The sequence below is a fragment of the Pinus tabuliformis genome, chromosome 7 (assembly GCF_031772625.1).
Source record: "Pinus tabuliformis cultivar Carrire ecotype Pingquan chromosome 7, CPIR1, whole genome shotgun sequence".
In the NCBI taxonomy this organism is placed as follows: Eukaryota; Viridiplantae; Streptophyta; class Pinopsida; order Pinales; family Pinaceae; genus Pinus; species Pinus tabuliformis.
In genome coordinates this window covers 1,316,091,930-1,316,164,018 of record NC_142293.1, presented here as the reverse complement: position 1 = coordinate 1,316,164,018, position 72,089 = coordinate 1,316,091,930, and the positions used below count along the sequence as shown (strand labels likewise).

At 38.2% G+C, this 72,089-nt stretch overlaps 1 protein-coding gene across 1 annotated transcript; it reads right to left on the bottom strand.

Annotated features, from left to right (window-relative positions):
* Positions 1 to 40,117: 40,117 nt before the first annotated feature.
* Positions 40,118 to 41,453, bottom strand: LOC149252396 (polyamine oxidase 1-like). The gene is made up of 5 exons (XM_089454138.1): positions 41,209 to 41,453; positions 40,965 to 41,105; positions 40,814 to 40,875; positions 40,562 to 40,713; positions 40,118 to 40,450 (listed from the first exon to the last, which is right to left on the bottom strand). Exons 1-5 carry the CDS (start codon positions 41,451 to 41,453, stop codon positions 40,118 to 40,120), a joined length of 933 nt encoding a protein of 310 aa, XP_089310264.1.
* Between the last annotated feature and the right edge of the window lie 30,636 nt (positions 41,454 to 72,089).

Genomic DNA, 72,089 nt, shown 5'->3' with positions numbered 1-72,089 from the left:
AACACATGGATGTGAAGACAACATTTCTTCATGGGGATCTGGAAGAGGAGATCTACATGAAGCAACCTGAAGGCTTTGTGGTGAAGGGTAAGAAAGAAATGGTATGCAAGTTAAAGAAGTCTCTGTATGGGTTAAAACAATCACCAAGGATGTGGTATCAGAAATTTCATACATTTATACGGGGACTTGGCTTCACCAGAAGCAAAGCAGATCATTGTGTGTATTTTAAATTAATTGGTGACCATGTTATTTATCTGGTCTTGTATGTGGATGATATGTTGCTGGTTGGAAATGACAAAGAAATTATCCAAGATTTGAAGACCCAATTGTCCTCCAAATTCGACATGAAAGATATTGGTGCTGCAAACTATATTTTGGGTATGGAAATTAAAAGAGACTAGGAAAAGAGGAAGCTCTGGTTAAACCAGAGGAAGTATGTCGAGACAATACTGTAGAGGTTTAATATGCAGGATAGTAAACCGGTGAAGGTTCCTATTCCTGTAGGTGTAAAGTTATCTGCTGAACAATGTCCCAAGACACAAGAAGAGGAAGAGGACATGTCCCGTGTTCCATATGCAAGTGCAGTCGGTAGCCTGATGTATGCAATGGTCTGTACTAGACCAGAAATTGCACATGAAATGGGAGTATTGAGCAGGTTTTTGCCAAACCCAGGAAAGGAGCATTGGACAACAGTGAAGTGGGTTTTCAGGTATTTGCGTGGCACTAGTGGTTATGGTTTGTGCTACCAAGGAAGACAAGGATTGGACAGAGTGTTGGATATTCGTGGCTTTGTTGATGTAGACTGGGCTAGAGATCTGGATCAGAGAAGATCTACAAGTGGGTATGTGTTTAACCTATTTGGAGGTGCAGTCGGTTGGATGAGTAAGAAACAATATTTAGTGGCACTAACAACTATAGAGGCAGAATACATGATAGCCACTCATGCAAGCAAGGAAGCAGTTTGGTTGTAGAGATTGTGTTCAAGTATGGGGTTAGTACAGGGAGCTATAAGGATAGACTGTGACAGCCAAAGTCCAATTTTCTTGGCAAAAAACCCTACATATCATTCAAAGACAAAGCACATTGATGTTCAGTATCACTTTGTGAGGGATATGATAGAAGACAATAAGGTGTTGCTAGTAAAGGTGGACACTTAAAAGAATACTGCAGATGCATTGACAAAATTTGTGAGCTCTGAGAAGTTCTCTTGGTGTAGAGAAACAATGGGCATTACAGGGCTGGATAAATGACTAATCTCTCTTGTGGTCCCCTATGGAAAGAAAACAACAAGTGGGAGAATGTTGGGTTGTGTTATATTCTTTCCATTACTAGCACACCTATTTAACCGGGGGGTTAGAAGGGGGCGGAGCTCCCCCTTCGTTGCATTGCTTGCGTAGCGGGGGAGGGGGGGGTCACAGGGGGTTTGAGGGGTGTAGGTAACCCCACTCTATGGGGTCTAGGGTAGCGCCTTGGAAGATTTTGGTTTTTGACCCTATGTTAGGTTGGGCAGACCTACCTATGGTTTTGTGCATGTTTTTCGCACATGGTTTTGGACGTGATGGTTTTCGGTTCATGGTTTTGGCGATGGTTTTCGATCCATGGTATTGCATGCTTCGGCATGTATAAATATGTATTGTAACATTGAAGGGAATATAATGAAAGATCAATCTGGTAGTCCCGGTTTTGGGATCCAAGGGAAATCTTTGTGTATATGTGTTTTATGTGTTATGCTCTCGCATTGTTTATTTTCTGTGTTCTAGAATTCATATGCAGGTAATTTCTGTACGGGGCTAAAACCTACAACACTGCCTGCCAAAATTGTGAAATGCAAGTCTAGAGGCTAGTGTTGGTTCAGATTTGTGGAATTTATGGAGGGAAGGCAGAGCCTTCACTTCCATAAATGTGTATTTGCTATCCGGGCAAGGCAGGGTCTGGGCCAAGGCAGCCCAGACCCGCCGATGGGTGACTGGAAACATGAGAAGTCTAAATGCATGGCGAAAATGATTGCGAACAAGAGTGAATGATCATGGATGCAAACAATGAGTGCAGAATTCAAAAAATGGGAAAGCAAGCATGCGTGAAGCGAGTTGCCGCAACGGTGATCATTAGTGCATAAACAGTGTCATGCATGCGACAATAGTGAGATGCAAAGGAAAATAGAAACAATGCTTCTACAAGCTAACATGCATCAAAACGACAACAAGCGTTCATTGAAATCAAGCAGACGACACTTACACAAAGCAAAATACAAAAAGCGACAGACATGTAGCATAAGACATGAGAAGCAAACTTACCTTGAAAAAGTTGAGCTGAATGTGTCGAAGACACCTAGATGCGACGTGGGATGTCAGAGCTGCAAGATCGATATGACGAATGAGCTCTGTAGCGTCCGGGAAATTATTTTTGATAAGATCGAGGTTATGACACGCATGCCGCAAATCTATGAAAAAGCAACACTTGGCGGGAGCTTTCTAAAATGATATTTTCATGTAACCTACAGCTACTAAAAATAGATCCCTAAAATCTAGGGATGCTTTTATTTTTTCATTTTCATGAAAAGTAGGCCATTCATCCAAATCATCCTTGCTCAGTCTTGGTCCAGTCAATCTGACAACACCTGCAACAACCTGCAAGCCTGGGGATGAAATTTGTGTAGTTTTTGGGTTGAGCAAGGTTGGTTGTCCCTCAGGAATTGCATAATTTCTGGGACCAATAGATCACTGCCTCCTAGAATTGCGAAATTTTTGAGCTGAAGCCCAGTGTTGGTTTGGATTGCGCAATTTCTGGAGGGAAGATTGCCAGGCTAGATTGCACAATTCTGGATCCCAAGAGATAGCCCAGCAAGATTGCAAAATTACTAGAGGGAAGGCTAGTTCCCCTCCTATTGATGGCGCTAGACCCGCCAACATGTCAAGGAATCTCCCCGGTAAGAATTCTCATTTAGACCTCAGACCGTTTGGTGTAGGAGTCCCAGTAGTGGGTCGTATAGTAATGCCTTGACCGCGATTTCGTACAGAAGCAAGTAAGATAACTCTGTTGGTAGCAAGGGTGTGAGAGTTGCAATGACTCAAGGAAGGTGCATGAGAAGTTCTAACACATGGAGGTTGATATGAGTGCGCCCCTTGGAAACCTGTGATATCACGCAGTTAAGAAGGGAACACACGAGCAAAGATGCATCACAACATGGAAGGCAAGTTAGCGAGCAATCCAACGTGATGGTTAAACCAACGGTACATTTCAGAAATATTCATACATACTTATATAGAATAGTCTATACATGCATGCCTAAGTAAACAAATACATATATCATTTAGAGTAAACCAAATAGCATAGAATACAATACAACATATGCATGAAACATGATGGCTCTTGTTATATTAAGAAGTGTAAGTTTCAGTCATACAATACATCCATGTCCAACCACTAGTTTCGATAGCAGAATGTTACAGCCACAACCGCCTGCTCCTCCAAATAGATGTACTAGCTCTCCGTAGTGGAGAAGCCAAGGCTTGTTACAATACATTCCAAGCTCTCTCCAAGATGGTCTTATCAGAAGCTTGGCTGACCAAAATCATATACAATGAGTTATGAGGGACTATTTATAGCAAAGGATGGGGTGGCCCTTGAAATTCCTCTTTGTGACAGTTCAACTACCCTCATGACTCTTCATCTACTCTATAACTATTCCATCCAACTATCGACACTTGACTTACACTTGACATGACGTTACATTACAATGCACATGTACCCATGTGAGACAAAATGGCTTGAGCATGCCATGCTAGACATCACTCTGACTTAGACAACCATGGTAGTCCAATTACTCAACATCCTCGCGATGATCAACAATAACATATTGTTGCCAAGATCGGTAGTCCTTGATGGTGTCCGTGTGCTCCAAGGTGACATCTTTCTGGAACCTGACTCTTGCCTCCATAGCATCCGGGTACATTGCTCGAGCTCCTCTGTCCAACTCATCTGTAAGCATGTGCATCATTGTCTTTAATTCAATTAGACCAGCAACATATTTGTGCATGATGTTTGCACTGATGGGCAAGTCTAGGCTAGTGGCAATGCTCATCAACTCATCGAAGTACGAGTCAAGCTCTAGTCAGACCTATGCCTTTGTCTTCACCTAGGTGAGAGTTCCAATAGATGGGATTGCATGTGCATGCACCACAACATCCATGCTCTTCAATGCACGTGCATGAGAAGCTTGTATACTAGTAATGAGCTACAAAAGCTCTTCATAGTTCCGGATCTGACTCCGGATACATGCCTTCAGCTCAATCACACTGGCCTTTATCATCTTGGCCAAGTGAAGTAGGGCTCCCTTGTATCTCATCATCCATGCTTGCATGTAATCAACAACAGCACGCAAGTTCGTCAAGATACGTGCTCTTCTAGCACATCGTTGCTGCCATCCATTGAGATGGAAGACTACCTTATGCACAGTGCCAAACATGGAGTAGAACGCTCGCATAACTGTATAAAGGGAAAATAATTCATCTAGTATTGCCTTCTTTAGTTCAACTCAGGCGAATGTTGTCACCAACTCTCCTCCTTGCTTGGCCATCTGAAGTTCCTTAGTCAACCCAACTGCTCATGCATGAGGCTGCTCAACTACTGGAAGGAAATGCACATTTTTGGCTAGGAGTTGGGCTGGTTGCCTAGGAGATTTGCACAATTTCTGGGAAGAGCAGCTAACTGCTTCCTAGGATTACGCAATTCCTGGGCTGAGTAGGCCTGTTGGGGAAAATTGCATAATTTTCGCTGTGAGGGTTGACTGGCAGAATTGCGTAATTCAGGAGCCTAGCAGGCTGCCAAACAGGATTGCGCAATTTCTGAAGGGAAGGCTAGTTTCCCTCCAGAATTGCACAATTTCTTGGGGGATTTTCTCAACCTGTATTTGGACCAAGTCCATATGAACAACCTGTGAGGGGAATGCATCATGCTTTGATCAACAGGATGTCTTTATGCAAGAAAAACACTGAAGCTTGTGTACTTGACGAAGCAAGACAAGGTGTTATGAAAGGTTGGTAGGGAGGCTCCAAAACGAAGCTAAGGAAAAATTTTGGAGGGTGGTTGTAGCCGCTACAACACTTGGCAACACACTGGTAGAACTCCAGCTCTCTGAATGGACCTTGTTCGTGAAAAGAAAGTCTAACACCTTTGGAAGTATTGTTCAATTCTTAGCTCGTCTTGGTTTCATACTAGCTTGATTGTAAGATGTAGCATCTGCCAAGCTCTTGGTCGATTGACACACATTCCAAGCCAAGGCAACAAAGTTTTTTCGATTGGGATTGAGGGGTATATAGGTTCACAAGCAATATAGTCATCAGAGTCTTAGTTTCATCTCTGGTGTTGCTACACTACCAGTAGGCATGGACAGTACCCTGACAGAGTCACATAGGAACACAAGAATGGCTCCGCTACTAGCCATCCTGGTCAGTACCCCGGTGGAGTTACTTGCATCACCTCTCTGCATAGGAAACCTTTCTCTTCTTTCGCCTTATTCATTTTTCATTTTTGAAATGTTTGACTTTTCATTTTTTTCATTTTTCATTTTTTTCAACTGTGCATAACACTTATTCATTTCAGAGGCAGAATAGGGATCCTCACTCTTTGAGAGCAGAAGAAGTTGTTCCAGCAGAGAAGTAGTTTATTATACCTTTGACGTGCATGTTAAGGTTTTCCCCCTAACCTTACTCTACTTGACTGAGCTGACAAGGGTTAACCCAAAAACAACTAACTAGAGTAGGTGACACTAGTTAGCGCGCAAGCGTTGTGTTTTCACCAAGGTTCACCTCGAACAGTACGTATTTTCCTTCAACATATCATGGACTAAAAGTAACAAGTTCTTCATACAGAGGTAAGATGATAGATAACCAAGTAGTGATAGTTGTACAAGGCCTCTTGTAATTTACCCAGCTTGTTTCAAGAGTCATACATGGTTTCATGCGAAACTAACCTACGAACAAAACAAGAAAACTAATAAACAAACAAAGAAAAGAAAGAGTAGAAGAAAACACGAAAGAAAAGTGGTTAAGCGAAAAAGCAAGCAGACAAACAAACAAACAAAGCAAGTAAGCAAACAAGCATGCAAGCAAACTGACTGAAAGCAAACACTAATCCTACTCCTAAACTAATGGTGCATGGGCCTGATCACGTGAAGTGATATTTCCAATGCAGCGACCGACGCATTAGTTGACCCATGTTGGTGAAGGCTTGGTCTGCGAGCAACCCAGTTATGTGACATATGAAGCAAGAAAGATATAACAATGAATACAACCACACTTCGTGTTTCAAAGTCCCCACAAGACATAAGTGAATGTGCCAAGTGTATGATGAGAAATCTGCGGATTTAACATGGTGTTGTGTGACACTGCGTGCAACTTTGAAGCATAGGCACACTCTTGACTGTGACACACAAGCAAATGAAATAAACAAAGATAACTTGCATCGTGCATGAATGCTTGTAATGTAAGACTCCTCCAATGCATGAGAGATAGGATTGTGTAATTCGAGTGGAGGAAGCATGATCTGTGTGTGAGATTGATCTTCAATGCAGACAAATGAGTGATGAGGATCCTTGGGTGATTGAATAGTTTCTTGATTGGAAGTGAGACTAAACCCAAGAGAGAAAGGGCCTAACATAACCATCAGCTTGGGCTAAATTTCCTCGACAGTCTTGGGCGTTTCAACTTCATCATCAGATATATCATCATAAACTGGTGGCTTCAAAAGATCAATTGCGATAGGATCATGATCGTGATTGAATATAGAAGTAAATGGATGACGACAGCCACAATCAAAAAAATCAATTATTTCATCAACATCCTCATGATCTGATGAATCAAATAGAGGGGTAGATGAAAAGAGGACAAATTCATCCTCTATATTTCCGGAAAAGTCAGATGAAAGATCAAGTGGATTTTCAATGAATAACTTATCCTATTTGTTATTTAATAATGGAACAACATCCGATGTGTCCTGTGAGTGATCAACAATGGGTGCATCTGTGGATGGAGATACAGATGTGAAATCATAGATGGTAGGTTCACCAAAGATGTCAAGAAAGAATAGAGGAGGCTCGGATGGAAGGGAGTCATCCTTCGCCGAGTGTTGATAGTCAAGCTCCCACCCATCCTATTCATGAATGACAGTGCATGTTGGTTGTGCAACACCAAATCTAGCAATGGCTTGTTCCTCATTCACAACAAGTGTAGAGTCTGGAATGGAAGAACACAAGATAGTATCATCCGAAGGAACAACTGAGTGTGAAGATAGAGGTTGTGGAACAAAATGCATATGACAACTCGATGGACACACAACCAAATCTGTACGAAAATTAAGAGAAGTGATGTTGGGAGGACGTGATAGCTAAACCGTTGTGTGAGAATGATCCTCAACATCACTCTGCAGTGGTGGAGTTGTTTGATGAGGGGATGGCAGACAGTCACTTGTGACAATGACCGCATCCATATGAGATTGCACAGCTCCATCACTGAAGAATGTTGAGCGAGGCTTGATTTCAAACTTCTTCTTGGGATGAGAATATTTCTTAACACAATACTCGAATCGGTCCCAAAGATAGAAAAATTTCATCTGGCTCCTCGGAGATTGAAACTGCAAGTCACAAAAGCGCTGCCAAAAATCCATAATCGATTCATGCAGAGCCTTCCATTGATGTAACAATTTTTGGTCAATATGATCTGGATCAAAATGATAGAAAGTGTCTTCAATGAGATCATGGAAGTGCTCAAGTGAGTGCATGCTATCAGCTGGTAGGCTACATAACCATCGAAGTGGAGATTCACAAAGTGTGTATGCAAGCAACAAGCTGGCCTGCTCGTCAAAACACTCATCTTCCTCATGAAGCATGGAAAGAAAGTCATGTAAAAACTCAGGCCAGGCCACTTCACCTTCACCATCATACATGTAAGTGGACAAGCGATCGAAAAACTCCCTCGTGATGGAGACATCTTCATGATTCGAAAAACAATGTCGAGGGAGAAGAGTGCAAGAATCAATGATAGATATGAAAAGGTTCAAAATAGGATGAGAGGACACAACTTGTCATCTGACCCTCCTTCTAGCACCATAAATGTTGTAGTGTTGGATCCGCCAACATGTCAGGGGATCTCCCTAGTAAGAAGTCCCAATTAGACCTTAGACTATTTGGTGTAGGAGTATTAGCAGTGGGTCGCATGGTAATGCCTTGACCATGATTTCACACAGAGGCAAATAAGATAACTCTATTGGTAGCAAGGGTGTGACAACTGCAGTGAGTCAAGGAAGGTGCATGAGAGGTTCTAACACACGGAGGTTGAGACGAGGGCACCCCTTGGAAAACTGTGACAGCACGCAATTATGAAGGGAACACACGAGCAAAGATCCATCACAACATGGAAGGCAAGTTAGCAAACAATCCAATGTGATGGTTAAACTAGCAACACATTTAAGAAAGATTCATACATACTTATACAGAATAGTCTATACATGCATGCATAAGTAAGAAAATACATATATCATTTAGAGTAAACCAAGTAACATAGAATACAATAAAACATATGCATGAAACGTGGTGGCTCTTGTTATATTAATAAGTGTAAATTCTGGTCATACAATACATCCATGTCCAACCACTAGTTCTGATAGCGGAACGTTATAGCCACAACTGTCTGCTCCTCCAAAGAGATGTATCTGTGTAGTGGAGAAGCCAAGGCTCATTACAATACTATCCAAGATCTCTCCAAGATGGTCTTATCGGAAGCTTGGCTGACCAAAAGCCTATACAATAAGTTATGAGGGACTATTTATAGCAAAGGGTGGGGTGGCACTTAACATTCCCCTTTGTGAGAGTTCAACTACCCTCATGACTCTTCATCTACTCTATGACTATTACATCCAACTATCAACACTTGACTTACACTTGACATGACGTTACATTATAATGCACATGTACCCATGTGAGACAAAATGGCTTGAGCATGCCATGCTAGACATCACTCTGAATTAGACAACCATGGAAGTCCAACTCCTCAACATCCTCGTGATGATCAACAGTAACATACTGATGCCAAGATCGGTAGTCCTTGATGGTGTTTGTGTGCTCCAAGGTGACATCCTTCTAGAACTTGATTCTTGACTCCATAGCATCTGGGCACACTACTCGGGCTCCTCTATCCAACTCTTTTGTAAGCATGTGCATCATTGTCTTCAATGCATCCATAACAACAACATACTTGTGCATGATGTCTACACTAATGGGAAAGTCTGGGCTAGTTGCAATGTGCATCAACTCATCGAAGTATGAGTTAAGATCTAGTCGGACTTATGCCTTTGTCTTCACCTAGGTGAGAGTCCCAATAGATGGGATCGCATGTGCGCGCACCACAACATCCATGCTCTTGAACACACATGTATGGGAAACCTGTATACTAGTGATGAGCTGCAAGAGCTCTTCATAGTTTTGGATCTGACTCTAGATATGTGCCTTCAGCTCGAACGCACTGGCCTTCATCATCTTGGGCAAGTGAAGAGGAGCTCCCTTGTATCTCATCATCCATTCTTGCATGTAATCAACAACAGCATGCAAGTTTGTCAAGATACATGCTCTTCTAACACATCGTTGTTGTCATTCGTTGAGATGGACAACTACTTTATGCACGGTGCCAAACTTGGAGTACAATGCTCACATAACTGTGTCAAGGGACAATACTTCATCTAGTATTGCCTTATTTAGTTCAGTTTTGGTGGACACTGTCACCAACTCTCCTCCTTTCTCGGCCGTCTGAAGTTCCTTAGCCATTCGCTCATTTCAGCTATCAGAAAGCAAACACTTGAGCTAGTGACTTCGGCATACACTCTAGTAGCATCGGCCAAGGCTGCTAGATGTTTGTGCATGTCAGACATTATCACTCGTTCCTCAACCTAAGTAGGATATGTATGATCATCTGAAGTCAACACTCTATGAGACTACACAACTCTACGTCGAGACTCGTCGAATAAGATGTTGTGCATCTCTTCTTCTGCCTGATCTTTGAGGATCTGAGTGCCTCCTCAGCCACTTGATACTTGCTCGAAATCTGGATGCGGTGAAGCAGATAATTTGACCTCTTGGTGATGGGGCATAAGATCGATGTCCTGTTCTGATTCCTGTTGCTCCATATCTGTATCCAATTGTTTGAAGCAATTGCTCAATATCATGGGCGAAGTCTTGCTCCTGCGATGGTTCACCTTGTCTGCCTAATGCCAGCTATTCAAATGAATCTACTAACTGTATGGGTGTTGTTTGATCTGTTTGCACATGTTGCACCCCCTACTATACATGTTGTTGGTGTGCTTCCCTCTCCTATTTGCGCAACTCTTGTTCCTTCCAGAGTTGCTCCTTCAACTCATGCAATTCCTTCTCTCCTTCTTCCATTCTTCTCTTATCCCTCTGCCTTTACGCGATTTGCTTGTCGCAATGTTGCCTCTTCACCTCTATAGCCATAGCTGCTTTATCCACATGTGGATCTTCTCAGAACTTGCATCTTTTCTCCTCCTCCATGTGATCAACAATCTTCCTCTTGCCCTTGTCACGCACTGGTATGCATGTCTCTACTACTACTGCTAGTGTTGGTGCTGGTGTTCTCCGGGATGCTACTTCATGTTGCTTCACTAACCACTCCACAGCAAAGCCGACCTATTCATTGGGTCTGGAGAAACCATAGCAATATCTCCATGGGTCCTCCTCAACCCAATAAAATGCCTCGTGGATCCAGTTGAACTGTACTCTCGTGCAGTGATCTTTCACAATACAATGTGGGTCATACAGATTGTAGCTTCGGAAGTCAAATGGATACTTCTTCATCAGTTCTGCTTTGACATCCACCTACTTGCTACTCCAGATCTCATATAACCCAATCCGCAATGGGAGAGTGGGGCAAGGTGCCTTCTTCTTTCGGTGCAGTCTAGCTGTCAATCTTACTGAGATGTGATATGCTACTTCCTGCATGATGAGTATGTCCAAAGAAAACTTTGGTAGAACATGCAGAGGCTTCTCTGCATTGAACATTCATATGTAAGTGCCAAATGATGAGGCATACCAATCAGAAATGTCTATCAGTGCCTCCATTTATTCCTTCATCATGCAGAGTGGATCCTATTCAAATATCATCTTGTAGACTCAGGTAAAAAAATTATCGGAAAACCATGTGATTACTCCTCTAAAGCTGCATTCGGACAACGACTTACAATACGTGTTCACAGCAGTCTCCACCAGTGAGCATGCCCACTCCAAGCCTGGGAACTCCTGTCAGGCACAGATTGCATCTAAGATGTAGTTGAACATGTATATCTCTTCTTGCATACCTTCGAGTGACTGTCAAGCCTTCAATACCTATTCCCTCAGCTGATGATCCAACATGTCGAACCAGTTACATGGTTTACCCTCTTTGGCCAGTTGGTCCAACACGATCACCCAACTCTATGGGAAGGTTTTCATGCTTTCTTAGCCACATAGTCGACATGCAAATATGACCAAGTATTGATATGCCTTCCGCTGTATCTTTGTCTTATAGATCTGGTTGGTATCATCCTAAATCTGGCCGACTCTTTTACCTAATTCTTCAGAATGTCTCTGGAGTTGGAACTACTACTAGGTAAGCTGAAAGGAGTCTCCATGATAGTCACGAGCTTCGACATCTGATACATCTCATCATAATCCTATGTCCAGAAGGTGGCAAGCTTCATCCTATTGACACTGCTCAGAGTCATCGTCCCGGGATCAGTGTGCGAGACGATCCAGTGTATCATGTCCACACATGGGAAGACAGGGTATCTGCATGCAATCCAGTATAAGCTGGACTTTTGAATGTTCACATACACCTGATGGTCTTTGAGGTATTTTGTAAAAGTGCCTGCAAATGCTTCATTGACCTCTTGCCATTTCAGCTTGATGTCCTTCTCTAGAAACAGCTTGGTATCTTCATATATCGGTAGACATGCGAACACCCATTCAATTGCTGCTCCAGTTGCACTTCCATCAGTGTCCTTTGATCCTGCTCTTTTAGAGGCCATTGATCTTGTACTGCTAAGACGCAAATGAACACCTGAATGATCTGGATACAAAGCAACATGCATGGCAAGAAATCTGTCAGCGAAAACCAAAGCAAGTTCAGGGAATAACATAACACATACCTGGTAGTTAATAGGTAGAGATTGCGCAATTTCTTCTCGAAGGCTGGGTGGCTGGTTGCCAGAACTACGCAAAAGGCAGTCTGGGTTATTTTTGGAGGAAAGAATTATTGTTGGATTTGCGAAATGTGCAATCCAGACTAACTACTGACTGTTGGGATTGCACAATGTGAAATTCCTGCTGGCAATGACTGCAGGCTCAGGGACTGCATTGGACAATTTTCTAGGCCAGAAGTCACTGTCCCTCATAAATGTGTAAAACAGTCTTGGAGGATAGTACCTGGGCAGAAATTCTCATTTCTGGAGAGGAAGACAGAACCTTCCTTCCCCAGATTGCGCAATTTTTTCTAGGTGAGGTAGATTCTGGGCCAAGGCTAGCCAAACTCGCCGAAGAGAAACTAAAAGCAAACTTGAAAGTGAATGCATGGCGACACTAAGTGAAATAAGAAGTGATTGATCATGCATGTAAACATTGAATGAAAGATTCAGTGAACAGATCAACATGCATGTGGGTGAAGCGAGTCACTGAATCGGCGAATGTTCGTGCAAAACAGTTTCATGCTTGCGACAACAGTGAGATAGCAGCAAAAACTAAAACGGTGCTAGTAAAATCTAGTATGCATGTAAACAAGAGAAAGCGTTGAAATAAATCAAGCAAACAACACTCACACAAGAGAAAACACAAAAAGCGACAGAAATGCTGAAAAAGTTAAGTTGAGACCACTTACCCATGAATAGTTGAGCTGAATGCATCGAAGAGTCCTGGATGTGCTGTGGGATGTTAGAGCTCTAAGATCGATGTGAAATAATGATCTCTAATGTGTCGAATAAATAATTTTGGGCTCATGACACACATGCCACAAATTTTAGGAAAAAGCAACACTTAGAGGAAAGTTTCTAAATGAACTTTGCATGTAACCTCCAACTGGTAAAAATAGCTCCCTGAATCATGGGATGCTTTTTCCATGTTGCCTTTTGCTATTTTGGGAAAAAGCAAGCCATGCATGCAAGTCAAGTTTCCTTAGTCCCGTGTGGAACCGGTCAACCCAACTGCTCATGCATGAGGTTGCTCAACTGCTGGAAGTGAATGTGAATTTTTGGCTAGGAGTTAGGCTAGTTGCCCAGGAGATTTGCGCAATTTCTGGGCAGAGCAGGTGACTGATGCCCAGGATTGCGCAATTCCTGGGCTGAGCAGGCCTACAAGGGAAACTTGCACAATTTTCACTGTGAGGGTTGACTGGCAGAATTGCGCAATTCTGGAGCCCAACAGGATGCCAGATAGGATTGCACAATTTCTGGAGGGAAGGTTGGTTGCCTTTCAAAATTGTGCAATTTCTTGGGGGAGATGCTCAACTTGCAGCTGGACCAAGTCTGGATGAACAACATGTGATGGGAATGCATCAAGATTTGATCAATAGGTTGTCTTTGTGCAAGAAAAACACTGAAGCTTATGTACTTGACGAAGCAAGACAAGGTGTTGTGAAAGGTTGGTAGGGGGGCTCCAAAACAAAGCTAAGGAAAAATTTTGGAGGGTGGTTGTAGCCACTACAACACCTCCAGAATTGTGCAATTTTCAGGGAGAGCATCTCAGCCAGAAAATTTTCTAAGTCCGAAATGACATCCTATGGGTGGGAGACAAACAAGTTGACATGCACAGGTTTGAAAGCCACTGAAACTCAGTTGAATCCTATGTACTTGAGAGTGCAAGACATGCTGCCAAGGATGGTTGGTAGGGAGGCTCCAAAACAAAGCTAAGGTAAAATTTTGGAGGGAGGTTGTAGCCGCTACAACACTTGGTGACACACTAGTAGAACTTCAACTCTCTAAATGGACCTTGCTTCATGAAAAGAAAGTCTAACTCCTCTGGAAGTATAGTTCGATTCTCAAATCATCTTGATTCCCACACTAGCTTGATTGAAAGATGTAGCACCTGCCATGCTCTTGGTTAGTCAGTACACATTCCAAGCCAAGTCAACACAGTTGTTTCAATTGGGGATGATCGGTATATTGGTACACAAGCAATATGACAGTCAAATTTTAAGTTTTATCTCCGGTGTTGCTCCTTTGCCAGCAAGCCTGGACAGTACCTAGACGGAGCCATGCAGGAACAGAAGCATTTCTCCGCTGCCAGTGAGCCTAGTCAGTACCCCGATAGAGTTACTTACATCACCTCTCTATGCAGGAAGCATTTCTCTTCTTTCGCCTTATTCACTCTTCATTCTTTTCATTTTTTTCTTTTCTTCCTTTTTTCATTTTTTCAAAAACTATGAATAGCACTTATTCATTTTAGAGGCGGAAGAGGGATCCCAACTTATTGAGAGAAAAAGAGGTTTTTCCTTCAGAGAATTATTTTGCATATGCCTCTGACATACTTTTTAAGGTTTCCCCCTCACCTTACTCTACTTCACTGAACTGACAAGGGTTATAACAAAAGCGTTGTGTTTTCATCAAGCTTCACTTCGAACAAAACGTATTTTCCATTGGTTTATCATGGAATGAACTCAACAAGTTCTTCATACAGAGACATGATGATAGATAACCAAGTATTGATAACTGCACAAGTCCTCTTGTACTTTACCCAGCTTGTTTCAAGAGTTGCACATGGTTCATGCGAAACTAACCTACGAATGTAAACAAGAAATAAACAAAAAAAGAGTGAAGAGCAAAAGAAAATGTGAAAGCAAAGGGAGTAAGTTAACAAGCAAGTGAGCACACAAACAAACAAGAAAACAAACATGGATGCAAGCAAACTAAGAAGAAGAAAACACTACTCCTAGTCCTAATCTAATAGTGCATGGGTCTGCTCATGTGAAGTGATACTTCCAATGTAGCCATCGGCACATTGGTCGACCCATGTTGGTGAAGACATGGTTCGTGAATAGAAAAGTCACGCAAACCAGCAAACATGAAAGATATAACGATGAAGACAAGCATACTCCGGGCTTAAGTGTGTCCATAGAAAAGAAATGAGTGAAAGTGCATGACATGCATAGACTTTCCATGGTGATGTGCTACACTACATGCATATGTTAAGCATACTCATTCTCTTGACTGTGACATGCAAGAAAACGTGAGAAAGGTAGACCACTTATGTCACGTAAGTGCGCTTGCTGTGTAAGATTCCTCCAATGCAAGAGTGATGGGATCATGTGATTCGAGTGGAGGAAGTGAAATCTGGGTGTTTGGTTGATCTTTAATGCGAAGTAGAGAGTAATGAGGAGCCTTGTGTGTTTCAAAAATTTCCTGATCGAGAGTGAGACAAACCTCAGGACAGCGAGGGACTGACATAACCATCAGCTTGGGCTGAAGTGCCTCGACAGCCTACAGGGTTTTGACTTTGTTGACAGGTAGATCATCGGAGACCAGTGGCCTAGACATATTAACAATGAATGAATCAACACCATGATCGAATGAAGATGTACAAAGATCACGATAGCCACGATCAGAAAATTTGGGATGTTCGTCGGCATCCTCAATCGTGCAGAGGGGTAGATGAGAAGCAAGGATAGATTTTCAAAGGAAGATGTTTCCTCTCTGCAATGTAATGACAGACTAACATCCGATGTGTCCTGTGAATGATCAGAAGTAGAAACATCTGGAAATGAGTTTTCATAGGGAAAATCAACAATGGCAGAATCGCAGGGGATGTTAGGGTAAAGTGGATGAGGTGCGGGTGGAAGGGAGTCATCCTTCACTTCTAGTTCTTCTTTATATTCCTACACACACTCATCATGAATGATAACACAGGTTGGTTGCACAACACCAAATCTATCAACAACTTGATCCTCGTTCACAACAAGTGTGGAGTCTAGAATGGAAGAACTCAAGAAAGTACAATACATAGGATCAATGGAATGCGTGGATGGATGTTGAGGGAACGAATCCACGTGAAAACCAGCAGGCTTGCAAGCCAAATCTGTGCAGATATCAAGAGAAGGTGGGGTGGGAGGATGTGACAGTTCAATAGATGTGTGTGCATGTTCTCCCACATCACCCTATGATGGTGGAGTTGTTCGATGAGTTGAAGGCGGACAGTCACTTGTGACAGTCACTGTGCATGCCTATGATTGTACAATTTCATCACCGAAGTGTGATGAGCGGGGTTCAAATGATTTCAAGAATTACAGATTTTTGGATATGTAAAGAAGATACTCAAATATTCCATCGATAAATTCCCAATTAATTTCATCTTCAGGAAATCGATATGAAAGATTATGAAATCGCATGTAAAATTGTTCACCAAATTCATCAAGTGCTTTCCGTAATTTCAAAATTTCTTTGTTGAGTGCTTTACAGCCAAAATGGTTGAAAGCATGGTCCATCTCTGCGAGAAAATGAGAAAGAGAATGAATAGGTTTTTCGGGTAGCATGGCACACTAATGCATTGGGTGCCCTCGAAGCGTGTAGGCAAACAACACGCAGGTCATGTAATATTCAAAGATTTCATGTCTTTCACAGGAGCCTACAATGCTGACCGCGTGTCTGACCAAGGCTACTTGGCCTCCACCATCGTATGTTTTATGTGAAAAGTTATTCCAGAGCTATTCCGAGATTTCAAAATCGTTTCCATAAGACATACACTCTGGAAGAGAAAATCTGTAGTTAGTCATGATAGGAATCCAAATATTCAAAATAGATTGTGAGGACTCAGCTTGTCATCTGACCCTCCTTTTAGCGCTAAAATGTTGATGGTGCTGGACCCACCAACATGTCAGGGGATCTCCCCAATAATAAGTCCCAACTAGACCTTAGACTGTTTGGTGTAGGAGTCCCAACAGTGGGTCGTACGGTATCACCTTGACCGCGGTTGCACGCAGAGGCAAGCAGGATTTCCTTGTTGGTAGCAAGGGTGTGACTAGTAGAGCAAGGCAAGGAAGGTGCATGAAGCATTTTAACACATGGAAATGGGAATGAGTGTGCCCCTTAGAAACCTGTCGAAACACACAACTTGAAAGGGAACACATAAGCAAAGATACATCATAAGCTAGAAGGCAGGGAAACCAAAGATCTAACGTGATGGTTAAACTAATAGCACATCTCAGTAAGATTCATACATACATATATAGAAAGAGTCCATACATACACGCGTAAGAAAACAACTACATATATTATTAAAGTAACCAAGATAGCTGAAATATAATAACAACATATGCATAAAACATGCTGGCTCTATTATATTAAGAGTGAAAGATCCAATAATATAATGTAACCATGTCCAACTACTAGTCCTAACAACAGAACGTTACAGTCATTGTCGCCTGCTCCTCCAAAGAGATATACTAGCTCTGCATTGTGGAGAAGCCAAGGCTCATTACAATACACTCCAATCTTTCTCTAAGATACACCTATAGGAATCTCGGCTCCCAAAAGCCTGTACAATGAGTTATGAGGTTCTATAAATAGAAAAGGGTGGGACACTTCAACTACTACATGATTGTTACATTCTATTATGGACACTTGTTCTTTCACTTTTACAAGATGTTACATTACAATCTGCACATGTACCCATGTGAGACAAAATAGGCTTGAGTAAGCCATGCAAGACATCACTAAGACTCAAAAAGCTATGGGAAGACCAACTCTTCGACATCCTCATGATGATCGATGGTGGTGAACCAATGCCAAGCTTGGTAGTTCGTGATGGTGTCTGTGTACTCTGTGGTGACATCCTTTTGGAAGCGAACTCTTGCCTCCGTTGCATCCAGGTACTTTGATTTGGCTCCTCTGTCTAACTCATCTGATAACATGTGCATCATAGTCTTGAGTGTAGTTGGACCAGTAACATACTGATGCATAGTTTCTGCGCTGATCTCCAAGTTTGTGCTGGTGGCTATGCACATCAACTCTTCTAAGTACATGTCTAGCTCTAGTTGGACTTGGTTATTTGTCTTCGCCTTGGTGAGTGTGTCAATGGATGGGATCACATGCGTGTGCACAATGACATTCATGCTCCTGAACACCATGCATGTGATCAAAAACACTGCTCACCATGTATGCTTTGTGCCAGTTGCTGGGATGGGTCTATAAATTGTATGGGCGCAGTTTCATCAATCTATGCATGTTGCACCTCTTGTTGTACATGTTCCTATTGCACTTCCTCCTCTCCTCTGTGCAACTCATGTTCTTCCCTGAGTTGTCACTTCAACTCCTGCAACTCCTCTATTTGCTCCATCCTCTATTTCTCTCTTTGCCTTTGCGCAATCCTCCTGTCATGTTGTCACCTCTTAGCCTCAATCTGCAAAGCTAATTTCATCACAAGTGGATTTTCTTTGAACTTGTAGCTTTGCTTTGCCTCTATGTTGTCCACAACCTTCCTCCTACATTGGTCATGCGCAGACCTGCTACCCTCTGTTGTTGCTGATGGTGTTTCTCTCTATGATGGCATTTCCATTTCATCTTGATACCCTTGTCTATGAACAACTTGGTGTCTTCATAGATAGGCAAGCTCATAGACACTCACTCAATTTCATCTCCAGTTGCACTCTCAACGATGTCGTTTGACCCTGCTCTCTTGGAGGCCAAACTACTTGTACTGCTGAGAGGTAGAAGCAAACCTGTGATACCTGGAGACATAGATATACTCATGGAAAGAAATATGTCAGTTGAAAACCAAAAAAAAATGGGGAATTGACATGCAACATACCTGTGTGATTGTTTGTGAAGGTTACGTAATTTTCACCAAGAGGCTAGGACACTAACTGCCAAAACTGTGCAAGGCACAGTTCGGGCTGTCAGGAGGTTGAGTGACTGCTAGAACTATCCAATGCATAGTCCAGCCTGGCCTGCTAAGGACTGAAACTGTGCAATGCGAAATTTTAGTCAGTAGTGACATGCAAACCAGCAAACTGCATTGCGTAGTTTCTGGGGCCAGCAAGGCACTGCCTCCCAGAATTGCGCAATGCAAGCCTGGAGGCCAGTGCTGGGCCAGATTTGCACAATTTCTAGAGGGAATGTAGAGCCTTCACTTCCATAAATGCACATTTTATATCTAGGCAAGGCAGGGTCTGGGTCAAGGCAACCCAGACCCACCGACGGGCGACTGGAAACATGAGAGGTCTAAATGCATGGTGAAGCTTAGTCCATATTAGAGTGAATGATTATGCCTACAAACTGTGAGTGCAGGATTCAGAAAATGGGAAAGCAATCATGTGTGTGAAGCGAGTCATCGCGGCAGCGACCATTAGTGCAGAAATAGTGTCATGCATGCAACAACAATGAGATGTAAAGAAAAACTGAAACAATGCTTCTGCAAGCTAACATGCATCAAAACGATAGCAAGTGTTCATTGAAATCAAGAAGACAACACTTACACAAAGTGAAATACAAAAAGCGAGAGAAACGCAACACAAGACATGAGAAGCATACTTACCCTAAAAGAGTTGAGGTGAATGTGCTGAAGACTCCTAGATGCAATGTGGGATGTTAGAGCTGCAAGATCGATATGAGGAATGAGCTCTATAGCGTCCGACAAATGAGTTTTGATCTTTGCATGTAACCTCCAACTACTAAAAATAGATCCCTAAAATCTAGGTATGATTTTCTTTATGCTTTTTTGGGAAAATCAAGCCATGCATGCAAATCAGCCTTGCTCAGTCCTGGAGGGAACCGGTCAACCTGACAGCACCTACAACAACATGCAAGCTTGAGGATGAAAGTTGCACAGTTTATGGGCTAAGCAAGGTTAGTTGTCCCTTAGACATTGTGCAATTATTGGGGTCGGCAGGTCACTGCCTCCCATAATTGCACAATTTCTAAGTTGAAGCCCAATGTTGGGCTAGATTGCGCAATTTCTGGAGGGAAGGTTGCCTGGTTGGATTGCGCAATTCTGGAGCCAAACAAGATTGCATAATTTTTGGAGGGAAGGTTGGTTCCCCTCCAAAATTTCACAATTTTTAGGGGGAGCATCTCAGCCATAAAATTGTCTAAGTCCAGATTGACATCTTGAGGGTGGGAGACAAACAAATTGACATGCACAAGCTGGATGTCCATTGAAACTCAGCTGAAGCCTATGTACTTGATAGTGCAAGACGTGCATAGGCTTTCTGGCCACTGAAACTTAGCTAAAGCCTATGTACTTGATAGTGCAAGACGTGATGCCAAGGATGGTTGGTAGGGATGCTCCAAAACGAAGCTAAGGTAAAATTTTGGAGGGTGGTTGTAGTCGTTACAACAGAAACCAAACCTTATCTCCCACCTTAAAACTATGTGGCACCGATTGTTAATCATGGTATTGCCTATACTTGGTATTAGATTTATGTAAAATATCACAGACCTATTGATGGATGTGTTGAAACTGTTAAAATAATTTGGTGGCTTTGTCAGCCTCATATTGAGCATGGAAATTTTTTTCCTGTGTATATGAAAGGGGTAGTGCTACATCAATTAGATGTAATGGTTGAATTCCTAAACCTACCTAAAGAGATTTGTGGCAAGTTAAGCTATAGAGGGATCTATTACAGTTGTGATGAACTTATGGGAGGATTTCATCATGTGTGTGTGGATGTTTGGAGTTGTACATGTGCAAAATATGCATGATCGTCCTAATGAAAACCTCAGTATGGCCATTAGTTTGGTAGTGGAAGGTTGTGAATTTGGTGACCTTGGTGTTCAACAGTGACTAGAGTCTTGACCAAAATGTGTTTAGGAAACTATTGCCTTGATATTATATGATGGTATGTGGTATCCAAAAATATACCCACATCTAGTCAAATAATAGTTTGGAATTGGTCTCTGCTATGATATTCCTTTTGTAGATTGTCAGAATGGCCATTTTAGAAAATTGATCACCAACCATGAAAGCGTAGTTGTTTCCCTACTTGGTTGAAGAAAGACCAGAGATGTAGTCCATTAACATAGATTCCTAGGATATATTGGGAGTAGGAAAAGGGGTGTACTATCCTTTCTTGTTAATGGTTGGCTCAACAATAGTGTAGGTAATGTACGACCTGATATACTTGTCAAAAGATTTTCAAATTTTGTCCAATAGAATTAATTTTGTAGCATGGCCACTTTGTTTTCCATGCCAAAGTGGCCTACCATCTAACTATGAGATTCTGATTCAAATTTGCATGCTCGCTTGAAGGAACACAAAGATGACCCAAATGGTATAATATTTTATCCTAAAGACAAAATTCAGTGATGTTTTTTCTTATACTTAACATCTAGTAAGTGGTAGCAAAGTTAGGATTTGTCTCATAGAGGTTGACCCTCCCAGATTCATCATGTCTGCAGGAGCAGAGCACCATGGTTAGTGTTGCAGTAGAGGTTGACTAAGGAATTTAGAAACATGATTGGTACTTCATGTTTAATATTTGATGTTGATATGAAACTACTGTAACTATGTGGATGTATTTTAGTCTTCCACAACCTTGCCCACTTTTTTTTTCTACATTGAGAGGACTTTTGTGGAGGTCATGGATGTAGCCACAACCTTCTACTCACTTTGATATCGAATGAAGAAGAAGAAAATGTTAGTCTGGGAGATAACCTTCCCACATTTCTTAGCAAATATAAAAGAAATGACATTAGGAGGAGCCACCTCTGGTATCTTGTATAGTTGTTTCTCCAAAGCAATAATGACATTGTGAGGTCTAGAATCATATACATCATGACACTTCCATAAGTATGGTTGGCATAAACAAACATCACAAACTTCAAGGGGAACAATATCACACCATTCCTCATCCTTAAAAGGCTTGACAATATAGTGCAGGTGACATTATTGGCTAATATGAAGAGATCCCCTTGGTGAAGCCACCTACTAGTGTATGGTTGAAGGTGTCTTGTTGTTGGTAGGTCCAACCACTTGAGGATATATAATGAAATCAATTTATTTTTACTTTTGTTTCCCTCAATGAAGTGCAACAAAGCACCTGTCACGCGGAATGAGTCATTCTTGCGGACAAGATCGACCTCCCTAGTATCTAATGATATCTAGTGACAAGCAAGCCAATCAAAAACTATCTTTCTCTAAATATGCAATTTATAAACAAAGGAAAACAAGTGTTTTAGGCCTACCTTGGGTCCAATGCAAGTTTGTGGAGGCCTCGCTCCTTTGATCCAAATGAGATCCCTTGTAGCAAATCTGCAAACACAAACAAGCACATAAATTAAATAGCACCTAAAAAGCCAATGTAATAGAGCATACTTATCATGATGATCAAGGAATTCATGAAACAAATGACATAAGACAATTTGTTGAGAAAAATGAATCTGATTGTATTAATTCAAATCAAAGAAGAACTTTACAACCTATGTCTTGATGCTATACAAGCTCCTCCCAGGGTCCAACAAGAAGTCTCCTCTACTTTGACAAGTTTCACTCTCTTCCCAATGAAGCCAAAAGGTATGTGATCTCTCCTCTCAAGCTCAACTAGGAAGTCTCAATTCCACCAGTATTTACCCTAAAAAATGTTCAGCTTCTAACCTCCCTAGCAACTAGCCCAATGCCTTAATTTATAGTGCAATGGAGGGAAGTTACTAGGTCCACCTTCAAAGGGATAAAGCCCTCCTTCAAAGGGATAGCTCCTCTCATCAAGGGATTAGCTCCTTCTCTTTTGGGATGCATGAACCACCTAAGAGCGAACCATCCACGTCAAAATTCCTTCTAGAATAATCTAGAATTAACCCAAAGTGAGTTTTTAGAATAAACTTGCGCCTTTTTGACTTTCACAGGGGTCCGCACCCACTCCTTTAGAGACAAAGTAGGCAGGTCTGCAGGTATTGTGAACAGGGGGTGCGAGACCGCAGGTAACAGTGAGAGAAAGCGCGGAACCAGAACTTTAATGATTTTTAAAGTATTTCTCTCATTTTCAAAGCTTGACATGAAGAGCTGAGGTCTGAGACTTGCTTAGGAGGACAATATGAATGATGATAGACCCTTACTGACTGCAAATAGTCATGGTGACAATGTTTTGTGTAACAGATTGCCCCCTAAAGTGCGAAGTCTGTAGTAGATGAGGATTTCATTTATCATCTAGGAAGAGTGAAGTACTTTATCATTTCGAAGATCATCTTGTGGAGAGCCCGGTTGGAACCTGTAAAAACACTCAATGCAAAATGTATATATGGGATCATATCATCGTTGAGGTAGGCATTCCCATACTCAGATCAAAACTGACTAGAAAACTAACTACTGCTCTGATATAGGAATTACCTTGTAATACATCACAAGTATAGACACATGTAGACACAGTATGGACGCAACCATTTGTTTATGAATAGTCCACAGTATAATGAATACAAAATTCCTCGCAGCCTGGATGGTGGAAACTAGATCCAGGGTCTTCATTTCTACTTCCCGAAACAGTACGATTCTATCCATGTGAATGAATGTGTTGAAGTCGAACATGGTAGAAACCACTTGATTACCAGTCAATGATGTAAACTGTTAACAAGTGTGAGAGAAACCACCAGTAATGTCAATGGCTCTCAAAGTACTCAGTACAATCCATGAGATGTGAATAGATGTGTTGATGTCAAAAATGTCATGGAATCCTTTGATCGAAGCTCAATGATGCAACCTATCGTCGAAGGCGAGAAACCTGCCATTGAGGCATGCAGATCCCAAGGTACTGATGATTTCTAGGTCATCTTTCTAGATAATGAGCTGAAGGCAATAGAAAGCGATCCGTCGTAGGCAAGCCAACAACACGAAATCATAGATCAAGTTTGAAGAATTTAGTTGCAAGGACTGACTCAGGGATGGTGAAGATGGATGACAGATATTTTGCAGATGAATGGCTTATTTTCACTGACCTCTTGAACACATAACGACACAGCATATGGTTTGGTGACAATTGACCCAAAGTTAATACCCAAAAACCGGCTGAAGACTTTCAATATGGTTTGATCAACTGTTAGGCAAAGGATTTCCCAACCCAGGTGAATAAAAGTGTCGTGTTCAAGAGTGGTTACAAAGTATGACAAACAGGCTCATTTTTCTCCCTTTTCCCCCACCATTTCTGGCAAGTAACTCTTTATTTTTGACAAGCTTGAGGAGGATAACATTTGCTTGATTATAAGCTCATCCTTCGGATGAGTCCAACTTATTTTAAATTCGAACCCTAAGAAGGAGTGGTCCGTTCTTGTTTGTAATTGAACAGGTCCTTTACTGTTAAATTTTAACGAGTCTAGTGTAGGAGAAACTCGGCGTTTTTCAATTTTAGAGAGTATGAAAAAACTTAAGAAGACTCCACAGTTGTCCTTTTTCGTAAATTTGTGTCTCTCAAGCCCGAAAAAGTATAAAATAATACTTGAGAGAACCGCTTGATCATTACGACCAAGGAGTATTTTCGTAATTAGTGTCTCGATCTGAAAAAGTAAAAAAGCAATAAATGACACGTCGTTTTATAACCAATATCGAATTTGAAACGACAAAAATCTGGCAATCTTTTCATGTTTTTACGGTTAGAAAAAAAGCTATAAGTGGACCGTCTTTTTAGTTCCGTTTTAATGAGTTTAAAAAGAAAAACTCGATGATCTTTTCATGTTTTAGGAGTCAGAAAAGAGCTTAAAGGTGACTCTGATGTTTTTTTGTCGAAAATAACCGATTTCGCCTGAAAAATCCGTTATCCTGAACAAAAACTCAAACATTACTCATACCTGTTTAAAATGGATAAAAATGCTGCAAAAGTTACCTTTCTAAAGTGAACCATTTATTCAAAAAACTTATAAAAAGGGCTTTCGTAAATTCATTTTTACTGTTTGAGTTTTGGGTGAGAAAATAGAGCTTTTGGTTAGAAACTTCCCGTGAAGATTGCGGAAAATCTGTCTGTTGGAATCGAGCGTCGTCTCCTCCAAGTAATCTACATCATCCTACTCTTTAATTTCATTCGTTTCAAATTGATTTTTAGGGTTTCATTTCATTTTTTAGGAGCTTTTAGGTCAAAAAACCTGCGCGCGGGGTCCGCAGGTATAACACAAGGGACCCGCGGACCCCGACTTTTTCGCACAAGGAAAAAAGGTGGGGGTCAACACCTGCCCTTAAGGCAACGTGCGGACCCACACACTGTCTCTAACAGAGAGGGTGCGTACCCCGCGCAAAGGTTTTTTAAACCTAACAAACTCAAATTTCACCCAAAAATTTCAATTTTACATATTCTAATTCGCCTTTTTTTGTTGAGTGTAGAGTATACATCATGCTTGATTGGCGAGAACGGGAGCATGAGGATGTAGATCTTACCGCGATAAATCATCAACCTTCGATTGATGCATTGAAGGCATGCGGCTTATACAAATTCTGGGCCATACCTGGCATGAGGGCCCAGGTGGACTTCTTGCAGTGGCTGGTAGACAGGTGGAGCATACAGGACCAGTGCTTCTTCATTGGTGGTCACCAGCTCGAAATGGAGCCGGCAGACATATACTTCTTGACTGGTTTGCCTAAGAGAGGTGAACACTTGACTCTATTCGGGACTAGGCCAGGTGGCCAGTCTGTCGATAGCCTCCGGCTAGAGTTTTGTAACAACCAGACTAGAGACAAAGGGATAGATATCAAAACCATATCCCTTCCTGAACTCAAGGTAATAGCGTTTACTGTTACCAGGCTCTACGGGAGCGCAGCACTACATGTAGCCACTGGATCCCAGATGCCGATGGCAGTTGACTGCTTTCGAGGCACCATCTTCAACTGGTGCGATGCTGTGTTGGCTAATATAAAAGACCAACTGACTAGAGCCAATAACGGACAACTTAAGACCTTTCGATATGGTGCTTTAGTCGTGACCTTTGGTCTGGAGAGGGTCCCAATGTTGGTCCCACAGAACCTCACTATTGGAGCTGGACTTCCTCGAGAGCCCAAACTGATGCGATGGGTTGCAGTTATGGCCCGTCATCCTGAGGAGGGGACAGAGGTCATTCGATTCACTCCTGAGTATTTCCATTGGTTGGAAAACCAGGTTTTTGCTATTCAGGACTTTCCTTACGCTGGGCTAGATTTTCGCGGTGACCCAGACATGGCTCTTCCACCAGGAGAGCAATGGGATGACTCAGGGATAATCATTTTCAACATTTTCCTAATTTAATTTTTTTGTTTTTATCTCGTCCCAAAATTGATAGTAAAAGTTTCAAATGCAGATGTGGGTCCACAGCGACCAGCCGCTCTCCAGCCCTATGAGAGGAAACAACCAGCTGCAGCGGCACAAGCCCCACAGGATGAATCAGCAGAGACCTTGGTTGAATTGGAGAGCCATCTAGAGCATTTGACAGGAGACATTCCAAAGACCGGCATTGATGACATTCCTCTTCGACTACAGCGCTATGTGATTGGGGTCCGAGGACCTTTCAGGAGGTTCCTTTGTAAGGTGACTCGTACAGTGGTTTCTTATCGAGATCATCACCAGTGATAGGATGATCGCCTATTGTAGACACATATGACATTTTTGCTTTTTGTACTATCATTTTTGCTGATCATAAGGTGTTTTTCAACCTATGATCGAGGACGATGTATATTTTGACACACTCCTATATTATACTATATCACTATTACCGGCTTATCTTGTAAAACATGTTATGGAATGTTTTTAAATTTACTTGTATGATTATTGCAAATGTCTACTTAACATTCGAGAAGCAATTGCATCTACCAATGTATTTAAATATCTTGGAATATGTTAATAATCAATATAATCAAATTCACGTTCCAAGAGACGCACTCTCAAAAATAATCTCAATAACACTGGATTTCTAATGGCATATACTCTATTAAGCTGTAATACAACGAGTTTAGAATCTAACCTCACTATCAAACTCCGAATCCCAAATGAAATAGATTCAGATAATAACTCATACACTGCACTATACTCTGCAATGTTGTTCGTTGTTTGACCGAGGCTTACCCCATGCATAGATACCAACTCGTCAGAGGGCGAATAAATAACCCAAGTTGCGGAAGAAATGTTCCGTGTATTACGACAAGCACCATCAGCAAAACCAATGTATGTTTGGAGAGGCGTCGACATCTGCAATATCAAGAGTAAAACCAAGATAAGCAGGAATAATGACGAAAAATACTCTCTAAGCTAAGCACACTTTAAACTAAAACACACTAGCTAGAAAGAAAACTAACCTAACTAAAAATCTCCACACCCATTTTTAAGCATAATACCTCTTCAGGTAAAGACCATTTCTGGGTTTACCTAAAGAGACCCCATCAAAGTCTACTAATTCATAGGCCCATTTTTCTAGCTTTCGCTTAACAACATAGGGACCATGCCATATAGGTACAAATTTTCCAGCGCCTAATTTATCATTTGATTGATCGTATAATAAGACTAGGTCTCCTTCCGAAAAATTTCGAGGGGTAACATTTCGATCATACTGAGCTTTAATATGTTTTGCATGAGTTTCGATCGCCAATGCAGCATCACGTCGATTCTCATATAGCTGAGCCAAGTATAACAAACATTTTTCCTCTTTGGAAGTGGCTGGAAGTAACTCGATGGCCATTTTCAATGACGGGATTTCGCATTCAATGGGTAACACAGCTTCCAGACCATAAACTAGTTGGAAAGGAGTGAACCCTGTTGACGTTTTTACTGAGGTTCGATACGCCCAAAGCACTGAAAATAGCATGTTATGCCAATTTGACCTATGAATCTCAATGATTCGTCTGATCATGATGACTAGAACTTTGTTGATGGCTTCAACCAGACCATTAGCTTGTGGATAATATGGAGTTGAACTATTGTGATGCAAGCCAAGCTGGCCTGTAAGTTCAGTCATCATAATGTTTCGAAAATGACGCCCATGATCAGTGAACACCAAACCTAGCAATTATATGATTGAACACGAAAATCACAGTTGTTTTGCCGTCTGCCTCAAATGTAGGCATCGCCTTGGCCCACTTGGTAAAATAATCTACTGCAAGGATGATATACGCATGCCCCCCGGATGAGTGAGGGTTACATGTAATAAAATCGATACCCCATTTTGCAAAAAGACCGACGGAAATTATAAGGTGGAGAGGAGCAGGTGGAGCGCGCATCTTTTGATAAAAAATTTGGCAGTTGTGGCATTTTCAGACCGCGTTAATACAATCTTTAAACAAAGACGGCCAGAAGTAGCCAGCGCGCAATATATTTTGGGCTGTGGCATACCCAGACATATGACTGCCACACGCTCCAGAGTGATAGTCATTCAGAACCCTTTCAGCTTCCTCATGAGTTAAACAACGTCGAAAAACAGAGTCCACCCCACGGCGATAAAGAGTATCTCCAATAATTCTGAATTGTTGGGACTGGAATCGTATTTTTCGATGTTCTGACCTTGAAATTTCTGGCCGAAAGGATTGGGTCTGGAGATAAACGATGATATCCCCATACCATGGATCTAAAGTGCTGATTAGAAACAAGGATTCATCCGTAATGGGCTCCTCCGCCACAGTTTCCGTGTTAGCACGCAGGAAGTCACACATTAATTCCGCAAAAACTAAAGATTTCTTCGACTTATACTTTTCAAATCCTAGGTCGAACTCCTGCAGGATCACAATCCATTTGGAGTACTTGTCCCCTAGCAATTGCTTGGTTAAAATATATATCATAGGGTTGCAATCAGAAATTACTGTAGTTTTACGTAGTAAAATGTAATGACGAAAACGTTGGACAGCTTGAACAGCTGCTAATGCCAATTTCTCCACATGTGAGTATTTTAGCTCTGTTGGATTTAAAGTTTGACTAAGGTAATATATCACATGTTCAGTACCGAATTCATCTTCCTGAACTAACACCATTCCAATGGTGGAATGGGAGGTGGCGAGATACAAGAAGTAGTCCTGGTTGTAGTTGGGAGGATGCAATAACGGTGCATGGGTCAATGCGTGTTTTAGTGCATCAAAAGATTTATCAACTATCTCATCCCAAAAGAATGGAGTATTCTGTTTTAACAACCAGGTAAAACCCTTTGTGATATCAGCGTAGTTAGGAATGAATCGACATAAAAAGTTTGCTTTCCCTTGCAAACTTTGGAGTTGGAGAAGACTCAAAGGAGAAGGCAATTTGACAATAGCTTCAACCTTCGAGGGATCAACGCGAATGCCGGCTTTCAAAACAACAAACCCCAGTAACCGACCCATTTCTATAAAGAAAACACACTTGTGTGGATTCAACCTAATCCGATAATGCCAACACCTCATAATGATTTCTCGTAAATGGATGAGATGATCAGCTCGATGTAATGAATGAGCAGGTAAATCATCGAGATAGGGTTGCACAATGTGCTTGATGTCATGAAACGCGTAAGACATGGCCCTTTGAAAAGTTTCCCCGACGTTCTTGAGCCCAAAAGGTAATTTGCAATAAGAAAATGTCCCCCATGGACAAATGAAAGCCATTTTTGGTTGATCAGCAGGTAGAATATTGATTTGATTGTATCTGGAAAAACCATCCATGAAGGAAAATATTTCACTGCCGGCACAATCATCAATGATTTGATCGATATAGGGAGTTGGGTAATTGTCTTTTGGACAGGCTCGATTAATGTCCCTATAATCGATACATATTCTTATTGTCCCTTGCTTTTTGTTAACAAGAACAATATTCGATACCCAATCCGTTAACGGAATCAGATAAATGAAACCTGCTTTGAGTAATTTTTCAACTTCTGCTTTAATAGCAGCAACTTTTCGCGGGTGGATCTGACGCAAACGTTGTCGGATGGGTTTAGCATCCGGGTAAGTTTTGATTTCATGAACAACAATTGCGGGGTCAATTCCTGGCATTTCCTCATATGACCAAGCAAACACGTCGCTGAATTCTTGAAATAGGGCCTTATATATTTGCATTTCATCTTCCGTACAAGAGGCACCTATATGAATGTTTTCAACAATTCCAGGCTTAACCGAAATATCAATAGGAATTGTTCGAGAAATGTTTCCCAAATTTAACTTGAATCAGGATTTTTCATTGGATTCTGAGGTTCCTCGACATATTCAGTCGTAAAAATAGATGAAAAATCATTTTCAAAACAATCACTCTCGGGCAAAAACGAAGATCTATGATGAAGATCTTCCCATGGTAAATCATCGACACATAGGATTTCACGAATTTGCTCATCCGTGTGAACAAGTTCGGAAAACGTTGTTGAATCCGAGTTTGATGTTGAAAGTGATTCCTCATGGACCACATTCATTAAGTCAATTTTGGTTGAAGATGGGTCGGAAAACGACTGCACGGTCTGATATGCAATTTCATATGGACTCAAAGGCATAACATCACCAAATGAGTCTATCTCAGATTCGGAAGGTACGATCCAAGGATCATCATAAACAATAGTGTCTGACAAAATAATATGAATGGTTGCAGTAGAAGATGATGCGTTGATAGGAGGAAAAGGAAAATTTCCCAGTAAACCAGAATCTTTAACTAGTCCTACTCCAACATCCTTATACGGGATAGTTGTTTTGCCGACATGCTGAATACTTTCAGAAGAGGCTGGGTCAGATGAAAAGTACGTCAGCTGATCTATAGTTACGATCTTTCCATTATGAGGGAACTTTATAAGCCGACAGACCAATGAAACGACAGTTGTCATAGCGTAAGACCAACTATGACCCAAGAGAAGGTTGTAATCTAGAGGGGCATCAACCACCTCCACATCTAGATTAATATTTTTGCCTTCAACCCCTATAGGTAAATCCTCTAGAATGCCAAAAGGATGAAACCCACGGCCATCAAAGGCCTTTAGAATCGTTGGGGATTGATTTAGTGAAGGAGAACCAAGCGATCTCCAACAGTGTATCGACATAATACATGTTGAGGCTCCCTCATCAATCACAGTCCTATAACAAGGTCTGTTTTTGACGAACACTGGGATTTGGAAAGCCATTTGATGAGGTAAGCGCAGTGTACTATTTTCTAGATCGAAAATTATAAGGTTCCAGTCCTGAACGTCAACAGCTCCTATAGCCGACAATAGTAATTTACGTTGTGCTGGACATGATTGCAACACTTCCAAAGCCGACATTACTGAAGGTGAAACAGCCAAATCTTCAACAATGTTATAGTTTTGAGCCACTCTCGCATGTGGATTGAAAGCTGACTTTCGAAGTATACCCTTGGCGGGCGGTTTGATTACTAATTCTGGGTTAGGTTTCTCAATCTATAGCGGATCGGAACCGGGAGCTGAGGTTGATGGGTTCGAATGAGAAGATTCTGCTTCTTTACCATCAACATGACTTTTACTTCCATAATCATGCGATCGAGTCGCAATCCTAACATGGGACATCATCATTATGGGTTCTTCAGAGGCATTTGAGGAAGAACCTATCATCTTACTGTCTTGACTTGGAAAAGGATCTTTCAAAACAACAGGCATTTGGGAACCTTTGACAATTTTCGCAACCTCTGCACGATGAGGGCAGTCTCTTGTAAAATGCTCTTCATCACAAATGAGACAAGGATAACGAGGTTTGCATTTCACATCATTTGATTCCGATTTAATTGGTTTCTCTTTTGAATTTTTATCTGTTTTATTTTTCTTCTTCCCTTTCTTCTTACCGCCGGATTTTGATCTGGTAAGGTTATGATAGGAGAAGAATTCTTGGAAGATTTCTTCTTACTTTTGGTATTAACCGTACCAATCATACCATCAGCGGCATGAGACTCTGAAGGAGCTGCAGCAATTTGATTTTGTTTAGGAAGATCGGGGATTTTCTCGTGTAACGTACCTGACTGCGTATAAACTAAGTCAAGGTATTGAGCTTGAGCAATTACTTGCTCCTCAGTAACGACTCCGGCTTAGCTACATCCTCAGTGATCTTTGGCAATAAAGATTTTACAAACCATTCAGCTAAGATCTGATTCAGAATAAAAACCTTCACTAAACGTCGTCGACGTCTCCAATCATGAATGTGATCTGAAATGTAAGTGGACGTTGACTGCTTTAATGAAGTTAATAATTCCGTGCCATTGTCATATCTGACAGGCAACTGAAAATGAGTTAAAAATGAAGTAGCTAACTGACTAAAGTTATAAAAAGTGGCTCGCAGTAACTCAATGTACCACTTGGCCGCAAGACCAATTAGAGTGCGCTAGAAAAGCCTTAAACGGATTGAATCATCTGAAATGGAATTAGATGCACACTAGAGGTGATAAGTCATCACATGGTTCGACGGGTCCTCTCCTGATTTGCCTTCAAACTTAGGAATATCACTAGGCAACTTATTCGGCATTGGCGGCCAAAACGGAAGATAGTTAATTGGATCGTTCGTAAGGCGCGACAAGTCAGGCAAGTCCAAAGTTGCAATAAACGGTAACTGACGATTAGGGTCCCTAAAACTCTGGGTCATGAGACCAACCCCAGGAGGAGGATATCCAGGATAACTAGGAATTGGAATTGCATTTGGGATATTATATCCTCCCGGAAAACCAGGATTAACCAGACCGTACTGGGGTTGTTGAGGTTGTTGATATGTATACCCAGGGTACGGTTAATACTGATAGACTGGCTGCTGCACAACAGGACCGAATTGGTATTGTCCCTGGTACGGTTGATAATTAAATTGAGGTTGACTTGTGACAACCGTACTTGGACCAAGTTGTCCTACAAGCATTTGAACCGAAGTTTGAATTGTGGATCCAGACTGAAGTAAAGATGTCTAAGGAGTTGATACAGGAACAATAGAAACCGGAGCTATCGATACTCCAAAAGTAGGTGGGGTAGATTGAACAGATGTTGTAGCAGTTGCAGCGGCTGTTTGAGGCGGAGTACGAGGCGTACTAGGCCCAGGCTAAGAAACTACAGAAGTTTGAATAGTAGACTGGACAGGTTGCTGGGGTGAACCAGAAACCAAGGGTTGTCCAATTTGAGATGACAACTGTACATTCGGTTGCAAGACCTGTTGAGTTTGAGATGGATCCCACACTAATTTCATTCCGGGGTACGGACCCATAACAGGTTGAGAATATTGAGGACCATAACCGGGTTGAGGGTAGGGTTGATAATTCAAAGGTACATTTCCAGTTCCTTGAACATATGATTGACCGGAAGGTGGTTGGAAACCTTGGGTTGGGTACTGACCTTGAGGTTGATAACCTTGAGGCACGTACTGATACTGGGGTTGACCTTGAGGTACATATTGATACTAGGGTTGACCTTGAGGTACATATTGAGTCTGGGGTTGACCTTGAGGAACGTACTGTCCTGTAGGTATGTACTGTCCTTGAGGTTGCCCCCCAGGCGCAAATTGGGTACCTTGAGGTTGCCCCCCAGGTGATAATTGAGGACTTTGAGGCTGCCCCCCAGGCGGTAACTGGCCACCTTGAGGTTGAGGATTAGGAATAGTACCTGAAATCATGAGAATATCTTCTACACTCAACGGCTTAGTTCCATTATTTCCAGTTAATAACCCTTGTTCAATAGGTTGAGGAGATGCTCCCGAAAAAGTACCAGTAAGTGACTGATACCCAGAGGGAACAGAAAGACCGCCGTACAAAAAGGTTTTTGGAGATTGAGAAAACATGGATGACTATCTTGACATATTTAACGGAGGATAGTAACCTCTAAGTGTTGAGTGAAAAGGAATACGAGGTGGTGAAAAACTTAGTCCCGGGTTTTCCAAAAAATTGGTCAATGAAAGATACCAAGCACTGCTCCTAGGTGGACTGTAAAATATCGATTCACAATCCCTAAGTTTTATTACAGGTTGATTTTCAGGGATAGGGATACCTTCTTCTTCCGGAGTAGCAAGTTCTTCAATAGCTATAAGTCCAGAAGGAAGATTTTGGGTAATTATTCTTTCTACCCTAGGTGAACCAGGACCACTAGAAGTTGGAGAGGTAAATCCCGATGTTGGAGCAGCAACAAATTCAGTTTCAAGTTCAGATATTTCAGGTTCCTCACCTAAATCACTAGTAGATGAAAAACTACCAGTAACTTTGGAAACAGACACAGATTGTGGATTATAATCTGCTACTAGAGCTTGATCATCAGGATGTACCACTAAAGAAGATTCTCCTTCTTCAGGTGACCCAACTCTACTATCTCTAGGAGTTACAAGGGCTTGTAACCCTTCAGGCTGGCTCGGTGAAAACTCAGGAGGTTGGCCTCGAAGTCTATGGGACTTCCTCGGTAATTCAGCCACGATTAAATATTTTAACTACTTCACACGCAAACAAAGTAAAATCTCAATGAAAACCACCTAAAGCCTCTAAAGAACCAAAAAAATTTGAATCACACGCCTAAAGAATCTAGGAGATCAAACCACACACAAACAGTAACTTTCTGTACTGAAAACACTAGTTGGTGATGAAATCCAACGTCGCAGAGTTCAATACAGAAATGGCGGTTGGAACAGTTACCCCGGCAACCTGCTTAATGAATAGACTGGCACAAGTTTCTCCACTAAACCGTCTCGAGTGAAGAGAATCCCCCAGAAAATCCAAGTGAGTCTAGCCGACGTCTGCTCCAGGTACAGTGGGATCTTCCCACCACTGTCACCTTAGGAAAGAATCCTATAGAATATGGTCACTATGGTTACCAACAGAAACAAATATACCTGGGGGAACAGTCTACGATCCGATACGCACGCAAGGGCAGAGTAACAAGCTCAATCCCCTTGAAGGATCCTTGACATTATCCAAGGTTTACCAACAAGTGACCCCAAGCTCCTCGACAATGGTTAATCCGAGGTTTACCGTTTTTAATACGTGAATATCTGGCATCGTTCCCAATGAGGAAGGATTTATTCCCACACTGGTTCGGACATGATCTCATGCTTCTCCTTTAAGAGGAGCTTTCCCAGAGCATAGATGTAACAATTGGATTTTTCTCCTACCGCAAGATACAGCTACTTGTTTGTTTTACTATCTTGGAAAGTTGATTACTCCCTACTCCAAGATACTAGCCTAAGCTATGTTGGTGTAATAGAGCCCTAGAAATAAAAAGATTACTAGATAGATTTTACTTTAAGCGTTATTTTTATTGGTTTTTGTTTAAGTCAAGAGGTGTGGAGATGAAACTTATGGTGTGAAGACTCGACTCGAAATCACTAAAAAATGCACTTAAGATAATAAGCAATCTTTTCCCTTCAATGAATTTCTAGCTAGGAAAGAGTTTGAGAATGCAAATACTTGTAAACACAAATCTTTTCCTTAACAACCAAATCAAAAGAAGAGCTTTTTGTATTTTCCAATGCACTCAAAACAAGACAACTAGTTATGCTCACAAAAATTTCCATTTTCTTTCAAATAATCGAATACTACAAAAACAAAATTTTTCCAAAAGAGATTTTTTTTATTTTTATAAAACGCTCAAAACTATGGAAATAACTAATCTTGAGATCCATGAATTCTAAGAACTATTTGAAGTAAAATCTTACAAGATTTCTTTTCAAGGATGTTTTACTTAGCTATAAGCAAACTAAGGACTAATTGTCCAGAATCACAAATCAGTCAAAAAACAACCAATTTTTGTTTTCTTTTCTAAAAATGAAATCCAAACTTTTAACACAAGTCTTTTCAAAGTTTCCCAAAGAGAAACACAAGATGGATTCCTCAACAAAGGTAAATTTTACAAATGGTCAGACTCGTAAGAAGGCCAGTAAAAAACCAAGGTGATCTGAGGCTTCTATGGCTTCTAAGCTTTGAGCTACTACAAGACCAAAATGAAAATCAAGCCCGTCAACCAAAACTTCTAGGAATTTCACCTAAAACCCTAACACCAATGGAATTAACCTAAGAAAAGTTCCTGACAAGTCACATGCAGCTCTGGGCAGGGGATAACAACATCTAAACAAAAACTAAGCTGACTAAAAGAGAAAATCTCAAGTTTTCCAAAATTTTTACAGGTTCCGCAGCCCCACAGTTCACACAGGTGCGGTACCGCTCTGTGTGAAAAGAAAAAGTGTGGATAGGTCCGCATTGTGTTGCAAGGCGAGGGTGCGGTCCTCTCCCAAAGTTATGAAAAACAAAAAATAATCCAAGATCTACTAAATCTACCCAGTTCCACACACAACAAGCCAAAAACAGAAACAAAAACGCAGTTTCTCAAGTCAAAGTAAAGCAAATCAAGAAATCAAGTCCCCAATGGAGTCACCATTTTGTCACGCGGAATGAGTCGTTCTTGCAGACAAGATCGACCTCCCTAGTATCTAATGATATCTAGTGACAAGCAAGCCAATCAAAAACTATCTTTCTCTAAATATGCAATTTATAAACAAAGGCAAACAAGTGTTTTAGGCCTACCTTGGGTCCAATGCAAGTTTGTGGAAGCCTCGCTCCTTTGATCCAAATGAGCTCCCTTGTAGCGAATCTGCAAACACAAACAAGCACACAAATTAAATAGCACCTGAAAAGCCAATGTAATAAAGCATACTTATCATGATGATCAAGGAATTCATGAAACAAATGACATAAGACAATTTGTTGAGAAAAATGAATCTGATTGTATTAATTCAAATCAAAGAAGAACTTTACAACCTGTGCCTTGATGTTGTACAAGCTCCTCCCAGGGTCCAACAAGAAGTCTCCTCTACTTTGACAAGTTTCACTCTCTTCCCAATGAAGCCAAAAGGTATGTGATCTCTCCTCTCAAGCTCAACTAGGAAGTCTCAATTCCACCAACATTTACCCTCAAAAATGTTCAGCTTCTAACCTCCCTAGCAACCAGCCCAATGCCTTAATTTATAGTGCAATGGAGGGAAGTTACTAGGTCCACCTTCAAAGGGATAAAGCCCTCCTTCAAAGGGATAGCTCCTCTCATCAAGGGATTATCTCCTTCTCTTTTGGGATGCATGAACCACCTAAGAGCGAACCATCCACGTCAAAATTCCTTCTAGAATCATCTAGAATTAACCCAAAGTGATTTTTTTAGAATAAACTTGCACCTTTTTTACTTTCACAGGGGTTCGTACCCACTCCTTTAGAGACAGAGCGGGCAGGTCCGCAGGTAATGTGAACAGGGGGTGCGGGACCGTAGGTAACAGTGAGAGAAAGTGCAGAACCAGAACTTTAATGATTTTCAAAGTCTTTCTCTCATTTTCAAAGCTTGACATGAAGAGCTGAGGTCTGAGACTTGCTTAGTAGGACAGTATGAATGATGATAGACCCATACTGACTGCAAATAGTCATGGTGACAATATTTTGTGTAACAACACCCTTCACCCACATTTTCAAGTGAAAAGGGCACTCACCTTCCTCCAATTCTTCAAGCTCACTTAGTTTGACCTCGTTGGTAGAAATAGTGGCATTGGGATTTGCATGGGTGATATACTTCCCCTTGTTTAGAACTTATTTAGAGTTGGAACCTACATCTAACTTTGATAATATCATCTGAACTACTAGTGACTACTTTGAGTGATATTCATGAGTGTCATGGTAGGGGATGTTATGGAATTTTCTCCACTTTCCCGTGTATTTATTCATCTTCCCATTACCCTTCTCTGTCTACAGATTCTATGGGTTTTCCTAGTATGGTCCATCTTAGTTTAATCATTTGTCAGTTTGGGGTTCCTTTTTCCTTAATTCTGCTATCTGCAATTTGAGGATCCAAACTCTCACTTATTTTGTTTAAATTTTTTGTTGATTTTGATAGCACATTGGTATGTTGTTCCTAGTGAACAAATGTCCAGAAACTCCATTTCTTTTTAGAAGTATCTATGCAAAGCACTCTAGTATTTGAGAACCATATGTTGCTCGAAGCCTTTTATACCCAACTTGGTGTGCAAGGTATGGAAGATATTTGTGAAATTATGAATGTTTTGGCCTCTTTCCTATTGCATAGAGGTACATCCCATGTATTGGTCTTTGTATCTACAAATAGGGTAGTATTGTTCCTTCATAACATACCTGAAAGAGCCCTAAGTGATTGTGATTGCAAATAATATGGATTCCTCTATGGCCTTTTTCTCATAGTAAGTTTCTCGCTAATCCCTAACATGGGAATGGAGTTAGTGAGTGCAAAGGTAATATTTTCTTTATTTGAAAAATTATGGACTAAAAAATATCCTTCTAACATATTTAACTGTTTTTTATATAACAATTATACCTACTAGACCTTTAAATACAGGAATATAAAAAATGTCTTATACCTCAAAAGGAGATGCACCTTCAAAGTGTCTATTTGATAAAGATATGTCAGTTGTTGTCATTCATCCAAGGATCTAGGAAACATTATTCATCATCTCATCCCATTTTCATGCGAAGACTTCCTACAGAAATAATTTAATAGGATCTCCTACTTTGTCATTTTTCTTTTCTTCTTCTATTGGATGTCATTGGATTCAATGAGAATGGTCTTGCAAAGTCTCAAGTAGTTTGAGACCCAATTTCTTTTAGGCTAACCTCATTAGGGACATGCAATGAAAAACAAATAAAGAGAAAGTTGCTATGATACCACTGATCAGGAATATCTGAGAAATGAGATAAAATATTTCCAATAAAAAAACATCACAAGTGCATAAAATAATTAATTGAAGAAAATTAATATGAAAATATTTTAATTAAATGGTAAAAAAATTGTTGAGCTACATCATGAGAAAAACATTCATGCTTTTATAATAGTGGACCTATATTTATATTGTTTATAATGCCTTTTCACCTAGAGTCATGAACTTTCATCATATGTCCAATACCATGGGTAAATGACATGGGTTACAAAAAACATGGTTGAATACCATAAATCACTATGGTAAAAAATAACGAATAGTTGGATATGGTAAAAGCTAATTGTACAATTAGATTTGTCATTTTTTTTCATCTACTTATCAAATACCATGGGTGGACATCATGGTTTACCAAAACCATGAGATTAGAAACCAACAATATATATATATATATATATATATATATATATATATATATATATATATATATATATATATATATACATATACATATATATATACACCATGGTGATTTGAAAGGATAGCCAACAATTTCCACTCATATCAATGTCATCCTCTTATGATTATGATGAAATGTATACAATGTACATCCAAAATATGAAATTAATAATGGGATGCAATGTGTTACACTATTTAACACCAAGAATAGTAACCCCTACCAATCCAATAAAAACCATAAAGAAATATCATCAACAACAAAAAAGTAGCACAATACTTTTATGGCTCAAAAATTTCTCCCAAGCATACCGGGATTTCAAACCCAATCAAGTTGCACTGGCTCATGCTCTTTTCCTAGGGTGAACATAATTAAAAAAACCAAATCCCTCTTAGGAAGAGGGTTAACTCAACAAAATATCTAATACCAAAGTATAAATATATGAAATGATATAAACCATGTAGATGTTCCGAGACTCTAACTTCTATTGTAAGTTTTATAATTCAGTTTAACCCTGAGGTTTCTATTATATATTCCCTATGAAATTTTAACTTTAGGGATTTATAGAGAGAGATATTTCGAATTCTCAATAGTAAGGATCAAATGAAAGGACAAGGCCTATTTATAATCGATATATGGTATGGAATAATGCTCAAGATTAATGCTATGACAACAATTTGATGGGATTTAAAAGTTTTTTGCTTTATTTTTCCATTATTGTTTTATAAGTTTATGGTTATTTAGTATAGAAAAGAAATAATTATTTAAAGAAATTTATACTCAAGATAACTTGAGGCAACAATAAATAAAAACTATCTCAGACTTTGAAGAAATAATTCAACCAAGAATATATTACCCATTAGATAGTCTCTACGAAACTATACTTAATTAACAATATAGATAAATTTGTAACCTTTATATATCTATATATATATATACACACGCTATGACCCAACAAATGTGAAAATTAACTAACAAATAAGTATTGTTTTTTAAGTACTTCAAACAAATCATTCTAACATAAAATCTAATTTAAATATTGAAATCCTTACTAAAAGTCTGATATTAAACAAGTGCTGCATGCAGCCGGTAGTCCCTGTCGTAAGTGAATGGCCTCCCTCAAGCACAAATGAAGCCTGACACTGAAGTGGGCTCTGCTCCTACCAGCCATTTATTCCAATGCCCATGAAGCCAGCATTGCCAAAAAGCCAGTCAGTCACGGGGGTGAAGCTCTGAAGCATTTGGGCACCTGCATCTATCAGGTGGGATCCCACGGTGCGTGGCTTCCCTGGCACATCTTCTGGGGTTGAAGCTATGTAACCAGAATTGGGTAGGCGATGTGTGTTTACAGGGAGAGGAGGATTAAACTTGATGAGATCACTTTGAAGGACTCCGAGGCTAACAGACGAAATAACATATTTGGCCATGTAAATTGACCCATCTTCTGTCTTAACCATAGCACCATGGTTCGTATATTGTATTTCTGTCACCACCTGCAACATCAAAGGTACAAATCTGTCAGAATATTGCTTTGCTCGACAGTCTGTAATATGAAAATTCGATGATCTGTCTATCCTTTATGCATTAATCCACTGAGCTTGTACCTTGTTCAATTTTAGTCGGTCATCCACCACATGCCCGCTACCAGAATATTGAAGAAATTCTTCTGACAATTTACGGACGATATGTTCGTAGCCTCGATCATCAGCAACCATGAATTCCTTGTCCCCAAATTCGGTGAAAGTCGGGATGGGCTCTACTTTTGTATCAACAATAGTAATTAATAATCAGTAACCAGTCACGATTGCAATGTGTATGTAATTATACCAAAATGAAGATTATGGAAACTTGCATACCTGCCATCTCAAAATCATGCAAAATATAATCTATTGCCAATTCCAATGGCGTTGATGGAACGCTGAAGCATTTCATAAACATAAAACCGTATTAGAGGCTGCGAATTTATTAAAAAGTTATTAATAATGAAATCAAGCCCTGAATACTTACAATTCCTCGGATTTCAATTCTTCCAATGGCGAAACGGAATTAACCACTGTTGAAGCAGCTTCAATGGCCAACGCACGATTAGCAGAATCCACTGCCAAGTCATAGGAAGCTGCTGTAACAGATCCCGGGACTCGAGCACCGCTGTCATACACGAACAGCCTTAAATTAAATTAAATTAAAGGACTGCTTAACGACTAGTACATCATCAGAGTGAGCCATAGAGGAAATTAATTAGGATTAATACCAGGGATCATATATGTTGAATATGGCATTGCTATAATCAGAATAGCAGGTGCGGAGGCTGTGTTTTTTGGCAAGTTCCCATATGGGATTCATGTTATTACCCCCAACGCCTGCTACCCGCCCTGCACCACTCTCTACTGTAAGGCCAGCGAACTCATGCTTCATTAACCGCCCACCGATTCGGTCCAAGGCCTCCAAAATGAGGAAGTCTTTGGTTCCATTGTCTGCGAGAACCTTTGCAGACATGATTCCTACAACCCAAGTTACAAATGACACGGATAAGAAACTATAAATTAAGCGATGACCCAATTTCAGGCACAGACCAAGCAAGCACACTATCCTTCCCTCCAGTTCACACAATTGAGTTTGGTTACTTGAAATGCCTGCGCCGACTATTATGACACTGCAAGATGAAATCGAGGAATCCATGCTATGCGCTTAAGGAGCTGAATATTTCAATTACTGAATGATGAGAAAATTTGAAGAATGGCTTCGATGTCGATCAAAAGAACTCACCAGAGTTAGGAACGAGTACACAGAGGTGAAAGGTTCCTCGCAGGGTTTTCTACTTGTGATATAAGCTTTGACAGGGTTCCATACGTTGTGTAAGCTTGGGTGGTAAACACGGGCTCTGACAAGTGGTCAACATGCAAATATCTCTATGAACAAATGTCTAAATTAGGTGCTGGCTTGACGGGGAACAGGCCCCAGAAAGAACTTAGGATAAGATGATATTGCAAACTTTGCCTCCACAGCCTACCACAGCGTACTTTGGATAAGATAAGATTGCCTCAATATTTTTGCATCGGGCAACGTGAAGGCTGCAATAAGACCTCAATTGTTTGCTGAACCAAAAACTTTGGGTAAAATTTTGTTGAATAAAATTGGGAGCATCAAACTTAGGTTAAAATGCGAAAACACCGAAAAAAAAACCGGTCAAAGTATCAAGTAATGGTAGGTCAACGATCGATCGATCGCTATTAGTCCCAGGCAGGGACTAATAAAAAATAACAAAATAATGCAAGACAAAAAATAGTGCACATAAATTCAGCTGATCAAAACAATTTGACTCTAAAGGATTTTTCGAACTAATCTTGAAATCAATTATGTGTTACAATTATCTCAAATTGTTCAAAGATCCAAAACCCTTTCTCAAGGTTGAGTCCTCCATTTATTATCAATTTTTTAGAAAAAAAAAATAATATAAAGGAAAAACTAAAAAAAATATTCAAATCTAAGAATATTTGCATGTTGTTATAAGTTTAGTGAATTGGATGATTTAATGAATGCATGATTAGCATCATAGATGACCCATTGTTGAAATAATTCCTCACACTAGGAAGTACATTTGATTTTGATCCATAGACAAATTATTATGATATAAATTCTTGATAATGACTAAAAAGTCAATGATAATGAATTCATTTGATGGGGGAACATCTTTTTATATTGAATCCAATACACAATACAAGAAATAGTCATCCTAAGACTAGGTCCCCATGGTATATATAGGAGATAAAGGGTACAAAAACATTGAAATGGTACAATTAACGATACTTATGTACCTACTCATATAATTGTTAAACTAATAATTAATACTTATTAAGACCTTAACATATCCCCACTTTTAAAGAGTATTTTCCCTAAAAGCCTAAAATTAAAGGTTCTACTTCAAGAACTACTTAGTTTCCCTTGTAACTTCCTCCAAATGCATATTCTTCCACTTTATTAGGTATTCCATAATGGTTATATTTTGATGAGATAGATAATGCTAATATATAAACTTTTCTAATTGAATAATTAACTTCCCTTCATATAATTTTGGAAGTTTTGTTTGCAATGGCATAGTTTGTCCCAAAACCATTTTTTGGAAGATACTTTAAAAGACCTTATGAATGAGATAAAATCACAAATATAACTCATATGTTACTTGTCCAATCCTATATATAATATTATAGGGTCTCTAAAACTTTTGAGTTAATTTATTACTCTTCTTTTGCTTAAGTGTAGATTACTTATAAGGTTGTATTCATCATTTTTTCTTTCACTTCAATGTATCTACTTATTACTCCATCCTATTTTGTTTCATCTGAATGTTTTCCTTAAAAAAATTCAATGTTTTTTTATTCTTCATCCTAAGTGACTTTAATTTCCTACATTTTAGACTTATCTTGCAAAAGGTACAGGATACTTGAATTTGGATATCCATATAGGGCTTTAGATGGTGACATTTTAGTAAATATATAATAGGTAGTATTATGCCACCATTCTACTAGAGGAATCCTCTTCATCTATAGTTATTTATTATCTAAATAATAACATCGTTAGGTACGCTCTAAACATGTCTTAAGTATTATGGTTTTAACATCTATTTTTGGATGATATGTTGAACTCATAGCCAACGTTGTTTCACTCATATCTCATAATTTATTTCAAAATTTTCCTATGAATTTAGGATCTGTATCACCTACTATTAATTTAGAAAAACCATAAACTCTATGAATTTCCTTTGTGAACATTTCTTCCACTTATATTTTTGTATATGTACTTTCAAGTCTAAAAAAATGTGTATATTTTGTGAGTCTAACAATGACCTAAAAAATGACATCATTTTCTTGATATTTTGGTAACAATGTAATAAAATCCACTCATATCTATTCCCATCTTTCATTAACTATGTGTAATGGTTGATGTAATCCTAGATATTTTAGTATATCTCCTTCATTTATTTGGAAAACTTGACATTCCCTTACAATTTTTTTAATATATTTCTTCATTCCTTCCAAAATAATCTCTTTCAATAGTTTGATATATATTTTAGAAGCTAGCACATCCTATCATCATAGAATCATGGGAATCCCTTAATATTTGTTGCTTAAACTTTGATTGAGGGAATACAAATATTTATCCTTATACCAAGGTATTTTCCCTTCCATTCCCACTATTCCATAGAGTTCATCACTCCCTTTATACATTTTATTTTTTTCTTAGTACTATTGCCATTTTTCCATTCATTATGAGCTTCTTCTAGCCACAATAGCATAGAGGATGTAATATAATACAAGCTTGATGCTTCTTCTATTCAAGAAAGAGCATATGTTATTACATTTTCCTTTCTCATTTTGTAGATTATTTCAAAATAAAACCCTTGCATCTTTTCTACCCATTTTTGTTTCTCTTATAATGAAAATATTTTTTCAAAGAAGTATTTTAGCCTATCATGCTCCTTCTCAACCTTAAGGTTCCTCCTAATAAGAAACTGTTGACATTTTTTAATTTCATGTAAAATTCTTTGCATTTATTTTACATATGTATATTTCATCAAATATTATCATTTGAATTGTTTTCTTTTAAAATTTAATGGTTTGTGGGCTTCCACCATAACACTTGTCCAAGAGACTAGGGGATGTGATAGCATGCCCCTGTAGAGAATGTTTAAGGAAATAATTATCCCAAGGTCACAATAATTAATTCTCTACACAATCCACACTCCTATCTTGTTTTCCATCCAATACTCTAGATTGTTTGCTCAGAGTTCACTCATGCCAAGCATCAACCAAGTTTACCACTATTTATGGCACTCATTATGGCCCAAAATACTTATTGTTCTATCAATGTTGGCTTCCAAACCGTCTTGTTCATCATGAAAGCCTCGACTCTTATTAATTTCAATTGTGGGCTTCTATTGCCCCATCCCCTCAATAACTATCCTAGAACTAACTTGTTATCTTTTGTGTGCATCCACAAATATAGAAAGGAAAGTCTCTCCCTTTCCGACTGGAACTACAACATCAATGGAAATTACCATGTGATAGTTCAAAAGCTTAGGTTTGCATTTTTGTCACTCTCTCCTTGCATGTGTAGTGAGCATGTTGCAGCTTTTATGTTTGATTTCTTTTGTATGTAAGGTAATAATCCATTATATTGCTAGAAAATGTCTTGTTTAGATACGCACTTGAATTATTTTGGTTTTAGAGATGCCTCTTGGTGTCTCATCTCTCCTATTTAAATTTTTCCTTTTGGTTGTCCTCTACATATCATTCTAGTTTGGCTCATATGTTCCTGAATTTGGATTGTTTTAGTACCTATGAGACCTCCCTATTGTCTAACTATCTAGGTTTCTTCCCTTCCTTCGATGGTCTCCTATATTGGCCCTATGTCACCTCCCCTCTAATATCCTCGGTTGGATTTTCTCGCTCGCTCTATGTTAGTCACTTATGTATATCTCTAAATTTGGCCATCCTAGGTGATTTTTCATTATTCCTTGATTCTCTTATGTGTGACTTATTACCTAACACCATACAGTCACACCTTTTCTCTCTTGCCCCTCTATCCACTTTTCTTTCTTGGTCTCTCCTCCATGCCTCATCAGTGAGCATGCATCCTAAGAGGAGTATCCTATTACTAGGAGTGGGCCAATCAAGTAAATACATGTATACACCACCATTTGGAGGAAATTGTCACCCATTTTTGTGAGCTTACCCAAGGTCCCATCTAGTGTGAGCTCACCCATACTAAGAGAGAAGGAACCTCCCACAAGAATCAGCTCTCGGAAATGAAGGATCTTGCTTAGATGGAATATTGGGAACCAAATATCAGATATACATGTGGTTTCTTCAACTAGAACACGCACACAATGGATTTATATTGGAATATAAAATTCCTCCTTGGTAGAATCCTAATGTACAAGTTCAGGCATTGGGAGTGTCTTCTCCACTCTATGGAGGCACACTTACACCATCACAAAAAAGGACCTGAAAAAGAGGCTAGATTCTATAAAGTAGCACCTTGGAATCCCTCACCTAGTTAGAGGTACCTAAGGAAACAACAAGGATACCATTCAGGTCACAACTATGGATCTTGATCTGTCCGCTTAGTCTCCAAATATGTCGCTAATTCCCTTGTTTCTTTCTTTCTGTTTATTTTCAAGGCCAAATACCTTCACTTTTCAATCCTTATATAGTCAAATTTGGTTTTTTAAGTACCCTAATATATTATGCCTCTATAAAAGCGGTAAAATTTTGGTGATAGTCTGGTCTTCCTAGTGAAGGAACGATCTAAAAGGTTCAAAATTTTCATGTACATTGTTGTTTAGAAGGAAATACAAATTTACCCCAAAGAAAAAAGAAAAAAAAAACAATGGTATCCCTTCCTATGATAATACAACTTCAATTCCTTGACCTAATGCAACGCACTCTACACTAAATATTTCTCCAAAATCAAGTGTTCTCAGTATCCTTGTAGAATACATAACATTATTTTAGTGAAGGAGTGGCAAAGTAGCCCGATCATTCCATAGCAATGTTACCAACTTAATGAAAACTAAAACCTTAAAATGGGAACTCTAACCTAGAAAAGCCCTATTATTGTGCAAAAAGCATGAAAAGCACCCCAAAATTGAAAAGTGGTGATGTTACATTACCCTTATTTTTTGGGTTAAATTCCAATGTTTTTCATCCATGGCATTAAAAGCAAAATTCATGACCATGGAAAACCTTGCAATTCCAATAATTTTTAACCATTATATTAAAGATCAAAGAGTGTGCAAAGAGCATGACTCCAAAAAACCATAAAATTCTAACATTTTCAACCATGGAATAAAAATCAAATATCATAAGTACAAAAAACATTAAAATTTCAACATTTTTTAATCATGACGTTATAAACCAGATAACATGACTAAGAAAAACCTTAAAAATCCACACCTATAACAAAGGGTCATTCTATGTAAAGAAACTTTTTTGAAAGGCTAAAAGTATAGCTCTTTTGAAATCTTAACCTAAAACAACATGACCCATTTTCAATGGGGCACTAAAATTTCAATATTTTTTAACTATGATTTATGAAATCATCATCGGTGCACACAAAATCATGAAAAACACTCTTAATATATATATATATATATAAACTTTTTAACTGAAAAAATAAATAAATAAATAAATTAAAATATATATATATATATATATATATATATATATAATAATAATAAAATATATATATATATATCTATATATATATATATATATATATATATATATATATATATATATATATATATATATAATTAAAAAAAAAAAAAAAAAAAAAAAATTAAAAATTAAAAATTAAAAAATTAAAATTAAAAATAAAAATAAATAAATAAATAATAATAATAATAATTAAAAAAATATATATTTAGGGTGAATTCATGAAGACAGGTTACACTTTTGGGCTAAATGTGGTGATGAAATTTCAAAATTTTACTCTTTTATCAAATTGAAGCCCTCAATGATTTAGTGTCGTATAATCTATCAATTTTCCATTAAATGAAATTACTTTCCTTGCAAATTTTCGCACATCTTAATAGGTATGTGTATTTTTCCACCTAGCATAACCTATTCTAAAATGTGTGTGTGTGTGTGATCTACAAAGAGATAATTAATTTATGCATATTAAAACTTTATTTTTTATGCAAAATTATATTTTTTATTATTTTTGGAAGTTGCTGAATTAATATTTAAATTGCATTTTTCAGACACATGTGTTCACGTAGTATTTTTTTATACTATTTAAATAAATTCAAAACAAAAGTACACTTTTGAATAGGACTCATAAATGAAGATAGTGGTATTTTTTGAAAAATTTTCATTTTGTATATTTTATGTTATTGCTTTTTTATTTAGCCCCTTTGAACTATCCAGAAAAATTTCAAACATTATGTTTAAAAGAAATTAGAAGAAAATATAATATGAATTAAAAAACGTTAAACTAATATTCCATTAGATAGAGGATTCCTTCACGAATCTAACATGATCAACTTTTCCACTTGAGGATAAACTATGCTCTAATTTTGCAAGGGTACAAAATGGTTTTGCAGAAAAATCTACAGAAGGGGTGATAAAACTGTGTTTTTTAGGAGCTTAGCAGCTCGATCGAGAACTTGAGATATAATTTTAAATAGCTCGATCGAAGGTTCAATACACCCTCGATCGAGCCATTAACACGGTTAATAAGAGGCTCGATTAAGCCCCTGCAAATATAACCACCCACCAAATGAACACCAACTATATTCGATGGAATTAATGAAAAATGTTACGAACCTAGGAGCTAGATCAAGTTGTTTCTTGATTGTGCTCTTATTTCCACCCCAGAAAAAGGAAAGGAAAGCAAATTTGAATGAGCATGCATAGAAAAATAACAAAATATGGAAATTACACAACAATTCACAACAAACATGGGAAATTAGATATTTTTATCTTGAAAATGAGAGAAAATGACAAGCACAGAGGAAGTGCAAGAAAAAGCTAAAGAAGGGGTGAGAAATATACAATAGACATTGAGAGAACAACAAGATAATGCAATTCAAAAAATTCATGAAAATACAGGTAATTCAAGTTGTCTCACTTCTCATATTACCTACTCTATATTGTATGCACTAGGAAATATGATTCAAAGCATGAAAAAAATGGACAATGAAACAATAGAACTAAAATAAAATAAGCATTGAAAGTAATACCATGTAGTTAAAAATTGAGATGTAACAAAAACTAAAGAAAAATCACTTGGTGTGATTAATGGTTCATTGGAATTTTCTGAAATCACTTGAATTCATGCAAATTATGCACCACATTTGAATTGTAATGGTTTAGGATAACCCACAAAAATTAAGGATGTGATTTAATGGCAAAGAAAACTGTTACATTTACATATATTATTTACATGAATTATAATTCATGAAAATATTTACAAGAGGGATTTGAAAAAAGGGTTGACATAGGTGCTCCAAAACCTATAAACATTAGTTTGATTGAATCTTGATATTCTTGTATAGGAGTTAAAAGAGAGAAAATGTGTCAAGATCTAGAAGGAACAAGAGTATATCTCCTTCTAATGTGCATGTTTACAAGACATTCTTTGTTAAACATATAGCACAATTAAATATTCGTGACATCCATCATCCTATATAACATTTAATGGTTCCTTCAATCCTAAAAGATGATCCCTACCTTTGAAAACCTCACAATTTCCTTCTTTCAATCCTCACATGAAGGTTAAGAGAATATTTTAAAGAGAGAATGTTTCTTAAAGACATACAAAGTGTAGTGTAGATTCGTTCTTTCAAAAAAGGAGTGTATTATTGCATATCACTACAATGTTCCATGGAAGGCTCATGTAATTAACCAATATTAAATTAATATATTATAAATGCAAAAGAAACAAATTAGCATGCATGTATTGATGATATGATAAATTTTTACATTGTTAATCTTCTTATATTGTGGCAATCTAATGTCAATTTTCATCTAGTTGTTTTTAAACATGTAATTATGAAAAATATTGGAACATCTGCTTCAAAAGTAAAAAAGAGGAACCTTATAAAACTTTTTTTAAGATTTGATGAAAATAATTGAAAACATAAAATACATTGGATATCCTTCTTTGCACATGCATAAAAAGGGTTCCTTGTAGAAACATATAGTTTTTTAAATCCTCTTACCCCTTCTTTTTCCCTACTTGATTATTGTGCTAAAATTTCCATGTACATTCTTCTAAAAAACCACTCAAATCACTTATGCCCCTCTTCACCACAAATTATGACAATGTACATCCATTGTTGATAAGACCTTGAAGCATATTTCTTGTTCTCTGAAGCCACTAAAACCTCTATCACTTGATTTCTTTATGTTTTCTGATCAATAATTTCATTGGTATTCTCATACTTATCATCCCACATTTCTTCCACATTTTGTTTGGAATTGTGAAATTCTTTGTAGTTATGATAAGTTCTTCCTTTAATAAATTTCTTCGTACTATTGTTTTATGGTAAATTTAGTTACACATTTTAAAACGCTAAATGATATGGTGCTTCTAAAGAAGAAAATCTTTTCCAAAAAAATTGATCTTGTATAGTAGGCTTTCAAATATTAACATACTCAAAATCTAACTGAATAGGCTTGTTCTTGTATGGAGTATGTATTTATGTATTGTATGGCTTTTTAGTCACAAATTATCTTATATAATTAAATTTGTATAAATTTATAGATATATTTTTTTTTTCTCTCATGAAATCAACTGGGCCCTTCAATTTGGTAGTCACTAGCTTGATTTTTCAATAATCTCCCATTCTCTCAAATTCAAAATATTCTTCGTATCATTAAGTTAGTAATAATTCCCTCAATATGTATTTTGATTTCTGTTAATTTTAGGATAACAATGTGCTGTATTGTTCAACAACCCCCAAATTTTTTATAAAATTTCCTATGAAATTAATTATAAAAAAATAGGGGACCCTTTTTAAGTTTTAAAAAACACAAAAAAAAGAAAATAAAAACATTTTTGTTTTGAATAAAACAATTTTTATTTTTTCATAAAAAATAATAAAGCGTTTTTAGTTTTAAAAACCATTTGATTTTATTTCATAAAAATAAAAAATCTAAATAACCCCCGAGACCAAAACTCATCCTTAGGCTTTTAAATCCCTAAGTATTAAACATGGGTTATTTAATAAATAATAATAATAAACGGAGTTATTTGAGTTTAAATTAAAATCAAAATAATCAGAGTTTTAACCAAGCTTAGGCTTATCTAAAATCTCACTCCCCGCATTGCAACATATCATGGTTAAATTCCCCTCCGCTGGCCCATTGTGATTGCGATATTCAAGGCCAGAAGCAACAACAATATTAATGCCATTTCATAATCCATCGCGTCTTGAGGATCACAACATCCGTGGACTTAAGTCCCAGCCTTGACCTCATTGTGATTTAACAATCATCCCAGACCTGATGAGATCGTAAACTCCACTTTGTAAATCGTCGCATCCATCGCATCACATAAACTACAGGCTTGATCCCATATTCCTCTACCTTTGCAACTGTAATTTTCGATCTGGCCCGAACCCAATGGGAATATCAATGATAATACATAAAATATCGCATCCATCATCCGTGGGCTTGAGTCCAGACCCTTCGCATTTCCGATTGCGATCTGTGATAGAAGCCCCTACGATATCCTTTTCTCTGCCATGTCACCCATGACATCACCCTGCACATCACTTTCCACATCACCCTCCATGTCATCCTCCACATCGTTGTATGATGTCACCATTACGTCACTCATGACGTCACTGCTACGTCACCCTCGGGCCATCACAATCACAAATCCCATAGCCCAAGTTTCCTAGCCTTTCCCTTTTGCAATTGTGATCGATCAGACCTGACGAGGTCATTAACCTTAATTCATAAAATCCCCTCATCCGTGGTTATCACAGTTCTATTATACATTCTGTCATTCCAAAGGATCCTATTAACTACAATTGTGATATTCCCGAGTATTATGATTGCGGTCAAGACATAAATTGCAATGCGATCATTCCTATCCTTGGTGGGCCTCTCGCAATTTTTCCCCCATCCATTCCGATTGCATTTTTTCTGTCGTCCATTCCGATAGCGATACTCCTGGCTTAATTGTGATTGTGATATAGCTCAATCCCACTCCAATTGATTGCAATTATGCTAAAATTTGTCCCGATTAAAATGCGATTGCGATTTGATTTTCGTTATTGAACTGAAACGCCCCCTTTTTTCTTTTAATTATAACTCCCTGATTGTATGTGATTGTGATAAAATGAGTCTTGTTCCCAATTAATAAGCGATTGTGATTTAATTAAACAACATGTCTCTTTTCATTGGTCTTATCTTTTATGAAAACACAATCTCGTTTCACAATTTACTTCCCAACGGCTTATCCTTCCAAGTATACACAGAGCTCAAAAACGAGGAGGAGATAACTACGTAGAGGAAAAGGAAGATTCGTTCCTTAGAATCTGCAGAAAGCGAGGATATTTAGATCGAAAGTCAAGGATAATAAGCCAGAAATGGCAAACTGTTTTTATTTTTCATGATTCGAGGAACTTCATTTAATTTTTCAGTGCTATCTGCAGACCTACTATTTTTAAACAATTTATATTATTATTTAAGCAAACATAATGGATCAATTCAAGGATCTAGAATCTGAGTAAGAAAGCCTTGGGGACTTGCATTTTTGTATCTCCAAGTCTATCCTAATAGACTGGGCCAGGTCTTGAATTTTATGAAGAAATTTGAGTGGAGATTACATTTTTGTATTTTCAAAATCTTATCTTAATAAAATGATTAGATCGTGGTTCTTATTTTTTTGTTTAAAGAGGCTCCAAAGAGTTGCATTTTTGTACTTTTGGGAAGATTTGGAATAAAGGAAAAGAACCAAGCTATGTATTTTACAAAAGGAGCGTCATACATCGAGTATTTTTATCAATTTTTTAATGTTTTGTTTTGTATAATTTGCAGTCATTCCATCTTTCAATTTGTCTATTATATGTATATTATTAACACAGTTCAACATCATCTCATTTCTAAATATGCCAGTGTTGTAATTTTTTAATACATCTAACAACAAATTTCTATTTTATTTGGATGGTGATATATGCTTTAACAATTATTTTAATTAATTATTCAATTAACAAAAATTTTCATTTCTTTTATTATATGATTAATTTTTATTACCATGTACTAAAGACAACCATTTTAGATCGCATTTAAATAACAAGTAAACCCGGGAAATAAATAGTTTTTATATGCATATACCTTAGGGAATGAATATACTTCTATCAAACACTTATTGAACTATTTACTAAGTACTTGATTTTTATTATTTATATTAACAAGGAGTGAGATCTCGAGAGTTATCTCCTTGATCTAATTCCTTCATTTTTACTTCAATTCCTTAATGTTTTCTTTTAATAAATCAACTCTTGATCAGGAGAATGAATCTTCTTTCCTTCAATCAAGATAAGACATATTAATTGCATACTAGTTAAATCATACATGTGTTATCTTAGAATTCCTCTCTTTGAGGCAAAGCTTCAGATTGGTTTGGTTGTTCCACAAAAACAACTTAAGGGTCATTCTTCTTGCCTAATCAGCTAGAATAATTGATCTGATGCCCCTAGATATTAGAAATTAAAGACATATTTAAAGCTCATAGTGATTGGGAAAAGGTGATTGGACCTAATTTAACCACTCGAAGCCACTACCCCAAATGGAAAAGAAGCTGCTTTAAAGTTTGGACTGGGTGGTTTTCTACCATTTTGGTGCAACGAATTTCGAGGCATCAACATTTTGGCGCTAGAAGGAGGGCTTGAATTTGTTATTTGTTTAAACTTTTTTATATCATTTTTTAACTAATCATGGCTCTCATATGCATTCCTACACTTGGTCATGCGTTCAGTTCACCCAAGCCTACACGAGGCATGCCCAAGAAGCAGATTGAGTCCTTGTCAAAGTTAAAGTTCAACGGTGAGAGTAACATTTCTGTGTTAAATCATAGTTTTTGATTTTGTTAATATATGTAAGTCTTTTAATATAATCATTGATAATGAGATTTTCAAGCTTTTCAATCTAACATTTAGAGGACGAATCCGCAAATGGTTCTTGGTGCTTCCCACGAAGTCAATTCATTCATGGAAACATTTTTGCCAGGTATTTCTTAAAGCACATCAAAATTACAATTACAATAGTTTGTGTTTAGAATTAGATAATCTTTACATGTATGATAATGAATCTTTAGATGATTTTTATAATAGATTTTGGTCATTTTGTTATAGATTTCATTTAGATGATTTTCCTTCAACTGAAGATTTAAGTGAATATTTCACTTCTCTTGTTTCTTCCCATTCTGAAGATAATGAATCAATTAATGAAGAACAAAACACATTTAACTCATTAACTAGTATTGAATCACCAAACGACTTTACGGAACTCGAACCTAAAATTGTAATTAAATCACAACATTCTTCTTTAGAAAAATTCAATTCTCATTTTCTCATTTTTGAAACAAATATTTCCAATATAAATACATAATCTGAAAATGTAATTGAAACGATTTTTAATGATACTTGTGATCAATCAATAGTTCCAGTGAAATATAAACTACTACAAGACTTGGATAATGAACATATCAATTTATCTTCTTTCAAGGAAAAATCAGAAAATTCAGAAAGTGTTTCTCTAATTGAAAGAACTTCCTTAAACCTAAAATATAATATGGCAAGTTATATAGATGAATCATTTCAACCATCATTATATTCTAGCATGCATTATTTTATTTATCCATATGTGTTTTTAAATCAAAATATAGTCAACGATGATCACCTTAATCTTTCAAATGATAATCTTCCTAATCTTTGTTATGAAAATTCTGCATCTATTACTCATCTAGATGATAATTATTTAATTGCAAAACCCTCTTATTTTATATTTTCTGATTCTATTAGTTCATATCAGCCATTTAATTTTCATAAGAAGAAGGTAATTTATGATTATTATCATGACAATGAGGATAAAGAATCACATCATGTACAAAGTGCACCAATTTCGAAAATTTATTTATCTTGTAAAGATTCACACACTTTCATTTTGTCTCCTTTTACTGACCATAAACTTAATTTTGAGAATTTTGATGAGTTAATGTTGCAAATTTCTAATGTATTTCATTCTGATTCTATTTTAGAAACTTTCATTTATATTTTTTTCAGGGAATGTCCTTTTAGTGGCAATTCATTGACTGAAATCCAAGATGAGTTCCAGAATTGCCTTGTAAAATTATTTTGTAATTTTAGTTTTCATAACAATTTATTTGTTTTTCCATCCTTCAATTTTGTTTTATTTTCTTTTTGCAAGCATGTCCAATCTTTCCATATTGGATATCCTCAAATTTATTAAATGAAAATGATGAAATGGTTAATCAGAATCATGAACATAAAAAATCTTTTCATTTCTAATTTAATTCGATAGTCAGAAATTCATTCCAATCATTTCAGCATCGGTCTAATCTAAATTTTGAGAGTGTTCCTTCACAGCATGTATTTCCATCATCTCCTTTGGAAAGTTTTCACTCTCTAAAAATTATTCATCCATTCTTTGATGATCCCATATATATTTGTTTCAAGGATGCCTTCCAAAATACATGGTTTACTAACAAGTTAATCTTAAATAAATTTATTTAATTTTACACAAAATCTAAATAATAATTTTTTCTTCATTTTGATTGTTTTCATCATATTGTTACTAATGTTTGACTTGTATATACAGGTAGGTAAGAAAATGAGAGAATGGTTACATTGGAAGCATGACTATACCTAGTCATATTCCTTCCATTCAATTAGTAATTAGGAGTATATTAATTTAGATTAGGTTCTTTTTTGTTTTCATTGTAGATTTCAATAAGAAAGTAATGAATTAATATTTTCAACATTGATTTCTCATCTTATGATAAAGTGATTTAAAACATATCAAAGACTTTTAAATCACATGATTGTCTTTATTTTGCAAAACTCCATCATAATGACAATATCTCTTTTAGAAAACATGTGTGGAGAATTGCTATGTTTTGACAATCTTTGATTTACAAGTACTTCTGAGAAGGTTATAGTCACTACTATTGTCATCCTATGTGAATTTGAGGTGAATGTAATCCTAAAATTCATTACTTAGCATTTTAGATTTAATAAATAGTGATTTTGAGTTAGTTCCCTTGCATTGGAGAAAGTAGTATCTCTCAGGTAAGATTAAATGAACTTCTTCAATAGTAAGTCTCACATACTCACTTTCATTCATTTCTTTACCTTTTAGATTTAGTTTTGTTTTTAGTTTTTGCTGATATATAACTCCATTTTGCAGCTCTTCACAAGCATTTTTTCACCTCCACCAACTCAAACTTTGAGCTCATTTTCCTGATTTGCTTTAATTTTAAAGGAAGCAGTAATGAGTTACATCGAATCAACCAAAATAAGGGATTTATAAACCTTATATTTCTCTTTAAAGCATTAATTTGATTACAAAATGGTTAAAAGATTTTTGCAAGTTTTTCTTTTGAAAAAGAAAATCCATAGAAAACAAGAATTTCCTCATTTTAACTAAACCTTATTGTTACTAAATGCTTATAACTTTACAAGTTAAAATTTATCTAAATTTCAACATAAGAAAGAATGTTTACACAATTATCTTCTTTTTCTTTTGTTAAGAAATTTATATAAACAATCTTGTGGAGTTTTCCTTTTTAGATTTGGTTTTGGTGATTGTACCATCATACTTGTGAACAACCATATCTTGAGAAAATTATGTTATCATATCACATTTACATTTTCTTTTAGAAAATAATATTAATAACATACCTTTGGCTTTTCACAAACATCTCTTGAAACCATTTTATGATTTTTTCAATTTGAAAGTAGAAATTTTTAAGGAAATGGTTACAAAAATCGAAAAATTAGATAAAAATTATATAACTCTGTAATTTTTTCCATTAAGTTGTGAAATATTTTAAACCTCAAAAAACTTTGTTTCTCAACAATAAATAGGTATTCGAGCCTCATTGTAACACAGTTTAGAGGCATGTAGCCACCACATCTCTTCTCAGAGATAAGCTACCATCACCCTAACTACTTTATTTCCATTTCTGTTTATAACCATATTTCAATATTTTACAGTAATGAAATGAAGTATTATTTCTGCTGCATCTCCATATGTATGCTTATATCTATAATTTTTTGCGTTCCTGTTTAAATCTAGATTAGTGGTATCAGAGCGGTCTGCTCTTTATCTGTCTTTCCTTGCATGTCCCCAACGAGGTCGGGATATAAGGAGTTAGGGCTTCAACTGGTTGAACCTTTGCAAGACTAGCCTCACAAATCCCAACGGCCTCCCATGGAAGATGAAAAGAAAGAAAGGGGGTAGGAGATCCTATCAAAATCTTGCTCGAAGAGGCCCTTGGGCGACAAAGGAAGGCGATGATGGACAACTTTACCCAGATCCTTCAACGGCTACCCAGGGGCAACACATCTACTTCCAGCATCTACTCTAGAAGCGCCACACCCTTTAAGGTACAAGTTAACTTTGACATTCCCATATTTGAGGGTCAGATAGATGCAAACATCATAGATAAATCGTTAAATATGTTAGAAGTATTTTTATGTTCATAATTTTTCCAGCTGGGAAAAGATTAATTTTGCTCTTCTCAAAGCCGCCCCCATGTCAAGGGCAGGTGGGAAACCTACTGTGAGCAGAAGGATGAAAGTACGGCCTCACTATTTTCAGCTACACCCACTTGGGATTCATTCTAGACTGCCATCAAGGAGCAGTACTACCCTATCGGAAGCTATGAGGATCAATACATAAAGTGGACTACGCTGCGGCAGGGAAGGGACCAAGATGTGCAAGAGTTTCCAATATTTTCCATACCCTTCACACAAAGTTGGGTATCAAGGATTCGAAGCAGCATTTGGTACTCAAATATCATGGCTGCCTACACAAGTACATCCAGGAAGAAATAAAATTCCTGAACATCTCCTCGCTCAGCACGTCATACTGATATGCCGTCAAAATTGAGCAAAAGTTTAAACAGAAGAAGCGAGACTTTGGATTTTCGAATACGAAGCAAGGGAAAGGTACCCCCAAACCACAGAACAAAGGACAAAGCTAAGGCGGGGCAGCCCAAGACAACCTGCCAAAGCTGCAAGAAAAGAACAATGTCGTGAAGCCGAAAAAGGACACGGGAAAGTGGTGTGAGTTCCATAATAGCTCCACTCACAACACAAGTGAGTGTCGGGTCAAGTAGTCACTAGTGGCTGAGCTAAGGGTTTCAGAATCAAATGCATGTTTCGACTCTGAGTCAGAACCCGACAAGGGGAATGACAAAGGGAAGCAGATAATCGATGTGGAGCTCAATGCCACCGTTGCCACCATGAAGATCCAGAAGGAGGAACCCGAAGATCCAGAGGAGGAGGAGTGTCTCTTCCACTCCCAGATGTGGGTAAAGGCCTTCCCGCTACAGTTCATTGTCGATAGCGCGAGCCAAAAGAAACTCATTTTGGCAGAGGTTGTGAAGCGGCTGGTCTTACCAACCACAACACATCCACAACCGTACACCATTGGGTGGCTCCACCAAGGATGGGATCTTCGCGTAAGCCAACAGTGTCACTTTCCATAAACATCAAGCCCTTCATGGATGAGGTATTGTGTGACGTTGCTCCCCTTGATGTTCGTGATGTATTCTTAGGACAACCATACTTGTGGAAGAAACATGCTATGTATGAATCAAGGCCCCATGCTATTATTATTACTTTGGGAAATAATTTGTATAGGATACCGGAGGTAGCACCACCTACCACCATCTCATTGGTTACTGCAAAATAATGCAGTAAGCTCATTTCCAAAACCGAGAAATTTGTTTTCCTGATGATACACCCTCAAGGAAAGAAGAAGATGGTGGCCATGGCCTCCAGACAGGGCCCCTCGGCATGACAACTACTGATGGACAAGGTCATGGAGGAGTACGATGACATCTTCACCTCCCCCGCAGGGGTTCCTCTGCACTATCAAGTCAAGCACTCCATCGATCTGAGCCCAGGTGCGTCGCTGCCAAATGGACCAATCTATCAATGCTCTATGCTAGAGAATGATGAAATCAAGAGGCAGATTTAGGAACTGTTGCAGAAAGGTCACATCCGTCCGAGTTCATTGCCCTGTGGGAGCACGATCATGTTGGTACAAAAGAAGGATGGGACTTGGAGATTTTGTATTGACTATCGAGTGCTAACCATGGTCACTGTTCGTAATAGGTACCTGATCCCATGAATTGATGACCTCATGGACCAACTAAAGGGGGAAAAATATTTCAGCAAGATCGATTTGAAGTCAGGATATCACCAGGTACCAATCGAACCCTCCGATGTCTGAAAGACTGCAATCAAAGCCAAGAAGGGCCTTTTCGAATGGTTGGTTATGCCTTTCGAATTGACGAATGCTCCTACAACCTTCATGAGACTAATGGATGACATCTTGCGGCCATTCACCAACTCATTTGTAGTGGTATACTTGGATGACATCCTAATCTTCAGCCAAAGTTAAGAAGAGCACCCCCACCACATCCGACAGGTTCTCCAGACACTGCGGTAACACAAGTTATGTGCCAATTTGGAGAAATTCACTTTTGGCATGACCCAAGTTCAATATCTAGGATACATTATTGATGAACGAGGGGTGCATGTGGATCCAACCAAAATCCAAGTCATTCGAGATTGGCCATCTCCAATCACTCTGACAGAGCTCCACAGCTTTCTAGGTCTTGCCAACTTCTACCGTAGGTTCGTGTTGGGATTTTCTCATATCACTTGGCCCTTGAGTCAAGTCACCAAGGGAGGAGCGAAAGAAAAATTCTTTTGGTCTGAATCTCAACAGAAGGCATTCACAGAGTTGAAATATCACCTCTACTCGGCACCAGTGCTCGCATTACCAGACTTGCAACAACCATTTGAGGTCAAGACAGATGCCTCTGACTATGCTATTGGGGCAGTCCTTACTCAACACGGGCATCTAGTGGCATATCACAGTGAGACACTTTCAGACACAGTCCGAAAGTATCCCACTTATGACAAAGAGATGTATTCCATTGTGCAAGCCTGTCAACAATGGAAGCATTACATTTTAGGGAAGGAAAAAATCATCCACACAAACCACTAACCCCTGCAGTTCATACAGACCCAAGGGAAATTGTAGAATGATTGCCATCAGAAATGGTCCACATACCTACAAAAATTCCATTTGAATATCAAGTATAATAAGGGAAACACCAATAATGTTGCAGATTGCCTCAGTTGACCACCGATCATGGCGTTAACCACCGTGCTCAACTCTTGTGGGCATGAGACTTTCGATTGGCCACTTCTCTACAAAAGCAACCTAGAATTCAGACACACATACCAGACACGCTTGGAGGGTTAGCATGTTCCAGATTTTCACCTCCAGGATACCCTGTTATGCCACCTAGGTCACCTTTGTGTTCCTTCAAGCGAGCGTGCCAAGATTATTTGGGAAGCACACTATAGTCGGGCTGCTAGGCATTTCGAGGTCGAGAAATTGGTGGCAGTACTGTAGAAGTATTTCTATTGGTCGAATCTTCAATAGGATGTCGGGAAGTACATCAGATCATGCACTGTCTGCGCCATTGCCAAACCAACCATCAAGAAGCAAGGCATGTATACCCCACTGCTTGCCCCTAGTCGACTTTGGGAATCCATCTCCATGGATTAAATATCGAGCTTGCCTTCTACTAAGCATGGAAACGACTGTGTTTTTGTGGTCATCAATAGGTTCTCGAAGATGGCCATTATGGCAGCCTGCAAGAAGAATATCACAGTAGAAGCCACTACTAAACTCTTCTTTGAACGAGTGTGGGTACACTTTGGGATCCCATAGTCTATCATCACAGATCGGGATAGTAGGTGCCTCAGTAATTTTTGGTCCAGTCTCTAGTCGATGTTGGACACCAAACTCACTAAGTCCACAACCTTCCATCCTCAAACTGATGGCCAAACAAAGGTTATGAACAGGATGATCGTACACATTCTGCACATGTAGAACTCAAAGCATCCATGCACATGGGACGAGAGCCTCCCCTATGTTCAGCACAGCTACAACCAGGCTCTCCATAGCTCAACTGGCCACAACCATTTTCAAGTGGGCTTGGGATTCCAGCGACTATGTCCCATTGATGTGGTCATGCCAATTGCAACTACTCACGCAAATTTGACTCATGTCCAGTCTGAAACAGATAAGGAAAACAATGTCATTGAGCACATCCAACATATTCGCAAGTAGGTCCACAACATTCTAGAGAAATCAAATTCCAAGTACAAGCAGCGACATGATCAACATCAGGTGCCACACAAGTTTCAGGTGGGCGACAAAGTATGGTTGCATTTGCAAGAGGAACACCTTACCGAATCCTATCGGAAACTTAGACCACTCCGATATGGTAGTTACACCATTACCAAGGCTATGGGAGACAATGCATTTGAGCTCAACATTCCCCCATTCCTTGGCCTGCACCCAGTGTTCAATGTGGACCGCTTTCGGCCTACTTTCCACCATTACTAGACACATCCGACATTGTAGAACAACTCACAGACACACAATTAAATCTAGATTGCATGGAACAAGCTACAACTGATCGGATCATGGACACACAGATCAAGCACACTCGCCAGTAGAATATCCAACTTTATCGAATTATCAAAGCAGGCCAACTCCTTCACGAGGGCAAGTGGCTCACCAGGGACCAAGTTCGGTAGAATTTTCCTCATCTCATGGAGGAACTCAACGCAATGGGGACCATTTCTTCCTAATAGGGGACGAATGATCTAGGTGGATATTGGTGGCCACCCGCCAAGTCCACTCGGACCCCCACCATTGTTTCTTTCAGCATTTTAGTTTCCTTAATTGTAGCACATTTTACTATTTTTAATAGTTTTTCGTGTCCTAAACTTCCGGAGCAGTTTTGAGGCCCTAAATGACGTTTTTTGGGAAAACTGGGAGCAACATGGGTCCATGGACCGATGTTGCTCTTCCCAAAGTTGTAGTTCTCAGATAGATATTTCTAGCTAGATATTGTGCACGTCAAATGGAGATCGTATGCCAAAGTTACGACCCTGGGAAGTTGATGTACCAATTTACCCAAACGAGGCCCATAATTTGTCGTTTCATCTTCTAGGGTTAGTTTTTTGGATGTTTAGGGTTCTTCATTGTTTCTCAACAATAAAAAGGCCTTCGAGCCTCATTGTAACATAGTTCAGAGGCATGTAGCTGCCACATCTCTTCTCAGAGATAAGCTACCATCGTCGTAGCTAGTTTATTTCCATTTCTATTTGTAAGCATATTTCAGTATTTTACAGTGATGAAATGAAGCATTATTTCTGTTGCATCTCTATATGTATGGTTATATTTGTAATTTGTTGCATTCCTTCTTTAATCCGGATCATGGGGCTACCACCCCCCTGTGACCCTGTTAGGTCCCTATAATACTAATGATTCCCCCATTACTATTGTCATTGTATCCCTTATTGTTATTTTTTTGTCCCTATTGTCCCCATATTGTTATTATTGTGCCCCATAGAATCCCACTATTGTTATTTTTGTGCATTTATATTATTATTGTTAGGTCGGCTTTGGTTATATTATGACCCCTTAGACTCCTATATATAGAAATGAGGTTTTGTCATTTGAATCATCTAATAATTGTTCATTTGTGTAATGTAAAGGAGGTTACCCCCTCGAAGAGGCTTATTTTTAAGGCGTTGATCTATCTTTTCTATTGATCTATCTTTTCTATCTTTTTGTGAATTAGTTTCTTAATATTTGGTATTAAAGCTTTGGATTCTAGGGTTTCGCTACTCCAAACAGGTCATCATGGAATTTTCGCTATAACTCTTTCGCTATAAAGTTTCAGAAGCTAAAAAAAACCCATTTGATACAGAATAGGTCTGAACCTCGGGCCCAAATTTCAGATCTTATCTCGCTATATTTTCAGAGATATAATCTGAGGAAGTTACGGTTTGTGCAGACCCTCGAATTACGTTCCAAATAGGTGACCTTGGGGAAATCATCATAACTTTCCCTCTAAGCATCAGATTGAATTGTCGTAAGAAGTTATATAAAGAGGACAGAATTTAGTTTTTTGGATATCATTTTCAAAACCTAAGGTTAAAATAGTGACCCGCGGCACGTCGTACAAGTTCGCTCTACTGAACCAGTATATACTCATATCATCATTGGAGATTTGGCATAACTCTTAATTGGAGAATCCAATATTGATCAGAATTGTGGGGTTAGAAAGATTACTCAGAGGGTTATCGCAGGAAGAAATTTCAAACCTTGGAGATCCAAAATTACAGAGATACATCAGATTCAATATCAAGCTCCTACAAAGTGAAAAAATGTGTGTAGTTTTTTTTAATTTTTGCATAAGGTTGGTTTGAAAAATTAGTTTGAAGGAATTCAAAGGGCATAGTGAAGAATTATTATCAGAAATTGATGCCCAGAAGAAATAAAATGGAAACACCTAGTAAGAAACCTACAAGCTCTAGCATGACTCATGAAGAAGAGGAAGAAATGCAACATGATATATCAAAATTACGAGACCAAGTGCAACAAATTTCACTCGCACAAAAAGTAACAGAAGATAAGATGGATGGTTTAACGAAAGGCATATAAGCTAGAATGAATGACGTGGAAGCTAAGATGGATGGCATGGAAGCTAATATGGATGATTTAAAGAAAGGCATGGAAGATTTGAGGACAGATTTGACAAAGTTTCTACAAGAAATGCTTACTAATGGTGAAAGGGTAGTAAAGAAAACTCATGATGAGAACAAAATAAATGTTAATCATGATTTCATAGACTCTAACATTGGATTGAAGAACCACCATGTTCCAAAGATCGATATGAAGAAGTTTGATGGCAAGGATCCCAGAACATGGATACTATAGATGGAGCAATTTTTCGATCTCCATAATGTGAAAAACACATAAAAGGTACGCATTGCAACTTTATATTTGGAACCAAATCAGTTTGTATGGTATCGATGGCTTTTCTCTTATAAAAAAATTGTCACTTGGGCTATTTTTACGGATGAAATGATAGCACATTATGAGGATACAAAAAGTAACCCCTTTTTTATCCAATTGATGAATCTCAAACAAAAGGGTTCAATGATGAAGCACATTGAGGACTTCCAAAAATTGAATATAAGGGTAAAAGATATTCCAGAAGAGCATAGGATTGATGTGTTCATAGGGACTTTAAAAGATAACATCCAACATGAAGTTCGCCTTTGGGAACCATATTCATTGGAGAAGGCATTCAGGTTGGCAAGAAAAATGGAAAGCAAAAGTATGGAAAGAAGGAAACCGGCCACTCACAATCATAAAGATGGAAGTGTTGTTGACCCTAGCCATCCACAACCTACAAGGTTGACACCACAACAAATGGAATAAAAAAGGGCAAAAGGGCTTTGTTACAGTTGTGATAGCAAATACACTAAAGGTCATAAGTGTGTTGAGAAGAAATTATTTTACATAGATTGTGAAGAGGAGGAAGAAAATGAAAAGAAATGACAAAAGAAGAGCATATACACCAAGAACAAACCCTAGAAAAAATAATAAATGAATCTGACCATATGTTGTAATGCATTGGCTGGGATTACCACTCCTCAAACTATCAAGATAGAAGGGCATATCAAGAAGAAAAGGTAATAGTGTTGATTTATTCGGGAGGTACCCAAAATTTTATTCATTGTAAGATAGCCAAGGAATTGAATTGCTTCCTATATCCAACACAAGAATGTCAAGTGATGGTTGCAAGTGGAGGAACCATAAATTGCTTATGAAAGTGCCATAATATCAAGCTATCCATGGGAGAATATGTATTGAATAGCCCAATGCTTTCCATTCCAATGGGTGGTGTTGATGTTGTACTAGGAGTCCAATGGCTACAATCCTTGGGTACAAAAACCTTTAATTTTCAAGAACTTTTCATGAAATCTCTTCAGAATGAAAGGAAGTTGATTAAGGGGTATCGCAGGGAAACCGGGAAAGACAATCATCTCTAACGGAATGACAAAGCTTCTAAAGAAAGAACAACAAGGCATAATTGCACAATTATGTTCACTAGAGGTTCCCACATCGAAATCATCCATTTCTCCATATCTCCAAAAAGCCTTGGAAAATCATTCCAAGGTATTTGATACTCCCAAAGGCCTCCCACCTATTTGTGATCATGATCATGCTATTAATTTGATTCTAGGAAGTGTTATTCCAAACATCAATCCTTACAGATATCCCTATGTCCAAAAGAGTGAAATTGAACAAATTCTAGAGGCTGGTATAATTAAACCTAGTCAAAGCTCGTTCTCTGCTCCAGTAGTATTGGTTCACAAGAAGGATGGATAATGGTGCATGTGTCCAAATTATAGGGAGATCAACAAGCTTACTATTAAAGGTAAATTTCCCATTCCTGTCATTGATGAATTATTGGATGAATTGCATGGATCAATTTACTTCACCAAGTTGGATCTTCGTTCAAGATATCATCAAATCAGAATGAAGACTAAAGACATTCCAACAAAAACATTTAGAACTCATGAGGGTCATTATGAATTTTTGGTCATGCCTTTTGGCCTTACTAATGCACCTTCTACATTTCAAGGTTTGATGATTCCATTTTCAAACCCTTCCTTAGAAAATTTGTGTTAGTATTTTTTGATGATATACTAATCTACAGCAAGTCTTGGAAGGATCATGTCCAACATGTTGACATGCTACTCAAACTGTTGGAGGAGAAACAATTATATGCAAAAATCTCCAAATGTTTCTTTGGAGTACAAGAGGTGGAATATCTGGTACATATTGTATCTCATGAAGGTGTTAAGGTAGACCCTAACAAAATTAAAACTGTTAAGGAATGGAAAATTCCCACGTCCATAAAGCATCTACAAGGATTTCTCAGGTTGACAGGGTATTATCACAAGTTTGTTAAGAATTATGGGAGAATAACAACACCTCTAACAATAGTATTGAAGAAAGATGCATTTTCATGGACTCCAGAAGTAATTAAGGCCTTTGAACATCTTAAAGAGGCAATGTGCCAAGCACCAGTCGTAGTTACTTCACAAAACCTTTATTATGGAATGTGATGCCTCAAGAAATGGAATTGGTGTTGTTTTAATGCAAGAAGAAAGACCCATTGCTTTCGAAAGTCATCCAATAAAAGGAAAGTATTTACACAAAGCTATTTATGAGAAGTAAATGTTGGCAATACTACATGCACTTAAAAAATGGCGACCCTACCTAATGGGAAGACACTTCAAGGTAAAAACAAATCATAATAGTCTTAAATAATTTTTAGAACAAAGATTACCTTCAGAAGAGCAACAAAAATGGGTCACAAAGATGTTGGGTTATGACTTTGAAATCGCCTACAAAAAAGGGAAGCAAAATGTTGTGGCCGGTGCACTCTCAAGAAAGGATGAGGATGTGGAAGCATTTCTTTGCGCCATTTCTATTATCCAACTAGATTGGATAAACGAAGCAAGGGATGAATGGAAGAATGACGAGGAAGTGTGGGCACTCATTCAAAATATACAACAAGATCCCAGTACATATGATACTTTTAGCTGGAAAAATGATTCGTTATGGTACAAGGATCAGTTATAACTATGTAAGAATTCCCAACTCAAACAAAATATTCTTAGGGAATTGCACACCTCTCCCTTAGGAGGGCACTCAGGATTTCTAAAAACCTACCACAGGGTTAAGAAGGATTTTTTTTGGGATGGCCTTAAATTAGATATTCAAAAGTTTGTGGCCGAATGTTTGGTTTTCCAACAAAATAAAATTGAAACAATTAAGACCCAAGGACTATTACAACCTTTATCTATTCCAAGCCAATGTTGGGAAGAGGCTTCAATGGATTTTATCACAGGTTTACCAAAGTCCGAAGGAAAGAGTGTTATCATGGTGGTAGTTGATAGACTTACCTAGTATGCACACTTTTGTGTATTATCTCATCCATTTAAATTGAGTACATTTTCTACTGCATTTATGGAAACAATTCAAAAGCTACATGGAAACCCAAAGATTATTGTAAGCGACAAAGATCCCATTTTCACTGGAAATTTTTGGACAGAATTATTTTCTTATCTTGGTACTCAGTTAGCTCATAACTCATCTTATCATCCTCAATCTAATGGGCAAACTGAGATAGTAAACAAATTTTTGGAAGGATATCTTCGTTGCTTTGTATCTGATAAATAGACACAATGGGTCAAATGGTTGCCTCTAGCTGAATGGTGGTATAACACTTCCTTCCATACTGCAACAAAAATCACCCCATTTATGGCACTTTATGGATATCATCCACCATCCATCACATCATATTTAAGAGAAAATTCTAAGGTTCAAGTAGTGGAAGTTCACATCGAGCATCAACAACAAGTTCTCCAACTCTTAAAGGATAACCTCACCTTGGCATAGAATATAATGAAACATCAGGAAGATCAACATCGCAATGAAAGAAGTTTTGATGTAGGTGATTGGGTATTCCTACGGCTACAACCATATAAACAAATGTCCCTCAAGAAAGCTAAGAAGGATAATAAATTATCACCAAAGTATTATGGTTTGTACAAGGTTTTGCAAAAGATAGGTATTATGGCATACAAATTAGAGCTTCTTGCAGCTTCCCTAGTGCACCCAGTTTTCCATGTTTCATGCTTAAAGAAGGTTATAGGTGACAAGCTTCCAATTCAAACAATATTGCTAGAGCTTGATGAGGAAGGAAAAATCATATTGGAACCTAAAGTAGTCAAAGAAACAAGAACTTGACAACTACGAAATCGATCAATTTCAGAGTATCTCATCAAGTAGAAGAACTTACCTGTTGAAGATTCCACATGGGAGGATGAGAATTTTATACAAAAGCATCCAGAACTACTCAAGCATTGAGGACAACACTTTTTTGAAAGAGAGGGGCATGTTAGGTCCCTATAATACTAGTGATTTCTCCATTACTATTGTCGTTGTATCCCTTATTGTTATTGTTGCGCCCCTATTCTCCCCATATTGTTATTATTGTGCCCCATAGAATCCCACTATTGTTATTTTTGTGCCTTTATATTATAATTGTTAGGTCGGCTTTGGTTATATTGTGACCCCTTAGACTCCTATATATAGAAAGGAGGTTTTGTCATTTGAATCATCTAAGAATTATTCATTTGTGTAATGTAAAGGTGGTTGCCCCCTCGAAGAGGCTTATTTCTAAGGCATTGATCTATCTTTTCTATATTTTTGTCAGCTGGTTTCATAAAAGACCCCATCCCCCCACCCCACTGTGACCAACGAAACATAAAATGCGTGGCACTAGTAATGGAAATAATATAACACAAACCCAATAGTGGAATTTTCTATTGATTTGATGTTAGGAGCAACACTAGCATCAAAGGCATTGTAAAACATGAGCACTCTCGAGTTGGTGGAACTGAAGTTGCAGTTGAAGGAAATGCTTGAAAAGGGATACATTAGGCCAAGTGTGTCACCTTGGGGTACACCAATGTTATTTGTGAAGAAGAAGGATGGTACTCTCAGGTTATGAATTGACTACTGGAAATTGAATAAGGTGATGATCAAGAACAAGTACCCTTTTCGTGAATTGATGACTTTTTCGATCAATTGAAGGCATCAGTAGTGTTCTCAAATATTGATTTGAGATTAGGATATCATCAGATACACATCAAGGAAGAGGACATTTACAATACTTCTTTCTGGACTAGGTATGGGAAATTTGAGTTTTTTGTGGTTCCTTTTGGTTTCACTAATTCTCCAGCTACTTTCATGTGTTTGATGAATAGTGTGTTGTGGCCTTATTTGGACAAGTTTGTGACAATATTCATTGATGGCATATTGATATATTCTAAGAATGAGGAAGAGAATGAATAACATCTAGCAGCAGTATTGAGATTGCTAAGAGAGCATTAGTTGTATACCAAGATTAGTAAGTGGAGTTTCTTTGAGATAGAGGTATATTACTTGGGACATGTTGTTTCCAAGGAAGGTATAACAGTGGATTCGAAAAAGATCATAGCTATCATGGAATGGTTAGCTCCTAGGAATTTGGATGAGGTCAAATCATTCATGGGATTAGAGGTTTATAATAGGAGGTTCATTAAGAATTTATCATGGATTTCCTATACTATTACATCATTGCAGAGAAAAGGAAAGAAATTTGAATGGACAAAGGAATGTGCATCAAGTTTTGAGCCGTTAAAGTAGTTGCTTACAAATGCTCTAGTTCTAGATATTGTAGATCCAGATAAATATTTTGTGGTGTGTATAGATGCTTGCAAGAGAGGACTTGGAGGAGTCTTAATGTAAGAGGGACATGTAGTATGCTACGAGCCAAGGAAACTAAATGAGCATGAGTAGAATTATGTGACGCATGATCTTGAGTTGGCAACAATTATTCATGGATTAAAGATGTGGATACATTGTCTTCTTGGAAAGATGTTTGTGTTGATGAGTGATCATAGTGGGATGAGATATTTGTTCAACCAACCTAATATGAACTCTAGGCAAGCTATATGGTTGGCCACACTCAATGAGTTTGACTTTGAGATTAGGTACATTAAGGGTAATGAGAAAAAGTTTTTAGATGCTTTTAGCAAGAGAGTGTAGGTAAATCACATAGAATTTATGAGTTCATGTGGGACAAATTTACAGGATCGGATCTTGCAGGCAAGACAACAGAATGACAGGTACTAACAACTTAAGATCAAGTTACAATAGTAGGGTATAGGTGATGAATATGTGGATTATCATCTCACAGAAGATGGTTTGGTGAGATTTAGGGACATGATCTGTGTGCCAGATAATAGTGAACTCAAGAAGCTTATCTTGAGGGAATTTCATGTCAATCAATATCAGGTCATCCATGATATCAGAACACTCTAATAGTAGTGAAGAAGTTCCACTACTAGACGAATCTAAAGAAAGAGATAGTTAAGTTTGTCGCAAGGTGTTTGGATTGTCAACATGTAAAAGCAAAGTGTAAGCATCCAGGTTGTCTATTACATGTCATTCTGATTCTAGAGTGGCAATGGGAGGTCATTTCCATGGAATTAATCACAGGTTTTCCGAATACATCTAGACAACATGATTTCATCATGGTTATGGTTGACAGGTTGACCAAGGTAGCTCACTTCATTCCAGTGAAGTCTACTAATTCAACAAGTGAGGTAGCTCAAGTCTTCATTAGGGATATAGTGAGATTTCATGGTATTACTAAGAATATTATATGTGATAGAGATTCCAAGTTCACTTCCAGATTTTGGAAGGATTTTTTCGTAGGTTTGGGGACAGAGTTGGATTTTAGTACAGCTCAAAGCTAAAAGAAAACATGGTTCTGAAGGACATGTTGAGGATGTATGTTATGCACTAGCAAAGGAGGTGGGAGGAGTATCTTCCAATGGTTTATTTTTCTTATAGAAATGGGTATCAAGAGTCACTGAGGATGAGTCTGTTTGAGGAATTTTATGGGTGGAGTTGTAATACTCCTATCAACTGGAGTGATTTAGTGAACAGGGTACCAATAGGACTGGACATGTTGGCAGAGATGGAATAGTAAATGTAGGTTATTAAGAATAATATAAAGGTAGAACAAAACACCCAGAAGAGCTATGTAGATCAGCACAAGGCATTTAAGGAGTTTCACATTGGGAAGCATGTGTACTTGCGTATCAAGCCCAAGAAGAGCTCCTTGAGGATTGGGTCATGTGCCAAGTTGGAACCTTGGTATTATGGGCCTTTCGTGATCCTTGAGAGGATTGGACCAGTGGCCTACAAACTTGCACTACCGCCGATAATAAAATTCCTTGATGTTTTCCATGTGTCATTTCTTAAGAAGTATGTGAAAGATGTTGATCATGCGATGGATTGGTCTGTATTGTAGGTGGAGCCAAAATGAGAATTCCAGCTGGAACCTCAGTGCATATTGCAATGGAAACACCTCATGCTCAAGAAATGAACAATCAAGCAAGTTAAAGTGCAGTGGATGCACTTTATGTTCGATAAAGCTACATGGGAGATGGTTAATCAGATGCAAGCTAGGTATCCTTCATTGTTTTTTGGTTGAGAAAAAATAGTTTTGGTATATGTACATATGTATGTATGGTTTCTATTGTAAATATCATAATAAGTTTTGTTATAAGGTTCCAATAAGTGGTATGGTTTTCATGTTGTCATGTTTGTCATGTTTGTCATGTTGGTTTTTCTTTTCAGTAGGTTGTTCTTTACAAGTATTGCATCAATCTAAGTTATAAAGCTCCATAGGTAGTATGTTTTGGTTTTCAGTAGTTTTTTCGGTCTTAGGTGACATAGAACACCTAGGATGGTGTTTTGCCAAGGGGGAGAGGTCTATAACAACACTGGGTTATTATTTCATGTAATAATGTTAATAAAGGAAAAATAAGACCAAGGCCATGGGACGTGTATTCCAAGATGAATGTTGGGAAACACATCCTAGTGGGCATCAATTGTTGTTTACTATGGCTAAACGAATTGGAAAAGGCATTGGAAAGATAAATAGGCATTAATTGGCATTTTATTTATGAAAATAAAGGAAAATAGGAGAAAAGGGAGATGAAAGGTCATAGGTTTGTATGAGACGAAAATTAAAGGAAAAATAGAGCAAAATGAAGAAAATAGAGGCTTCAATAATAAAAAGGCTTCTGAGGATTAGTTCACAACTTTTTTTAGTTTAGTTTTAGAGCTCTCTCTATTCTCTCATACTATTTCACACTTATAGAATTCTTGGATCACTCTAGCATTGGAGAAAGGAAAACAAAGGAATTCTTGCAAGTTATAGGTTGCATGTGAGATTTCATAGTTGGTTTGTGAATGCATGATACACACATTTGTGTATTTCATTATTTTTTTGTCATTGGCATGGGTTTTGTTGAGTGTGACAGTGGTTTCTTCCTTGCCTTTACATTTTTGTATAGCCACGGTGTGATGGGATTCTTTTATTTGGCTGAGCTTTAAATTTCCAAATAGCTTTGGAATCGGGTGAGGTGGTCTTAGGAAAACTCCCAAGGGTTGGGGGTGGAGGTGCTTTAATCTCTAGGAAACCCTTAATAAGTGGGTGGAGATAGGAAAATTACTCAAGATAGTTGTAAAGAAATTTTGAGGCATCCAAGCTTGTTTTGGGCATAGTGATCTCGTGACCAATTTTGGCAGGATCTTGGTACCCTAAGGGTGGAGGTGGTTTAATCTTCGGGAAGCCTTGGTTGTTTATATTTTATTTTGTTTATGTGATTTATTGACTCGTTTGGCGAGATTGCAGAAGCATGAGGGTGGAGGTGGATTAATCTCTAAGAATCCCTAGTTGTTTATGTCTTGAGTCTCACATTCATGCTTGGAATATGGCACATAGGTAATTGGTTGAAAGAAATATTTGGTTCAAGTCAATCTATGGTCGAGT

Excerpts from the sequence above, each read along its gene's own strand:
- LOC149252396 (XM_089454138.1), bottom strand. The coding sequence starts at position 41,453 with ATGTCTGCAAAGGTTCTCGCAGACAATGGAACCAAAGACTTCCTCATT. Across the intron at positions 40,876-40,964 it reads GAATTGAAATCCGAGGAATT|CGTTCCATCAACGCCATTGG; the intron begins GTAAGTATTCAG and ends GAAATGCTTCAG. Across the intron at positions 40,451-40,561 it reads ACCGACTAAAATTGAACAAG|GTGGTGACAGAAATACAATA; the intron begins GTACAAGCTCAG and ends TTGATGTTGCAG.